Raw genomic sequence first — 72089 nt, forward strand, 5'->3', positions numbered from 1 at the left:
TGTCACTCTTGTCACTCCTCTCGTTTCCTCTCTACTGTTTTGGTCTTTTAGCCTTCATTTTACCACCTAATATATGGGTGGGTCTCTATTGACATATACCCCCATTGATTTAAATGGGCACCACATCGACCAATAATCCATCTGTATAGACTTCACTACAAATTTGGGGCATTAGAATATAAGCTTTTCAACCAGGGAACTTCTTTATTTTGGTTCTGATCAAAAGCCCACTGAAATCAATAAGAGTCTTTCAACTGACTTCATGGGCATTGGATCAAACCTTTTACACGTACTAAAAGGTTGGAGATACTGCAACTTGGCAAACGAATATTTGAAGTACCTTACCATCCTTCTGCTGAGAGTGATAAAGTTTGTCACAAAGGGAGTTTTTATAACCCTAATATTACAGTGACGGGCATGGTATAAAATTGTAGAGATAGAGAGAGTATCTAATATTGCAGCTGGCCATACTGCAGTAGCTGCAAACTTTCATTATGTTATTTTAATTGACTTGAACAACCACATTCACAATATTCTTTGGCAATTGCCAATTTATCAAAGGACAGGAATATCTCTGAAATAGTTGTTCCAATGTGTGCTTGCAGTCAAAAGCCTCATAGTTCTTGTGAGTGCCTTGATTATCATGTGTACTGTTAACACCAGGAAAGATTGTGTAGTGTTTTGTGTCCGCCTATCATCAGTAAATGAAGGGTATTTCATGGTTTTATTGGTAATATTACTTGCGGTGGTATTTCTTCAGACGTACAGTATCAGGAATAACAGAATGGCAAAAAAAACCCAACACCCTCCCTTATTTAATTAATTTATGATGCAACTTCATGAACCCAGGGAAATCACATAACATAGGATCCAAAGACATTAACAAGTGAAACAGAGTCCGCCAGATAAGCCATGACTCCAGAACATTAGAAGGGCAATAGTCGGTCAGACCAATGGTCCACCTAGCCCAGTATTTTGCCTTCTGCCAGTGGCCGGTGCCAGATGGTTCAGAGAGAAGAACAGAATAGGACAATTAGGAATGATCCATTCCCTGTCGTCCAGTCCCAGCTTCCGGCAGTTGGAGGATTAGGGAAACACAGAGCATGGGGTTGCATCCCTGATCATTTTGCCTAATAGCCGTAACTTATCTAATACTTTTTTGAACCCAGTTATACTTTTGGCTCTGACAACATTCCCTGGTAATGCGTTTCATAAGTTGACTGCATTCTGTGAAGAAGTGCTTCCCTTTGTTTGTTTTAAACATGCCACCTATTAATTTCCTTGGGTGATCCCAGTCTTGTGTTATGTGAAGGGGTAAATAACACTTCCTTGTTCACTTTCTCCATACCATTCATGATTCTTTGTCATATCTTTTTCTAAGATTAATAGTCCCGGTCTTTTTATTCTCTCCTCATATGTAAGCTGTTCCATCATTCTTATTTTGTTGCCCTTCTCTGCACTTTTTCTAATTCTAGTATATTGTTTTTTGAGATGAGATGACCAGAACTGTGCACAGTGTTCAAGGTATGAGCATATCATGAATATAAGAGTGGCATTATGATATTTTCTGTTTTGTTATCTATCCCTTTTCTAATGATTCTAATGATTTCTAATAACTTGTTGATGCTGCACATTGTGTGGATGTTCTCAGAGTACAATCCACAATGACTCCAAAGATCTTCTTTTTTGAGTGTTAACAGCTAATTTACCCATCATTTTGTATGTATAATTGGGATTATTTTTTTTCCAACATGCATGACTTTGCATTTATCAGCATTCAATTTCATTTACCAATTTGTCACCAGTCACACATTTTAGTGAGATCTCTTTGTAACCTTTCACAATCAGCTTCATACTTAACAATTGAGTAATTTTGTATCATCTGCAAATTTTGCCACCTCGTTGTTTACATGTTTTCCAGATCATTTATAAATATGATGAACTGCACAGGTCCAAGAACAGATCCTTGGAGGACCCCACTATTTACCTCTCTCCATTGTGAAAACTGACCTTTTATTCCTATCCTTTCTTTCTTATCTTTTAACCAGTTACTGATCCAGGAGAGGGTCTTCCTTCTTATCCTTTAGTGAGGGACTCAAAGGCTTTCTGAAAGTCAGGTACACCATATTGACTGGATCACCCTTGTCCACATTCTTGTTGCTACCCTCAATGAATTCTAGTAGATTCGTGAGCCATGGTTTCCCATTACAAACAATGTGTTGACTCTTCCACAACATATCTTATTTATCTGTGTGACTGATAATTCAGTTCTGTACTACCATTTCAACCAGTTTTCCTAGTACTGAAATTAGGCTTACCAGCCTGTAATTACATGATCACCTCTGGAGCCTTTTTTTAAAAATTGGAGTTACATTAGCTTCCCTCCAGTCATCTGATACAGAGGCTGATTTAAGTGAGAGATTACATGCTACAGTTTGTACCTCTGTAATTCCACATTTAAATTCATTCAGAACTCTTGGGTGAATATCATTTGATCCTGGTGACTTATTATTGTCAAATTTATCAATTTGTTACAAAACTTCCTCTATTTCCACCTTAGTCTGGGACAAACCCTTAGATTAGTCACCAAAGAAGAATGGCTCACATGTGGCGGTCTTCCCCCATATCCTCTGAAGTGACAACTCATGCAGATAATTCATTTAGCTTCTTGCCAATGGTCTTGTCTTCCTTGAGTGCTCTGTTAGCACCTGGCTCATCCAGTGGCTCCACTGACTATTTGGCAGGCTCTCTGTTCCTGGTGTATTTTTAAAAAAATGCTATTTTTTCATCTCTTTTGCTAGTTGCTCTTCAAATTCTTTTTTTGGCCTGCCTAATTCAGCTCCTTTCTGTTTTCCTCACTTGTATCTGATTTCCAATTTTTAAAGAACGTCTGTTTGCCATTAATCACTTATTTTCCTCTGCAATAGAAGATTCTGTAATATATAAGCAATGGCAGAAAAAAAACTGATTAGGAATCAAGAAGTGGAAGGGATGTAATTTACCTGAACCTTAAGAAAGTTTTGAGCTCAGTTAGGTGTTTGAATTGAGGTTAGAATCTAACAGGCAGGAACAGGGAAATGGATGGACTTAGAAGCCTCAAGGAAGGAATACTTAGAGTAGGGTTATTTTAGAGATGGTTAATGCTTGCTTTGATTCACATCTTGTGGGCATCAGGAGTGAGTCTGTAGAATGAAGAAAAGGGATAGAATGTAGAGAAGGTGGCAAACCAGGAAGGATATCATGTGCATAAAATTTCAGAGGCGAGTTTTTGGTTATTGGATAGTATTCAGCTGAAAAAAATTCAAAATATATGGCTATGTGCTAACCTCAATCAGCTTCTGATGAACAGGACTACTTGAATTCAGAGGACATTAAGGGGGGAGAGGGGAAATTGTTGTCATACCATCCCCTGCACAGAATACTTATTTTGTCTTTCTGAGCCTTAAAAAAAGAAAATCAATCGATTGAATATTCCCTACTCTTATTTCTAGAGTATGCTCTTGAGATAGCACAAGGGCTTAGTTTACCATAGCCAGAACAATCTTTTCCAATCTCCCTCCAAAATGGACCAGCTGCAGAAGGGGGGAAACAAAAACTATCATCAATAGTGTAAGGGGACTGTTGCCCCCTTACTAACATTCAGTGGGGGTGTTTGGTCGCTAGCTCTCAGCACTAAAAAGTGAGGGGGTCGATGGGAAATCAGGAGCCTGAGACTGACAGTCTCCAGGAACAATGTGGAGAGGCCAGTGCTCCAGGTCAGCCTGATTGACAGGGCGGGCAGGCTAATCAAGGAGTCAGGAGGCCAGGGGGGTCCCATCCTCCGTGTGAGCTGGAATTGTCTGAGTCAGATGGAGTGGGGCCGAGCTAAGGAGAGAGCAGGGGCCCAAGCTAAGCTGATGGGAGCGGAGCTGCAGTCCAAAAAGCCAGAAACAGCCCAGAGAGAGCAGCCCTGCCCTGGGAGCAGAGCGGTAGCAACTGGAGCCAGAGAGGCCAGAGAAGCAGCCCAGGGAGCTGAAGCCAGAGCAGCAGCAGCAGCCGTGCTGAGGCAGAGTGGAGCTGGAGCTGGAGCTGGGGCAGTCTGGAGCCGGGTGTGGTGAGCAGCTGGGGAGAGCGAGGGGTACCCCGGGCAGTGGGCCCAGCGCAGGGAGATACATCAGCCAAGAGGCCCTGCAGGCCAGACTGGGAGGGGGATCGTAACCCTGACAGGGCAGGGGTGATGCTGGGGAGAAGGGTCCTGCCACCCAGAGCCTGAGTGTGTGTGGCCACCACCAGAGCAAGTGTCCAACCCGCAGAGTCCATGCAGCACAGCCAGGGCCAGAGAAGGAGGCCTGGGACCTACAAGGAACAGACTGTGAACTGCCCTGATGTTCCAGAGACACTGTTTGTGATGTTCCCTGCCACAGAGCAGCGTAATGTGTTTTCCTTTAACCTTTCCCATTTTTCCTTATTCTTTTTTTAAATTAAGTGTTAATTAAATAACTTGTATTTGCTTTAAATTGTATGATGTGATCAGTGGGTCAGGGATGTGCACAGTGCAAAGAAAGTACCCCGGAGTTTGGACACCCTAGCCCCTGACCTAGGTGACCACAGCAGGGTTGAGGGTCGAGCCCCCAGGAATCCTGGGCCCAGCCTTGTTGGGGTTACGAGGACTCTGCCAGACAGGAGAGTGGAAGGGGAGTCCAAGGGCAGGGAGGTAAAGGAAGTGGGAGTGAGGACTCAGCCCACTTCACCGGGGTAGTGCAGAAGCCAGGAAAGTTCCCCACAATAGTGGGACCATTCCCCCGCTTACAATAGCACTGCCTTGATCAGTGTGTCAAAAGGGCCTATTTGATAGAACACTAGGCTTGCCAATCCTCCAGGGTTGTCCTGGAGTCTCCAGGAATTAAAGATTAATCTTTAATTAAAGATTATGTCTTGTGATAAAACCTCCAGGAACAAGTCCAACCAAAACTGGCAACTTTACAAAGCACATAAATGTAAAACAAGATCCTCTGCTCCACTATTGCTCTGGTCACCATGTAACTGTTTCTGTTTATTTCATCTTTAAATCACTAAGGACACTGCTGTCTGATGAGATTGACAGTCCTTCACATTAGTTTTACAGCAAATTGTTGTAGAGGAGACGCACAGTGTGGCTCTGACTGAAAGCTCATTGAAGTCAAAATGGAGTCATTTCATTGACTCCAGTGCATTTGGATCAGGCCCCTTGTGGCTCAATAAGTGGCCTGATATTTTTGAAATTATGTAGAATGCATGGTTTCAGTGAAATGTACATATATGCATGTCCTTTGCCGCATCAGAGCTTGGAGAAAGGAATTTATCTTCAAACATGCATGATAGACATGGTCATTGAAGAAAAATAGCAAAGAGAAAAGACTTGTGTGATTCTTATTGAGGGAAAGTGTGGTTGTGCCTCATAAATTGGACATAATGTACAAAAACAATTCAACCATGGTGAAAACATGACCCATATAACACTGTCAAGGTCAGTGAGCCCTAGAGGGATCTGCTGACTAAGTGCTGATCACACTAGTTAACATTGCCTATGGGAAACTTCAACGTATGCACCTAATTTGTTCAAGTGAAAAAATGAAACACATAACTTGCTAACAGTAGTTGGACCTTTTCCTTTCTTTTAAATTTTCTCTGTTTCCTTTTGTCTTTTACCTTGCAGTTGCTTCTCAGTATGAGAGAAAAGATCCTTTGAAGTTATGTCCATTCATCTCACAGCTCAGCACAAAACCCAGAAGCAACCAGCCACAGACAGATATTATTTTGTTTATTATGAATGATTGTTTGCATAAGGATGGGGGGAAATTCAGTAACTTTTCTCCCCCCCACCACCATATTTTTAAAATCTTTGATCATTTAAAATTTTTTATATTAACCACACAAAAAAAATTATCAGTGTATTTTCACATCCTCCGCCCCATATGCAACTATCATCTCCTACATGTACTTTTTGATGTATTAGCCTTCTACACAGAAATTCACTTAAGGTCCATACAGATTAGTTTATAAAGACACACTTTGTCATACTGAGTATCTAGCTGCTGGGTGGAATGGTGTGTTATGGAGATATTTGTGTGTGTGTCAAGATATAGATGTAAGCCAGGGTTTGACAGAGCTCTCTCCTGTCCTCTGATTAAAGCAGAAAAATACCTCAGGAGCAGAACATATTCTCATATAGACACAGCTGCAGAGCTGAAGACCTGGGCATCATTCAGTGGCAATGCTATGCACACCACACACCAGAAACTAGTAACAATAATGGATTAACATACAATGTATATGTTGTCGTAATACCTGGAAAGAAAGGCAATATTAAAGTTTATTTCCATCGGTGATGTTAATTAGGCCAAGATTCTTGCAGCAGTTTGGCCTAATTATGTCATTTTGCCTTTTCACATAACTATGCCAAGCTATAAAAAGGTAAAGATGGGAATAATTTGGCATTTTGCCAAAACCAGAACTCTTTAACTCACGGAGGCCCTTATTTAGCAAGGTAGTAAAGCAGGTGGATAACTGACTTTAATGGGGCTAAGCTGGTGTGTATAGTTAAGTATGTACTTAAATTATTGCTTAATCAGGGCCCAAGGACCTTTTTCCAGCAAGGTGCTAAGTACCTTCTGCCCAGTGAGAATGTCAACAACTCTGATTTAGGTTATTTGGAGTTCAGGGTGTTCAGTACTTGGCTCCCAAAAGCTGCAAGAAAATTAAATCAGCTCCCCCCCAACACACATTCAAAATGTGTAGATAGTATTCAGAAAAATGGTAAAAAAATAAAAAAAAATCTTAAATTTATCTCAAAAGCTTTGGATTTGGACATATAAAAATGGGAAAAATCTTGTGTATATATAAATAAAGGGATTTTTTTTCTTAAGAGTTAACCAAACATTTGCCTTAAAAGCAATGCATTATGAACAGGTAATTTAGGATTTATCTGAGCAGTCAGTGAATGTTTGCATCACAAAAATATTTTAATTAAGATAACAAAGAATCCTGTGGCACCTTATAGACTAACAGACGTTCTGCAGCATGAGCTTTCGTGGGTGAATACCCACTTCTTCAGATGCAAGAAGAATCTTGCATCTGAAGAAGTGCATCTGAAGAAGTGGGTATTCACAGCTCATGCTGCAGAACGTCTGTTAGTCTACAGATCCAGACTAACACGGCTACCCCTCTGATACTTTAATTAAGATGTAACATTATATTGCATTAGGATTGCATCCTGGGAGAAAAAAGATCCAGAAAAGGTAATCTGATCCAAGAGCTATCAAATTTGAGTTCCTTATCCTAAACTTCAAAGCCCTTAATAATTTTGCATCTGCCTTTTCATCTGTCCTTGTCTCTTTTCACATTGTACACCTCGATTTTCTTCACTTTGTCAGTGATGCCACAATCCATACTTTCTCCCATGCTTCTATTACATATAGAGTCCATCAGATCTGTAAGGCCACTCTCCTTTTTTTCTTCAAAACTCTTCTCAAGACCCACTTCTGCTTTGTTGTCCATAAGAAAATCTGCCAATTAATGATAAGTAAGGTAGATGGGGACAACTAACATTTTTATTTGTAAAAATAATGAGAAAATGTGTAAGTGTCTATACTTACACCTCACATATATATGCATTTTTTCATCCATCTCCTTTTATCCTTTGTATGTTATTCCTTTTAAGGTCGTGTAGATGTGCAGACTCACCCCTGCAGCGCCTCCTGCTGGTGGTCCTCAGGGAATTAGCTCTCCCAGCATCCAGAGTGCCCTCTGCAGGCCGGTGATCCACCTTACTGCTGGCCCCTGTGTCCCGCCCTGGACCCCGGTGTCTCTTTAACTGGGTTGCTGCCCCCTGCCCCCTTTGATAAATTTTGAATTCTGAAAACCTTCCATAAGTAGGGTGGTGAGTCCCAAGGACCAACATGAGCGTATCACAGCAATGTTTTTCACCTTGATTAGTGCCTATCCAACAATACATGTTCTGGGAAACAAACACCAGGATTCAACTCTTATTAAGCAGTTGACTCTAATCTCTGAAAAAGGGGATGGAAGCTTTTTTGCTCATTCTCAGGGGAACTGATAAACTTCCGATTTTTGTAGTGACTGGCAGACACCACAGGGATGAAAAGTTATGAATTACATATCATCATGTTCCTATTATGCCTCTGGCATTTAGGGCAGTGACGAAGCTCCTCCACTCCTGTCTGTTTCTGGCAAGTCTTTCAATGGTTCCCTAGCTGTGCCCCAGGTTTTTCAACTCGGCTTCCACAGCTCTTCACCATGTTGTTCTTGGGTGGCCGCATTTTCACTTGCCTTCAGGTGTCCATCTTATTGCTACTCTAGCGATGGAATCAGTTTTCATCCGAAGCACATGACTGATCCATCTCCAACACCTCCTGGAAATGTTTGTGCTCAAATCCACTTGGCTGTACTGTGTCAATAGATTTTTGAGATTTTTCTCATCCAAAAGATATGGAGGATTTTTCTGAGGCAGGTTGTATGGAATGAAGACAGTTTGGACATGTCATACTTTCTCATTCCCCAGCATTCTGCATTATAAGGTAGTGTTGAAAGTACGCTACACAGATAAATCTAGAATTTGGTTTTGGTGCTGTATTGAATTACATATATTATTAATTAACTCTTATTCATATAATAATAATTACTAATAAAATGATTGCTGTCTTTGATATACCATGTAACCATCACAAATATGTGTAAATACATGCTGCAAGACAGATCAGAACCTTTTGATGACATCTAGATGATTTTTAGGCTCTCTCTGTTGGGGAATTGAATTAACTGCAATCATAAACATACAGTTTATGTGCTCACTTCACTAAACATCTGTTATATAAAACCAACCAACAAGAACTAATTTAGAAAAAGAAGGTTGACAGAAACTAAAAAAAAATGCACGTTAAAGTTATACTTCCTAATTTTGAATTTATATTTTCTAGATATCATACATTATAATTGTATGTTAAATGTTGTAATTGTTGAGTTATATAAAATCCTGAATAAAGATTCAAAGTAAGAAAAGTAGTTGTTTCTGGAGCAAATTTATTGAATATAATCCATTTCACACTCTTAGTGGAATAATTAGTCTCCACAGATGCATAGTCATTAGAGAGGTGCCTGAATACAAGTGATTTTACACATCTGTCAGCTCAGTCACACATCTAAGGCTTAATATAACATTTGGAGATATATTAATTACACTCTAAGGTAGGCATTGGGTCTGTAAACCAATTAAAGAATTAAATTAATCGGTATATTAATTCTATTTTCATTATACTATTTCATTCAAAATGTGTGGTCCATTATTTTTGCCTCTGCATATTGCAATTTTGAAAGATAAGTCCTATTCCAGAATGAGTATTTTAAAAAAAAAAAGATGATGAAAATTGTTAACAATTTCCAAAGGATCAGACACTTATCTTAGACCTTAAACAAATATCTCACTGTCAGCCAATCCTTAGGAAACAAACTAAAGATTTCTTAATAAAAGAAAAGAAGAGACTTATAAATGATTAATAGATCATATACATGAAATGATTGCAATGTACTTATGTCATGTTTGTAGCAGTGATGGAATAGACTGCTGGCTTGCAAAAGACTCTCTGTTAATTTCCAAAAGATTGGAAGGTCCTAAGTCCATAGTTCAAAATACTCCTTTTAGTTGTAAATCCACAGTTCAGATAATTGGACCAGGAAAGAGGCAAAGCAGTGATTTCACAGCTTGCAATTTATAGCCCAGCACATGTTCACGGAAAGTTACTAGCCCAATATGGAGTCAAAGGTCACATGAGCTTGGAAAGTTACTGGTAAGAGATGGAGTCTTCAGTCACATATCCTCATCACAAGTCCTTGCATGGTTTGATGAATCTCAGGTGCGGCCAAGGGGCCCACACTGTCTAAGGCATTGACAGGACAGGCTTAGTGTTTTCAATGACCTATTGTGAGCTGAGTGTCCTTAATGGGTCATCAACACATAGCTGTCAGTCCCTGATGTAAATATACCTGGGGAGTGTCATCCAATGAAGTGGGTATTCACCCACGAAAGCTCATGCTCCAATACGTTTGTTAGTCTATAAAGTGCCACAGAACTCTTTGCCGCTTTCACTTAACATTGTAGTTATGTTCCTGAAAAATGTGACTTTAAGTGAAACGATGTTAAGCAAAACCAATTTCCCCATAAGAATTAATGTAAATGGGGGGGGGGGTTAGGTTCCAGGGCAGCTCCCCCTACTCTGCAAGCACCAGGGGCAGGGGGTTTAACCCTCAGCCTGCCTATTCCACCCCTTCCCCCAAGCCTCCACCCTTAACCCGCCTCTTCTCCCTCCCCCACCTCCTCCCCCTCTACTTCACATGCTGCATCCTGGCTCCTCCCCACTCCCTCCCCTTCCTTCTAAACACCACAAGCCAGCTGATTGCTGCCAGCAGGAGGCAGGGGAGGGAGGGGGAGCCTGTGCACCGAGTCCTCACTCCTCTCCCCTCACTCCTGCCCGGGGCAATCAGCTGGTTTGTGGCATTTAGGAGGCAGGAGAGGTGGGGAGGAGTGAGGATTTGGTGCACAAGCTTCCTCCCTCCCCCCCCTCCCCCGGCCTCCTGCCTGGGGCAATCAGCTGGCTTGCGGCAGTCGAGAGGCAGGGGAAGCCTGTGCGCTGAGTCCTTGCTCCTCTCCCCTCTCTCTTGCCTCCAAAACGCCACAAGCCAGCTGATTGCTGCAGGCAGGAGGGTGGAGGGAGAAGGCGCTGATCCGTGGGGTCTGCCAGTGGGTGGGAGGCGCTGGAGGGGGTGCGTAGGTAGGCTGCCAGCTGTGGAGAAAGCAGGCAGCCAAACAATGTAAGAGTGGAGCATTGCACAACTTTAAATGAGCATGTTCCCTAATCGATCAGCAATGTAACAACGAAACAACGTTAAGTGGGATGACTTTAAGTGAGGAGTTACCGTACATGCATATAAACAAGATAATCATTCTTTGTAATTCACAACTTTTCTACTGATACCATGTACAAGATTTATTGAAATTGTGTAACAGTGGTAACAACAGTAATCTAAATGGTCATGTAGATGAGTGAACTCACCCCTGCAGCGCCTCCTGCTTGTGACTCCTGGGAATTAGCTCATTCCAGCCCCGGAGCACCCTCTGCAGGCCGGTGATCCACCTGTCCTCTGGCTCCGTGTCCCTTCCAGGACCCGGTGCCCTTTTACCTGGGGTGCTGCTCCCTAGCAGTAATCCCCTCAGTCTTAGGGTCTCTCCTCCCCAGGGAACCCCCCACCCTCTATCCCCACCTCGCCTCAGTATATGGCTACTGCCAGTCATTGTCTAGCCCCCTGCACCCTGGGGCAGACTGCAGTGTCAGCCACTCATAACTGGCAAGGTTGGGTTTGGACCTGCTGCCTTGGCCTACCCCTGGGCTGCTCTCTGCAACCCCCAGTACCTTTTAGCCCAATGCTAGGCCGCAGCCTGGGGCTTTCCAGGCTGGAGCTCCTCAGCCTGTCCCCAGCCCTGCTCCACTCAGGTACCCTGTGTCTAGCTTCCTGCAGCCAGGCCCTTCTCCCTCTACAAACAGAGACTGAGTGGGCTTCTGGCTCACAGCCTCTTATAGGGGCCAGCTGGGCCTGATTGGGGCATGGCCACAGCTAAGCCTACTTTCCCCAATCAGCCCAGGCTTCTTGCCCCAGCCACAGCCCTCTCCTGGGCTGTTTTAAGCCCTTCAGGGCAAGAGCAGGGGACCACCCTGCTACAGGCCACCTTATCAGGCTCCCTTCTTATGAACCTTTGACCGCACTCCTGTCCCTGTTCTTTTATTAGTTGTCCCCCGAAATTAGTGGATTTCTGAGGTCCTGTGGTACCTCCCCTTAGGCTGGGGGGGGGGATCCGTTAGCATGGGGCGGGCTTCCGCCCGCCCAGTTTCCTGGAAACCCAATAGATACAGGCCACCTTTCTTATACACAGCATCACAACCATCTCTTCTCATGCAGTTTGCAAACAGGGCAGAAAACACTATGGACTCAGTCTTGTAATTGAATTAATGTGGGTGGATCCTGTCTGACCCCCACTGAGGTTAATAGCTTGGCTTTATCTCCACTAAGTATGATCTAACCTTGACCTTTTTCCTAGTGCAGGTGCAGGGTAACACCTTGTAGTTCAATTTAGCTTGTCAAGTTGCATCCTAGTTTTCTGCTTGACCAGTGGTAGGTGTCTACCTGGATGGATCTGATTGCAGGACTGAGGCCTCAATTTGTATTTAACATATATAAGCATATAATAAATATGCAACATGCAGAGCAATTGCTTTAAACATATCTTTGCAGGAAACATTTCATTCAGTGCACCTAGACTCTTGTTACTATGTATCTTGAAAATTATTCTGCCATCCAAACAGGTCATCCATATGTAATTGTTTGCATTGTTGTTGTAGTCACATTGATCCCAGGATATGACAGAGAGAGAAGGTGATTGAGAATATATTTTACTGGACCAACTTCTGTTCTTCTAGATGTATACAGAGTTCTTCTTCAGGTCTGGGAAATGCTCTTAGAGTGTCACAGTTGGGTCATTGAAGACTTTTCTTTAATGTTTCTGGATAAGCATAGAGATAATCGTGTTTATTTATATTTGAAGTGATGTTCATGAAGGGCCAGACTAGTGCTGGTGCTCAGATACTCTGGTAATAGAAGCCTTATAGGTTCCTTTGAGAGATTTACTTTACCTTGTTTAAAGAGGTAGAAATTGTGCCTTTCTGTTCCAGAGACAGCACACTGTTATTTTACCAACATTTTGAAAAAAATAATGTACTTTTGGATGATAAAATTTAAAGAGTTCATCCTTCCAGATATAAAATTTATCAGGCCTGATTAATCCGCCTTAAAAGCAGGGGATGAACAGTTTGCTCCCTTTGGGTACGTCTTCACTACCCGTCGGATCAGCGGGTAGCAATCGAATTCTCGGAGTTCGATATATCGTGTCTCATCTAGACGTGATATATCGAACTCCGAAAGTGCTCCCTTCGACTCCAGAACTCCACCACTGCGAACGGCGGTGGCGGAGTCAACGGGGGAGCCGCGGACTTCGATCCCGCGCCGTGAGGACAGGTAAGTAACTCGAACTAAGGTAGTTCGACTTCAGCTACACTATTCGTGTAGCTGAAATTGCATACCTTAGTTCGACCCACCACACAGTGTAGACCAGGCCTTAGTGGCTACAGGCCCAATCTTGATTTAAGGGTGGATTTGCCTTATTCACAGAGGTAGTATCATTGATTTAAACGGGATTAGTCTCATGAACAAGGCAAGCAGGATTTGGCTCTTAGTATTTCTAGCCTGGCCAAATAATGATAACTATCTGCAAGTAATTGAAGATTTTGAACATTAAGAGATCTAATATTTCACTTTCAGTTATGTTGTGCAGGCCCATTGAAGTCACTGATGAAACACAAGACGGAATTTAGCCCTGACTATCAAAGTTTTCCTTTGAATATTTGTTTTCAATGGGATTTGAATCCTCCACAACTCAAATGGCAGAATTTGAATGTGAGGAAGGAGAGGAATTATTTAAGGTAAATTCAAGGAAGTATAGTCCCCAATGTAATCATGTTTTTAAGCATGAATAACTTTAAGTCTGACTTCAGTTGGACATAGTGCACGATGCTTAAAAAACTTTGTTGAATTGGGGCCATAACTAGTAGCAATGTGTGAAAATGAGAGAAAAAAGCTATGGCTGAATATGAGGAAATTTCTAATGAAGTGGATATCTATGATTTTATGATAGCAAAGCATTAATTCCCTTATATAAATCATTTCAAAATGGATTGGAGGAAGCAGTGAAGAATACTGACATACAGTAATCAACAATCCTGCACAGGCAGCAGAACGGATTGGGAGACCCAATACAGTAGGTCTTTTTCAACTCTACATTCTCTGACATAGTAACATAATTACAATTATGAATAATTACATAATGTATAATTAAAATTATGTATAATTGCAAGTGCGTATGTGTAATTGCAATTATGTGTAATTACATAATTATAATAACATTCATATTTCTGAAGATCTAGCATCATTTCAACTGCGCTAAATTCTGTTCCTTTACTGAGTAGAAGAAGAGGGGGGAAAGAGTGCAGTCATCACACTGGTGTCTATGAAACAAGCTCCAGGATATAAATCCAAACTGCCTCCATTTTCAAAACTATGAAAAGAAAATAAACACAATATCACAGGATGTATTTTTATACATTGGTAAATAGGTAGAAGATATCTCTGACCAGTGCAGGGGGGAAATGAAGAGGAAATGTTTTTGAAATGTAATTATTTCCATTAATTTGCTTAAGGCTATTTCATACATGTGGAAATTTGGCTTTCCACAGATTTTCAGTGTCATGACGAACTTACAGAAACAGAACATGTGGAAGCATAGAAAAAAATACTTCCACACAAAGTGTCACATTCACAATAATCAACACAGAAGGCGTATAGCAGTCATCATTGAAATTACTCCTCTCTGGGCTGGCAGGAGAGGAGCCTAATTTTCAAAAAATAGTTTTGATAGAACATTTTCGGCCATTTCCAATCCACTTGCAACCATTACTCATAAATTTTAGGCCCAAAAAAGGCTGCTGCACCATGCATCCGTTTTTTGATGTCTTGACATGATCTTCAGTGACTTTCTGGTGTGGGGGAGCAAAACCAGAGAACATAGCTGAGAGCACAATGATATTTCGGTGGCCTAAGCACCAAGACAGAAAGGGAGTAAACAAAGAGAGCCAAAGTGGTTGTGTGAGAGTGAGGGAAGATTAAAGAATGACAACCCCTTCTCACCCTACCAACAGAAAATTTCACACTGTAACAAAAATAAAGTTACAGAGATGATGGTTTTGAAGTACCCAGCTCTGAACAAAAGGGGTCTCAAAAAGCCAGAATGATGATCTCCGTATATATCACCCAGATTTAACAGCAAAAGAAAGAAAGAAAGAAAAATAGAAATTCATGTGATAAGGACAACAGACAATTACTAGATAAATCACACAGGAGGTTGATTTAGAACCCCTTCAACCCCTAAACCATAAAGCACTATTACTTCAGCTAAAAATGTTCTTCCCTAACCAGCAGTATTTGGGGACATGGGCATATATAGAGCCAGTCTATTACAGTGAATCTCTGTAATGCACCACACTTAATTGGCAAACAAACAAACACAACACATTGAGTTTCAGTTTTGGCTGCATCAGAAAACACAGCAAAATGTTAAAAGAATTGAAATAAGAATTTAAGGGGAAAGTAGTTTATATTTTCCCCACCTTCTTGTTGCCTACCACATCACTTAGTTCATACTTCCCATTTCTTTCCTTTTCATTTCTCTTAATCTCAAAAATTCAAACCTCAGTTTACCTCGATATTACAGCAGAGTGCTATAAGTATTTGCAATATTCCGTCTTTCATGTATGTCTAAGGAATATATAAAACCATGACAGGCTTATTTGCCAGAGCAAAGAAATTTCTTGCCAAAAATTTATACACATATATTACTGCAACTCCAGTGCCTGATCAAGAAAGTGTGGCCTTTTTTTATCTGTTCTATCTATTTTAAATATGGTTGCTATCTCATTTCTAACAAATTAATGGCCCTTTGAATCAAAAATATATTTGAAAGTTCCACAGCTGAGCATGATATGTTTTAGTCCAGGCAGTTTAATTTTTGCAACCACTTACCCTGAGAAAATGTTTAATTTTTCCCTTAGCTGTGTCATTTTTTATAGAAATATTATATAGTTGAAGAGGAGAAACTGAATAAAACCTGTAGTACAATAAAATGAAGTATATGCAATAAAAGAGGAAAAAACTGAGGAATGGACAGAACAGAAATAAATGGGAGCTAATCAGTTAAATTAGCCTGGATGAAATAAATAAAATGGCATATAATAACTACAAACATAACTCTCATGGAACTCCACAGGAAGGTCTCTGCACAGCAGTGGAGCTCCACGGAAGTCAACGGAGCTCCACATGAGTTTGCTGCTACTGAGCTTCTGTGGGATCAGGGAAAAGGGATTAGAAACAAATGGTAGTAAAGATTATGCCTGACAGCTGATCTACATTTGCAGTCTTTTATCAAGTATGATTTTTATGAGATTAGAAGATACAGGGCAACCAGGGGTTTCAGCTGCTTCTAAAAATGCTCCTGTTCTGTTGCCAGATTGCTGTCCTGAAGCTGCCTCTGCCTCTGATTATAATTCTGGTAAAGCTGGTGGACCAACTCCACCACCCACTCTCATCTCTTCCTGGGTTTTTAGGCTTCTCCTGGGAGCAAGATGACAACCGTCATGCGGTGAACCTGTTACATGTTATTGATTAACATAGCAAATGTTGTCAAAAGGCTACTGAACATCAATTTGTTAATCTCCTGGTATGATTATTAACATGAAATTTAAGAGCCCTTTCCTTCGATAGCACCAAAAGACCAAAGATCTTCACGTGTACCAACTTAATGTGGAAAGTTTGTTGCATGCTAAGTGTGACAAACATTCAAGAGTTCTCAGTGAGGATAACATTGATGTTGACTGCTCTACAAGAAACTCATACTGAAGACTTTGAAAAAGCTGCCAGATACCAAAAAATAAAAATAAAAAAAAATGCTGTAACATTGCATAGTTTATTTGCCAATGCCTTTATATTATTAGCATTCAGTATTTCAACTCCTAATTGCATTCCAAAGCAGTTTCCAAATCACCCATTGGGATTTCTCTTTTTTATGGATTTTTTGATATTCCATTTTTTGACAACCTGGCACTTATGTGTCCTTCTTCCTGCCCAAGTTTTTTTACATTTTATTTTTTATGCCCACTTTTTGTAATTTATTTGTAACCTGATCTGTTTGTGCAGATGGTCAGCATAAATTCACTGGTAAGAGTTTATCTTATTTATTTTACCATTTGTTGTGTTTCTTTGTATCCTCCCTAAAACTTCCAATCACCTGGATATTTCTACTTTACAACTTTAGAAGTTATAACTTTTGTTAGGGACATTCCTGAGGGAGGGGGGTCCTTGAAATAATGAACTTAATCTGCAGCATGGGAGATTTAGGTTAGATATTGGTGTGTGTGTGTGGGGGGGGGATAACTAAAAAGGAAGTTAAGCTCTGGAATAGACTTCCAAGGGAGGTTGCAGAATCTCGATTATTGGTGGTCTTTAAAAACAGTTTGGACAAACATCTGTCAGGTATGGTCTAGGACGGTTTACTTTGTCCTGCCATAGTACAGGGGGCTGAATTTCATAAATTCTGGAGGTCCCTTTCAGCCCTACAGCTCTGTGATTCTGTGTTTCAATTATCTTTTATATAGCATTTGTCATGTATAAATCTAAAAGTGCTTTACAATTAAAGGTATGTATCATTATCCCCATATTCTTGAAGAAACCAAGATACAGAAAGATTAAGCAACTTAAATCACACAACAAGTCAGAGGTAGTGCTGTGAATAGAACCCAAGTCTACTGATTCCCTGTCCGTTGCACACCTATCATAGATGTTGACTTTTGATTTTGCCGGTGGGTGCCCCGCTCCCACTCTGCCCCTGATGTCCCACACCCACTTCAGCCTCTCCCCCTAGTCCCTGTCCCCGGACTGCTGCCTGCATGCCACTTGCTCCTTTCTGCCCCCTCCTGCCTTAAGGGTGAGGTGTGTGTGATTCAGGAGGCTCTGCCAGTTTTGAGGGGCTGACCGCTCACCCAGGCTATCTCGCTCCTGCCTCAGTCCCCTGCAGCCAGCCAAGAAGCTGCCTGTGTCTCTGCTTGCCCCCCACCCCCAGCCTGACTCCCTATGCCTGGAAAAGTACTTACCTGCATTCTGCCTGCAGTCGGAGCCTGGCTAGGAGTTGCAGCCCTATATGCTGGGAAACAGCTGATCCTGGCTGGACCGAACAGCTCATTTGCCAGATGGGGAGCAGTTGTTTGGCTGCAGCGCAGCAAACAGCTGATGGGGCTGCGCTTGTGAAATAGCTGATTGGCAGCTGCCAACAGCTGATCTCTCCGGTGGATGCTGAGGACCCTGGAGCATACACAGAGTCTGCACCTATGACTCCTATCACGATTCAGGGCTAGCTGTTCTTATGATCCCCCTCTCCATTTCTTTGGATTGTACCTTCCTTGAAGCTTCATGCTCATGCTCATGCCTTTGCATCCCTGGAATAGAATCCCACCATTATCCCACTCTGAGATCAGGACAGTAGACTGCATTCCCATCCCCCCAGCAAACCAATCATGTTCATCCAGCAGATCCAATTGGATTCTGTCCCCATGAGCCTTTCTTTCAGGAGTTAAGAGCAGCAGTGAACATGGTGATCCAAATAGCCTTCTTAAAAGAAAGTATTAAGGCTTGTCTGCATCATGGGGTAATGCTCTCTACGGGGGTGTGACTTCTAAAGGATACTAATATATTGCATATTAATTGGTCCATGTAGACTTTGCTCACGCACTTTACAACATTGCTATTTGAAAGAGTACTACCTTAAAGCTCACTAGTGAACCTTTAGTATGCACCAGCAGGGCCTAACCAGGGGCTGGCAACCTCTGGCATGCGGCTCGCCAGGGTAAGCACCCTGGAGAGCCGGACCAGTTTGTTTACCTGCCGCCTCTGCAGGTTCAGCTGATCCCGGCTCCCACTGGCCACAGTTCGTCGCTACGGGCCAATGGGGGCGGCGGGAAGCCACGGCCAGCACATCCCTCGGCCCGCGCTGCTTTCTGCAGCCCCCATTGGAGCAGTGAACCGCGGCCAGTGGAAACCACGATCGGCCAAACATGCAGAGGCGGCAGGTAAACAAACTGGCCTGGCCATGAGCCACATGCCAGAGGTTGCTGACCCCTGGCCTACACAGACTGATAAATGAGTAATAGGTTTTTTCACTTTAGAAACATGCCTTCGTAGAGCACATTACCTCACTGTGGAGACACTCCCTTATTTAATCTCAATTATAGGAACATAACATAACCAGAGGAAAGGGTTAGAACAGAACATATCTGTTTACCAAGACTCTGTCCATCTTCCATATGGGAATCCTGGTAGGTCTTTAACTTCTTAGGCAAACCCAACATCTGAAGGTATGGGGCAGTTTCTCTCCTTGAGCCATCTGACCTCTCAAGAGAGTCGGTGCCAATGTCTTCTACCTCACAAGGAGGAGATATTCCTAGAGAAACCAGTTTAACCAATCCACAAGGGAATCTAGCCATCACAACACAACATTGACTTTTACTGTGCTAATGACTTATTGTTAGGTTTGTCAAGAAATGTTCCCAGGAAAGGAGATGAGCGATTGGTGTTACTCACATATATCATCAATCACTCAACTTCCTTCCTGGGTGCTTTTCTTGACAAACCTAACAATAGGGCATTAGCACAATAAAAATATATAGGCCATGTCCACACTAAAAACTTTTGCTGGCCAGGGATGTGATGAGTTGTGATCACTGATCAATGAAGCTATGTTAGCAAAAGCCCCTAGTGCAGATGCAGTTATACTGAAAAAAATCACACTTTTACCAGTATAGCTTATTTTGCTCAGGACTGGAAACAAATATGCTATGCACTTTTATCAGTTGTTTTATCAGTATAAGCTGAATTTGCACTAGGAGTACTTTGCCTAGCCTCTTGTCTAGCATATTGCATTCAAATATTACTGCAGGCAACTTCAAGTCTGTCACACCTAGCCACTGCATCATTCTGCCAAAGTACTCCAAACATGACCTAGTAAATATGCCATTGTAGTAGACCATGTTTATTGTCTTAACATTTGGAAATTGTATGTGCTCAGCTCATAAGGGAGAGGAAAAGTTTTCCTAAAAAAATAAATAAAAATAAAATAAAGTTGATTTCTGGATTAGCAAGTATGTGTGAAGATCTTTACCCAGTTTATTTGGACGTCTTCCATTTGAAATGCTCACCAACTTAAATAACAGGATTACTGTCTCTTCCATAGAGTCTTAAGGGATTTGTTTGCTTTAAAAAAGGCACAACAATGATGCTATGTCTTCTCAGTGTGCCACTCTATTTCATGGTAAATTGTATCTTACAGTACAACTTGTCTCTTGAAAACAGTGGAACTACTCGTGTAGTAAGGTACTATGCCATGATAGTAATGTCACCTAGTATAAAGCTGCCTTTATCCAAAATTAGGTCCAATCTGTCACTAACATGCTACATTTGAGACACAGAGGGCCAATCCCAGAAACAAAGTTGTTTCTGATCTCTGGATTAAAATATTTTTTTCTCTCACAAAGTCACTGGCTAAATATCTAGAACAGTGGTGGGCAAACTGCGGCCTGCGGGCCGCACATGGCCTGTCAGAGTAATCCGCTGGTGGGCGGCCAGACAGTTTATTTACATTTGCATGGCCGCCCACAGCTATCAGTAGCCACGTTTCACCGTTCCCGGCCAATGGGAGCTATGGTAAGCAGTGCGGGCTGTAGGGACGTGCTGGCTGCCACTTCCTGCAGCTCCCATTAACTGGGAACGGTGAACTGCAGCCACTGGGAGCTGCGGGCGGCTGTGCAAATGTAAACAAACTGTCTGGCGACCCACCAGCAGATTACCCTGATGGGCAACGTGTGGCCCGCGGGCCGCAGGTTGCCCACCACTGATCTAGAACCAATGTTTGCTGAAGTCCTAAACCAACCTTTGATAGTAGTAGCCTATTCTACAGGTACAAAGAGGATATTTTCTTCATTTCAGTTTATTCAGCTAGTTCAGCTCAAAGACTAGTTCATTCAAAGTTAGGAAACCAATTGGTCATTGAAAAAGCAGGAATGCCTGTTTTCCTCTTCCATATATGAGTGAAGTATGATAGGATGACATCTACTAGTTCTAAAATCTTGAAGGACAGAGTGACCATATGCAATCAGTTCAATTCACTGACTGCAGAGAATACAACTTGGGTTTAATAAATCAATTTTAAATGAAAAAAAAAACCCATGTTTTGATTAACATGTTTTATGTATCTAGCATAGTTAAGGTAGCTTCATTTAATTAAACAAAAATAACTAAAAATAAGATGATGTTTTTGTGTATTTTAATAGAAATCCAGTTTCCATCCAACTAGAGCTGGTCACAAATCATGAGTAAAAAAAAGTTGATTGACTAAATAAGAAATCCATCATTTACCATTTTTTAACAATAGAAATTGTAAAATATAGGAATCTTAATAAATGAACTTTAAGCTATATAATTCCTTAAGTGTAGCCTCCTAGTTAGAGGTATCAAATTTAGTCTAAAGGCCATATTTAGTTGCAAATCAACAAGTTTTCATGATTACCAACCAATGATAATAAGCCTTCCTTTAGGAAAATAACTAACAAATTTTAATGCAGAATAAGATTACATATGTTTTTTAAATCAAGGTTTCCTGTTTGTTGATTTAAATCATGATGAAAATTGGCAATTTAAATCAATCCACCCTGATACAGCACAAAAAAACTATATACATAGTTGAAAGCATGGTTTATCTCCTGGCGATGGAGGATGTGGGGATCTGTCCATAATTCTTATATTTAGCAATGCAAAAATTGGTAAAGAAACAGGCTTTAAACAAGAAGCTCAGCTAAACTGGGTTCCAATCAGATGCAATAATCTATGGAATCTTGTTTTTGAGCTAGTTGAATAAGCATATGAAAGATGGCTATTAATCACTGATTAGGGTTGTAGAGACATCAGAGAGCTCAAACCCTATTGTGTAAAGGTAGCCAGAGAAAACTGATTTGAAAAGTGGGGATAATGGTCCTGCATCAGAAGGAAGGAGGATTTAATAAAACAGATTGCTGGGCACATTAGCTCGGCTGGTCTTTAGACATCAAGCAAAGGCAGGAAGAGTGGTTCATTGATTAGTTTAGTGTCCATGTCCTTCACAGAACTGTACATTCCTGTTTTGTGTTGATATTTGATTCCTGTTATACGTTGCTCTTTAATGAAAAGCTTGGATGAAGATTTTACCACAATCCATTCTCTCTTCAGAAAGAGCTATGTGGTGTTATTTGGGAATGTTTAGAACCATTATTTAGTGTGGCCACTAGGGGTCATATAGTAAGGGGGTAAGAGTGTGTAAACAGGAAATAAAGACTGTGTTGCATTCACCCTAATCATGGTGTCCTGGATCTCTGTAATCTCTGCAGTTAGGGTGCTACATTAAGATCTAGGTTTAATTTCCTGCTTTACCACAGACTTCCTGTGTGACTTTGGACAAGTTAGTTAGGGCTGTTTTTTTTCTGCTTTAACTACACCAGCAAAATTAAAGTGGCAGACTCAGGGGCGGCTCTAGACATTTTGCCGCCCCAAGCAGGGCGGCATGCCGTGGGAGGCGCTCTGCCGGTCGCCGGTCCCGCTGCTCCGGTGGACCTCCCGCAGGCATGCCTGCGGAGGGTCCGCTAGTCCCGCAGCTCCACCGAAGCCGCGCGGGACCAGCGGACCCTCCACAGGCACGCCTGCGGGAGGTCCACCAGAGCCACCAGCCGCCCTCCCGGCGACCGACAGAGTGCCCCCCACGGCATGCCACCCCAAGCATGCGCTTGGCGTGCTGGGGTCTGGAGCCGCCCCTGGGCAGACTCCTCCTCCCCCTACTACCACATATGGATTGAGTTACACCAGTATAAAAGTCCTTTTACAAGTCTGTCTTATTCTAAGGTTTTACTGATATAATGATGACCAACAACAAATCACACCTCAAACTACACAGTTATGCCAATCAAATTTTTGAAGTGTAATCAGCTGTTAGTCTCTCTCTGCCTTCATCTGTAACATTGGTGTATGATGACTTTACTGCCTCACAGGTGTGTTGTAAGGATAAATAGAATCTGAGCTGCTCACTTCTGTGGCAATGGGACCATGTAATTACCTAAGACCAAAGAGTGGTCAGAGAGACGTGATTATTTTTATGACACTTTTCTTTTTGTTTCCCACTCTGTAACTAAGCTGAAAAAGCCTTATCTAGTTTAGCTACTGAGAAATGTAAATGTGGCTATGATAAACAATCAGTTTGTTTTGTTTTGTTCCATTTTCTCTATGTTTTATCAAATCTTGTTTGTGTTAAGATTGCTGCTATATGGGTAATTCACACAGATAGCCTTGGAGAAAAGAGAACCCCATAACTTCAAATGAGAAGGGCTGAAAAGTAATGGTTTTCTGGAATTGATACCTCCCTTCTCAGTCTTGCAGTGCTTCCATACAGCAAAGGAAGGTTGTGGTAATAACTTTATTGAGCTAGCTCGAGTACTAGCCAATGAGGCCATGGTAGCACAGACTTCAGCATGGGATGTACAAGTCCACCTGGAACCTTGAGTAGTTAGTCAGAGAGCCAGCCATGCTGAAACCCAAGCTTCCACAATTTCACTGCAACCAGTACTTGAACCAATTAGATTAAAGCTAGTGGGGGTAACACCCCGTGACTGCTGGAGAAACATATCCTTGACTAAAGGATCTGGACAGCGGTGTTTATCCACCGAGTTGTGTTGGCATCAGGTTATGGCAGGCTAACACAGGAGAAACATTGTTTTTTGTAGAACAAAAGAAGAGTATTAGTGCCATTCCAATAACCAACTCAAAATTAGTAGCTTCAAAAGTGGTTTGCTGTTAGTCTGAGTTGCCATCAGTAACCAATGGAAGTGGGCACTGATTTTCAGTGGTTCCGAGTTTTCATGTTCTCTATAATGCACTGTGCATTGTATCTAATCTTCCCAAGATGTAAAATATGATAGCATCTGTGATGTTCTGAAAAGGTTCAATGCAAACCATTGTTTTCAGTGTAGGGTAAAGACTGAAAGTTGTTTTATGGGTCAGCAATGAGGTGTTTATTTTGGGACATTGCGTTCATTCCAGAATTCTTTCCAGTACACCTCATGATTGAATGAGGACACTTTCAGGCTTGCAAGATTTCAAGCATGTCTACAAAAGATTCTGAAGATCCTCACAAATTGGTAACTTCAAGTTGGCCAGTGTACAATTTTACTCATGAGTTGTGAGTATGTCTCTCTAAATTGTGGCCACACCCCTCTGCAGTCAGGGAATGTACTGTGTTGCTTGCTTCAGTTCCTAACCCTGTCTATCATCGACTAAACAAAGAGAAATCAAATCTATTGTTTTGCAAATTGTGTTCTGTGGGAGTGACTGTTCACAGCCACTGACTGTGCTTTTGACCGAGAAAGAAAAAAAACTTTTTCCCCCTCCACCCAAGAGCAAGACAAACTGGTTTAACCAGTGTCTCTCCCTTGCTAAGTAGCTCTCAGTATGGGGTCTCCTGTAACAAAGCCTTGCCAGAAAACCCTCATTCCCTCCAGCCAAAGTAGCTGAAAATTCCTTCTAACCCTGAAAAACTGCTTTAAACCCCCTTTGGTAGAAAAGCCTTGCTTCTGTATGGCTCTCAGGCTTGTCACCACTGCCAACCCTGAATTCTCAGGGAAAGGGGAGGAGGGAGGAGGAAGGCATTCCTCTGTAGTTGGATCCCGGTATCTCTCCTAGGAAAAGGGAGGGGGAGGAAGCAGGGGGGAATGGTTTATTTCTCCTAGGTGTAAGAACTCCATGGATTTGGGGCTCTTGGGATCCCCAAGGATTTTGGGGAAGGACTGTGTCCCAATACACGTACATTATTAGGTGGTGGCAGCTTTTACCAGATCTAAACTAGGATTTTAGTTTAGAGGAGTCCATGCAGGTCCCCATTTTGGAACCCAACAGCTCTAAGTGGGGGTGAGACCTATGACATGTGGTTTCACTATGGGATACCTGAGATGGTGTATTGGGATGTCAGGGGGAGAGTACAGTTTCAGCACACTTCGGCAGGGGAGAAGGAGGAAGCCCTATCCAAGTGACCTGCTTCTGTCCCCTACCTAGCACAAAAGGAAGGGTGAAAGAAAATTAAAAGGCATTCAAAGGCCTGAGAGGTGGCCCCAGGCAAAAGCACTTCCCTCTGAGTCTTGGAAGTTACCAAATTCCACCCCCACTTTACAATGGATAACTGGAATTTAGAAATTGCAGCAGTGGCTTTCAATATTTGCAGACTACCATACTCCTTTTAGAAGTCTGATTTGTCTTGTGTGCTCCCAAGTTATACCTCACTAAAAAACTACTTTCTTACAAAAATCAGACATAAAAATGCAAGTGTCACAGCACACTATTACTGAAAAATTGCTTACTTTCTCATTTTTACCATATAATTATAAAATAAATTAATTGAAGTATAAATATTGTACTTACATTTCAGTGTATAGTATATAAAACAGTATAAACAAGTCATTGTATGAAATTTTAGTTTGTACTGACTTTTTTGGTACTTTATATGTAGCCTGTTGTAAAAGTAGGCACATATCTAGATGAGTTGTGTACCCTCTGGCAGACCTCTGTGTACCCCTAGGGATATGTGTACCCATGGTTGAGGACCACTGATTTGCAGCTTAGTTAAGACACCCTTTGCAGGGTGTCAGGCCTGTCACAGTGCTCCAAAACATTCAGAGGGAATATGAGGGAAACCTCAGTGTATAGCCCTGGGGGCGAACACTTTAAGAAATAAGGGTTCACCACCCTCCATAATCCCTAGATATCAAAGGGGAGAAGGAAGAAGACAGGGCCAGATCCCAACTTCACCCCCAGAAGGCCTGAAGCATGCAAGGCTGTGCAAGAACTTCCTGTGGGTTGCCAACTTTCTGATTGCAGAAAACTGAACACCCTTGCCTCACCCCCAGCCCTGTCCCTGCCCCGGGGCCCCATCCTCTGCCCCACCCCTTCTCTGAGGCCCCAAATCCTGCTCACTCCATCCCCTCTGCCTCTGTCGCTCAGTCTCCCCAACACTCGCTTACTCGTTCATTTTCATCAGGCTGGGGCAGAGGGTTGGATTGTGGGAGGGTGTGAGAGCTTCAGCTAGGGGTGCGAGCTCTGGATTGGGGCCAGGGATGAAGGGTTTGGAGTTTAGGAGGGCCTTTGGGCTGGGAGGGGTGAGACCGAGGGGTTCAGAGTGTGGGGTGGGGCTACGGGCTGGGACAAGAGGTTGGGGGACAGGAGAGGGTGAGGGCTCTGGCTGTAGGTGAGGGCTCTGGGGTTGGGCTGGGGATGAGGGGTTTGGCATCTAGGAGAAGGCTCTGGGCTGGGGGTTGGGGTTGAGGGATTCGGAGTGTGGGAGGGGACTCAGGGCTGGGATAGAGGGTTGGGATGTGGGAGGGGAGTCGGGGTGTGGGCTCCAGGCAGCACTTACCTCAGGCAGCTCACAGGAAGCAGTGACATGTCCCTCTGCCACCTAGGTGCATGGGTGGCCAGGGGATCTCTGTGCACTGCCCCCATTTGCAGGCATCACCCCTAGAGCTCCCATTGGCTGTGGTTCCCAGCCAATGGGAGCTATGGAGCCGGCACTTGGCACGGCATCTGTGCCACAGACAGGGGTAGCGCATGGAGCCCCCCTGGCTGCCACTGCACCTAGGAGCCAGAGGGATATGCCAGCAGCTGCAGCCAACTGGACTTTTAGCAGCCCGGTCAGCTGTGCTGACTGGAGATGCCAGCGTCCCTTTTTGACTGGGTATCCTGATCAAAAACTGGATGCCTGGCAACCCTAGGTGTATGCCTGTGTGCATACTCATCCAGTGTTGAATGTTGATCTGTACCCTGAAATAGGTTCAGATACTGATTTCTAAAGGCTTGCATACACCGGGAAATTTACCATCATTACTATACTGGCATAATTATATCAGCATAATTATGTTGGCATGACTCCAGAAGAACCACTCTTTTACATAAGAACAGTGGGGTTTTTTTGGTTGTTATTCCAACTAAGAAGCGGGGGAGTTACACTGGTATATACTTAGTTATACTGGTATAGTAATGACAATTTCCCCTGTGTAGACAGCCCCTGAGGATGTGTGGTCACATCCTAGGTCACAGCTGCAAAATAATTTTGATTACATGTTCCTATTCTCTCACACTCACATACACTCACATACAGAGTTATTCTCTTACACTCACATACATGACAAGCATGCAGAGGGATATCACAAAGTCTATGCACTATTTAAGTCCCACTTGAGCCCCCCAGATACAGCTTCAGTGGGATGTAAATGGTGTATAGGCCTTGTCTGATCTCTCCACAGAGTTGAATTTCACCCAGAGTGCATTAATTCTCAAGGAGGAGCACAGTGCACAGAGGTACAGACCTAAACAACTCTTTTTCCTTCTACCATAGGTGCAGAAGGTCCTGTGGCAGTGATTCTTCTGGGCAAGAAGTGAATGTGGTGCATGACTTAGCCTGCAGGGTATGGCACCACCTGTGCCACTCAGAATACAGCCCAAAGAGGATTTCTGTATGTGATAGTAGAAGAAGAGTTTTGAGTGGGGAAAGAGATGGGTTAAAGGCAAGACAAGTAGTCAATGGGTCTATTCACATAATTAAGGGTTAAAGGAACTGTCTTGTCTGTATAAAGCTCTGTCGTATGGTACTATCTGGAAACATGAAACAACATATAGTGCTTACGTAACCCACACACCTCCTGGGTGTGGTGTTCTGTCCCATCTAGTGGCACCGAGACCACTTAGAGAGAGTGATAAAATGAGTCTGCTTAACAGCCAGTTGGCTTTTAGTTCATGGGGTAGAGGCTCATGTACTAAGCTCCAGAGGTCCCCGGTTCAATCCCATCTGCCGACAACGAGGGTCTGTCACCATTACACTTTCATCCATAGATCTGGAATCCTTTCTAGCAGATCGAGAGAATTAATCAGAAAAATAAGTTTATTACACCAAAGTCACTGACAGAGCAGGGAATAGCAGGCAGATCTCCAGATTCATTACATACAATTGTGTCAACAGAGAGAAAGAATGGTCTGAAGGTTAAGGTACCACATTAGTAGGGCCTCAAGAAATTGGGTTCAGTTTGCAACTTCAATACAGATTTCCTATGTGATACTGAGCAAGTCACTGCCATCTTGTTGTGTCCCCACCTTTATCATGCCAGTTTGTCATTTGGGGATAATACTTCCCTTGTATACAATGATGGGAGAATAAACTAACTAATTGTTGTCAGACACTCAGAGGTCACAGCTTCCCTGCAGAGATCCTGGGACAAATTCTTGATATTCAGTATAGTTGGGAATTTCAGGACTTGATTTGACCCATAAAACTGATTTAACATGTAAAGAGAGTCACAGAAGTGGAAGTACATGTGTGACATGGAGGTAGTATATTTACTGATTTTTTTTTCTGCTTTCTGGATATTTTAAGAGTGTTGTCTTCACTATAACACATCTAAACATTTACATTAGCTAGAAAAAATAAAAATTAATGGAGCTCTGTTCTAGGATTCTTTTTCTCACTAATACATCAGAGCAAAAGAATAATTGAATATAATACCTTATTTTAAAGTTATGGTATTACTAAAATTAGCACACAGACAAGCTGAAGGGCTATTAAACACATACAAAGAGTTTGCATAAATTCTTGTAGCATCTTCTTCCTGTTTTTCGTTAACAGTGATTTGCAATATGAAATGATGAAACAGGATTTTAGCCACCTAGAGTCCATTTCATAAAGCGCTGATAAGTAGTTGGGTAATTTTTATTCTGGGGAATACATAATAAATTTGATTAACAGAACAACTCTTCAAGCACTATTCTGGGAGGATCTCCTAAACTAATAATACAGTGGGTGAGGTAGAAAACAAAATGTACACTGTGTATATCCATAGAAAGATAATTTGAATTCTATCCCCAGAGGAATGAATAGATATGACTTATATATCATATGATTAGTTTCCCAATTCACAGAATACCAAGTATTCGTATTCTTTTGTGGGAAAACTATAAGCTATGCTGTTCATTAATATTTACAAAAAAAAATTATCCTGGTCTCTGAAAAGGTAATGTTTTTCCTATGGCCCCTACATAATACATTGCTGAATATGGGAAACAACTCAGAACAAGGTTGCATGCCTGGAAAAAATCACTATTTTGTGCAATGTGCTATGTAAAGGTTAGAAAAGAAGACAAAATTAAACTAGTAGAGGCATATGAGTAATGAGGTTTAAGGAGGAAAAAAATTGGGATATCACGTGGAAGCAAAGATGGGAACATAATTTACCTATTTGTTAATTTTACATATTGTTGAGAAGTGCATGCAGTTTCACTTTTTTTTTTGACACAATAACTGGCTCTTAATAGAGGTCCAAACTGGTGAAGCCCCTCCACAGCCGGTTCAGCATCATCATTCAGTCATCCCCCGTTACCCAGCATGCACAGAGCTCCGGCTACAAGCCAGAAGAATCGACCATGAACTTCTCCTTTCCAATTGAGGAGCTGTCACTCCCAAGTCCTGAGTCTTTTGAAGAAGCTGAAGGGTGAGCTGGAAACAACCGCCAACGGGCTTCTGGTTCCCACATGATATAGGAAGCAGCTGATATGAGGAAAACAAGAGAGAGCACTTTCTTGCTCCTTCCCTCCAGGCTTGGTTTGCTCTAGTAATAAAAGAGTAAGACTGATTGAAAAATCCAAATCTTGGAGATACCACATAGCAAATCTTCATATGGAGAGCCTAAGTATAGCAATTCTCTTTACAGGACCTTGAGCCCCACTGCCATTCGTCCTGACATTTCAAAGTCACACAAACACACACACACACATATGGATTTCACTATGGCACACATTTCACAAGGTGATATAAGCACTTCACTCTATGGTGTGTATGTTTTACCACAAGACACCACCCATGAGTTCCACTAGGAGATATATGCACTTCTGAAAAGAAGGATTTGAATGTATTATCAGAAAAGAAAGTTTTGAATTATATCTCCAGCAGCACCTCATATTAATGTAACTGCTTAATGCTGTCTCCTATTTTAGATTGAGTGTCCTGCATTATATTATTTTTATATGGCACTAAAGCATGCTTGAGTAACTGTGTATGACTGCTGTCCCCTTTTCACAAAATTTGAGACATGCATCTTAAGAGACAAACCCAAATGGTCAAAATTTTTGAATAATATAAATTTCCTTTCTTCTCCTCTGAGTTAATGAGACAAGATAATGGATAAGTAAAATGTTGTCTCCACTCTATAAAATCTCACTTTTACTTGCTGCTTTTAAAATTCTCTTTCCTCTATGTTTGCCTTAGCAGTTAGAATTCTAGCACCCTCATTCTTTCCAAATATTTTTCAATAGAATTGTTTATAAGCCTTCAGAAAAGAGGAACATGAGGTGCAGTTGTCTGGGGCCTGACCTTGAGTTTGCGTGTGCCTGTGCTGCTTTGCCCATGTGCATAGCAGAAGAGCATAATCTCTCTGTGCAGCAATGGTGGCAGCAGTCAGTACATTTTGCTGCTGGTGTGGTGGGGACACTACAAGGTTGGGTACATGGTTCCAAAATCCTAAACCACATGCTTGAGAGCACTCCACTTGTCTCTGACCAGGCCCAAACCCTCTTGGTTCCCTTTCACAACCCTTGGGGAGGTAAGAAGTAATGTTTCCATTCTTGTCTAATGCCAGAAGGAAATGCTATACTCATCAATAAGAAACACTTCTCTGAGAAGAGACGCCCTCTGTTAGCATCAAATACTATCCATGGGGAAAGAGTCCAAGCAGCCTCCAGCCCCACTCTTAATCCAGAACAGGGTACGGTACCTTCCAAACCTTATGGCACCCTCTGGTGCTTGATCACAGCCTGAGCTCAGAGTGTGGAACCCTGGGCTCTGCTACACCAACTGGCATCCATCTCCACAAACCCTGGGCTGCTCAGGACCCCAATGCTGGGGCTGCCTGACTGCAGTGATGTGGGGTGTGGGTGCAGGCAGTGTTGTCTTGCTTGCTTGCAGCAGCAAACAGAAAGTGATCAGACCTCAGCCATGTATGTGGGTTTTCCCTAGCCCCAACTCTGCACCACTTGTTTGGCCCAGAGATAATAAATTGGCCTGCAGTCAAGCTCCCGTTGCCATTTAGCCAGTGCTCAGCTCCCACTATAGAATAGCATTCCATGTGTCAATGAGATGCAGTATGTGAATGGTGGGATTTCCTCCTTTATATAAGTGGGGATCTGGTTCCAGCTCCACTTTCTGCCGGCCCCTTAATTAATCACAACTCCTGTGGGTAGGGCTTTCCCTTTCACACTACTGCTGTTCTGTGGAGTGACAGCTCGACAGAGGGAGTGAGCAGTGTGATATCATGTAGAACCTCCCCTCAAATTCATGAACTGCCTTGAGAAATCCCTTGGACATCCTGTTAAATGGGAAAGGGACACAGACTGGGGAGAGGGCAGCAGCAAAATGTGTGAAAAGAAGGAATTAGGAAGAGGAGGTACAAGTAAAGCCAGGAGCAAGTGAGGGAGGAACACACAGACACACACACCTACTTCTTAATTGTTGGCAGTTTGCCTTGTCAAGGAAGCCCAGCAACCTGGCTGCTACCTTGTTCCAGCACTAGGGTGCTCCTTCAGGAATTGGCAAGACAGCTGCTGACCTCTTTCAAGGTGTTTGGCAGCAGATAGGAAGCCCAGTGACACCATCTGCTAGCAGATTCAGTCCACCTAAATCCTCCAAGGAGTATTGTTCTGGGATGTTAGGCAGATTGTCTGCTCCCTACTATTCTGAAATGGTGCCTGGAAAACTCAGCCATATCCTCCTACTGGCTCATTGATTTGATGAGATGTCTTAGTGTGCAATGGACCAGTCTGAAATGCACTCTCCCAATAAGTGTAGCTTTCTTTGCAAGGAAATGAGAGAAAATTACCCATGAACGGAAACCTTTAGTTGGCGTGTTTTAAAAGGTAGTTTGTCTGGTACACTTGCAAACATAAAATGTCAGTAAAAATGGGTTAAGTTTGAAAGTGTGTTTCAGGGGAGTTCATCCTATACCCATAAATTTAAAACAATCCAGTGATTATTTTTCCCCACGCTTCCCAGAAAAGTTTTACTTCTGGGTAGATATGGAAAGTGTAATTTCAAGGGAATTGGTTTTGTTTTGTGCAAGCTTGGGTCAGTGAATTAAAAATAAATCAGAAGCTAACCTCAACCATACAGTTAAGCAGCTCCTGTTGCTTCATAATGTCCTTACCATATAAGTACAACACATGCTCATACAGTACTTGTGTACAGACCGATGCAAGAAGGAAAGCTTTGTGATTTTTAAAGAGTTGAATCATATAAGCAATCTAATCCATTGGTATGAGACATTCATATTTTAATAGCATACAGAAATTCACAGCAAATGTAAAAGAATAAACTAGTAGAGACTTATAATTGAAGAATGATTGTGGAAGATTAAAAACACAAATTGTTTGTTTACACCCTAATTAACTACAACTTAAAGTACTGAAGTCTCCTGTCCAGTCTTCATGAACATCAAATAATCACCTCCAGACTGCTCACAATGCTGCCACCATGATCATCTTCCTTGTCGGTCATTCAGAGTATATCTTGCACATCTGATCCTTTTGAATCCCTGCAGACTCCCCAAATGTGCCAATGTCAAACTTTTGGGGCCTGATTCTCCGTATTTGCACATGTGCAGAGTGTAAAGTGGGCATAATAAGCCACCATTCCAAGTTGGTAACATTTTACACTTTGCACAGGTGTAAATGATAAGGTATTTTAGCAAATAGTGAACCAGACTTCTTTTCTAGTATTGCAGTGCCTACAAACCACCCTATATTGTAGACTTGTATACAATTGTATACTGCTCTATTAGCTCAGGTCCACAATTCAGTGAGGTTGACAATAACAAGGCTGGAATAATTTCCTTTCATGGTCTCCCATCCATGCCTTTTATATACTACCTTTCACTATTCATTGGCATCTTCCTCCATTCCCCATTCCATCATGCTCGTATCAAGCAAATCTCTCCATATATATGAGAGGGATGTGATGAGCAAGGAGACTGGAATTGGAAGCTGGTGGTGGGAGCCTGATGTTCTTTTAATGCAGGAATCAGCAACCTTTGGCACGCAGACCGCCAGGGTAAGCACCCTGGTGGGGCGGGCCAGTTTGTTTACCTGCCGTGTCTGCAGATTTGGCCGATCGTGCCAAAGGTTGCTGATTCCTGTTTTAATGTATGTCTTTGTGCATAATATATATATAGAAATGTCTTAAATTACAAATTATATAACCATGTGACTCACCATAATCATTACCTTTTCTCAGCACATCCTCCTTTGTTATTTATTAGTTTTACTTGTTGTGTCATGTCTAAATTGTACTGTAAATTCCTGGGGGTTGGAAGCACATTTTACAATCTCTTTTAAAGCGCTTAACACATTATGAAAGAATACCATAGCTGGTTGGAAATAGTTCCCTCCCCACATATCACATCTCCCCCTGCCTTGAAAGATTTCAATTAATTAAAACTTTTCAATATACAATTTTAACCTTTTGGCAAAAAAAAAACACCAAAATCTTTTGACTGAAAATCAAAATATTTGGAAATTCTACCATGATTCCTCGTGGGAATTCTAATCTGAGTGCCTCATGTTTCCATTCTTGTCTAATGCCTGGGCTCCTGGTCCAGAATACATCTCCCATAGTACACCATACCATTTGTCCTCTTGCTTAGCTGCTCATAGGAGTCTCACTGTTGCAGTACAGCATGGAAGATAAAGTCCATCTGGGAAGGTCAACTTATAGAGAAGAATGGGGTCACGAATCACCTGAACTACAATTCCTATCAAGCACCATCATCTCTTTTCGAAACCAAAATATTACAGGTTTTGGTCAAAATACATTTGTTTTTCAACAAAAAGTAAAAATATGTAATTAGCAGGCAATTTTCCAAGGGAAAATAATTTTGTCCAAATCCCAATTTTCCATTGAAAAACAGTTTTAATGGAAATTTTTCAACCAACCCTACATCATATCAGCATTTTTGAGAACAACAATCCTTTTATTCCTTCTATAAAACAACATATCCTCTAAGTGTCCTTCCTCATAGGTCAAAATGTTCTGATTATGTACAAGTTGCTTGCTTGTTTTCTCTTAGGAAAGAATTGCAGAGAGGATTATATAAGTCTGTATGAGGCTTGTCAATTGTTTTAAGAAGTTGTGATAAAAGTAGAAAAAAATTTCACTAAGACATACATAATATGATTCCTTTCATCATGCAAATGATTGGGTAGCAAAAGAAAATAATTTTGATCATTTTCAAAAAAAGTGACCTAAATCATTTTGACAGAACTACATGTGCTGAAAATATTTTCAAGGGAAATATCACCATAGGCTATTTCATCATTCTGCAACTGTTTGCCAACAAGCACAGTAAAAGTAAAGAAGTCTTTCAATATTATATGAAGGAAGTGTTTTGAATATTTCCTGATGTGATTTATGCTAAAAATAATCTTTTTACTTTGCGGTTGACATAACAGAACATAGTGACAACAGTAAAAATACATTGTTATGCCCAGTAAGCAGGTGATTTACTATTTTCCCTAAGAATCGGACAACAAAGAGTTCCGATTTCAATACACCATATGCTATTTTTATTGTCTATGGGAGCAATAACCAGAACTAGTACAATCTAAAAATATTGAATTCCTTATTTTGTAGGAATTCAATAATAAATAATTTACTTAACAATAAGCACTATTTGTTACATGTCAGCATCATGTATTCATACAGAACCAATGTTCTGCCACTCAAGAAGCTAATATATTTTTCTACGTTTCTTTCAGGGATCTACTTAGGTCAGCAAGATTACAGTTAATGAAATGTAGTTGAGTGTTTCATTAGTTTCTTATTTGGGGTGTATGGGGTGTTCAGGGAGGGGTAGCACCTCTGGTGTAGGGGCATGTGTGACGTTATTGATATAAATTGGGACCATATAGAACATGGGTTGCAACCAAGGTCCTGTAGTGGCACCAAATCTTAAGTAAAGGGGGTCATATAAGGTGTCTAAGACCAGGTTCTGGGTTGCTGGTTATGATTATGCTGTCTGTATGTCTGTGTATCATTTTGTAGTTGAAGTTATAAGTATTGGCTCTGTACTGTCTGTATTTTGTATTATGCTCTGTTTCTGGGAAAGATCCCAGACAAGCTGATGTTAGCCCTGCCTAGCTGGCTTGATGGCCCATTAAGGGCCATCAGCTACACAATTGACCCATGGAGAGAAGGCAGACACGCCTTGTGACTCAGCAAAGTATGCAGGGACTGGCCCATGTGACTCCAGGCTCCATTTTGCTGTAATTTTCCACAGTGAAGACAAAGGGATTCTTACACCTGGAAAAGTCTATATAAGGCTGATGCATCATCTCCATCTGGTCTTCAATCCTGCTTCTGACCTCTGGAAGGACTTTGCTACAAACTGAAGCTCTGCACGAAGAACTGTTGACCCATCCCAGCGGGGGATGTTCCAGAGACTTAATCTGAACCTGCAGTTTACTCCAGCACTGCTGCAAGCCTGAACTAAGAACTTTGCCATTACTGTATGTAATTGATTCCATTTAACCAATTCTACCTCTCATCTCTAACTTTTTCCCTTTGTAAATAAACCTTTAGATTTTAGATTCTAAAGGATTGGCAACAGCGTGATTTGTGGGTAAGATCTGATGTGTATATTGACCTGGGTCTGGGGCTTGGTCCTTTGGGATTGAGGGAACCTTTTTCTTTTATTGGGGTGTTGGTTTACATAACCATTCATCCCCAGGACGAGTGCACTGGTGGTGATGCTGGGAGACTGGAGTGTCTAAGGAAACTGCTTGTGTGACTTGTGGTTAGCCAGTGGGGTGAGACCAAAGTCCTTTTTGTCTGGCTGGTTTGGTTTGCCTTAGAGGTGGAAAAACCCCAGCCTAGGGCTGTAACTGCCCAGTTTAAGCAATTGGTCCTGATTTGGCACTCTCAGTTGGGTCCCGCCAGAATCGCTCCGTCACAGCATGTCGTGTCCTTTCAGGGCAGCTCGTCCACCTTTGGTCCCCACCTGTCACTCAGCTCTCACCTGTGGCTCCCAGTAGCTGTAACATGTGCAGCAGCCACACCTCGGGCAACAGCTTCGACAGGCTGGCTAAACCAGGTTGAGGGTAGCCGTTGGGCTTAGACCTTCGGTGAGATAGGGCTTTGTCTATCCCGAGCATGTGAAGACAGACTCCGGCGGATTGAGCGGATGAGACCTTTTAGAATAGAACGGTCATGAAGGCGGTTTCTGCAAGCGGTGTGGTACGCTAAGAGCACGGCAAGACGCGAAAGATGCCCTGGTCAACCACTGCGCCCAGCCCATCTCCAACCGTCTCGACTCTTGTCCTGCCATTGGAGCAAGATGGGATGTGGGAAGAGAGAGTGAGGCTGACTATGCGCACCTCTCCCTCACTTTAATCCAATCCACGTGCAAGTCTTGACATCTCCTAACTTCCGTAAATTTCAATGTCCTGTGGCGATGGGCGAGCGACGAAGCAGCAGGTGTGGATACACTGGGAGCTGTAGCTGCAGACCTGCACACAGACGGCTCAGGTCTAATGGTCGTCTTCTTGCTGATCGAAGCAACAGCTGGATTCGGCGTCTACCTGAGTGACTGAGCAGCCCTTTTTAGGACCGCACTGCTCACCTCCGTAGCAAGAGGAAGGGGCTAGAAAAGGTGCCCTAAACATTGTTTGCTTCACAGAACCCTGGCCAGCTTACCGCGGCTGGAGGGGATCCCATCTTATGCGGTCGAACAACAAAACTTCAAATAACAATCCGCAAGGTGACACCACTCATTATTGGTACATGGAACGTACGCACGCTTCAAGATAACCCCTCAGCAGATCGACCAGAAAGAAGAACAGCCCTGGTCGCTAGAGAGCTCGCAAGATTTAACATCGATATTGCGGCCCTGTGTGAAACTCGTCTAGCCAACGAAGGTCAGCTCACAGAAATAGGGGGTGGTTACACATTCTTCTGGTGTGGATGTAGCAGTGACGAACGTCGTGAATCTGGAGTTGGCTTTGCGGTTAAGAATCAACTTGTCCGCAAATTTGCCAGTCTTCCCAAGGGTGTGAACGACCGACTCATGACACTGCATCTTCCACTAGCGAGAGGAAAGCAATCTATACTAATCAGCACTTACGCACCCACAATGATGAATCCGGATGAAGTAAAGGACAAGTTTTATGAAGATCTTGATGCCCTACTCTCATCCATGAAGCGTACCGACAGGCTGATTCTACTTGGCGATTTTAACGCGAGAGTAGGATCTGATCACTCTGCCTGGGATGGCGTCATTGGAAAAAATGGAATCGGCAAAAGTAACAGCAATGGCCTACTACTCCTGAAGACATGTGTGGCTCATGATCTGATCATTACCAATACCATCTTCCGCCTTCCCACTCGCAAAAAGACGTCCTGAATGCATCCATGCTCCAAGCACTGGCATCTCATTGATTATGTCATCGTGTGGAGGAAAGACAGACAGGATGTAAGGGTGACTAAGGCCATGCCGAGTGCTGACTGTTGGACTGATCATAGACTCATCATCTCTAAATTAAGCCTTTACATCAAGCCAAAAAGACATCCGCAGGGAAAGAGAGCTGTGGTGAAAAAGATTAACGTCAGTAAACTGAGGAACCCCAACACAGCAGCTTTACTAGCAGAAGATCTTGACAACCAACTCTTAGAGCTGCAATTAGAGGAAAATGCTGAGAAGGACTGGGAATGCTTCCGGAATATTGTGCACTCTTCTGCACTGGTTCTTCAGACCCACACAGGACACAGCAGGACTGGTTTGATAAAAAAATGAAAGAGAGAGGCCTCTTGCTACTTGCTGAAAGCGCCTTTTTACCGCTCATCTCGTCGACCGTCATCATCATCAAAGAAAAATGCCTTTTAACAACACTCGCAGGACCACAGAGCAAGCAAGCCAAGATGCAGGGACTCTGGGTGAGTGCCAAGGCAGGTGAAATCCAGATGTTTGCTGATAGAAATGATGCCAAACAGTTCTACGAAGCCCTCAGATCCTTGTACGTCCCTCGGCCCTCAGGGAGCTCTCCTTTACTGGATTTAGATGGTGTAACTCTCATTACTGAGAAGACTCTGATTCTACAGCGTTGGGCTGAGCATTTTCAATCCGTACTGAACCGCCCATCTTCCATTAAGAACGAGGCAATTGATAGAATGCCCCAGGCGGATATCAACCACAGCCTGGACGTTCCACCATCAGAGACTGAAATCCTACAGGCCATCAGCCAGCTGTCCAGTGGCAAGGCCTCAGGATCTGATGCGATCCCAGCAGAAGTTTATAAGGATGGTGGTGCAGTGCTTGTCGACAAACTCACTCAACTGTTTCAGTCCTTCTGGAATCAAGGGTCTATTCCTCAGGAATTGAAAGACACATCCATCGTACACCTCTATAAGAGGAAAGGAAATCGAAAAGTCTGCAATAATCATAGAGGAATATCATTGCTTTCCAGCGCAGGCAAGATCCTTGCACGAGTGTTGCTGAATCACCTGATTGACCACCTGGAACAGGGTCTATTACCCGAGACACAGTGTGGCTTTCGTAAAGAGCGTGGCACTGTGGACATGATCTTCGCAGTCCGACAGCGCCAAGAGAAGTGTCAAGAGCAGAATCGTGAACTGTACACCATCTTTGTGGATCTCACCAAGGCTTTTGACACTGTCAGTCGTGAAGGTCTCTGGCGTATCATGTCGAAGTTTGGGTGCCCTGATAGATTCATCCTGATGGTACATCAGTTCCACGACGGCATGACGGCTCGTGTTCTGGACAACGGAGAAGCTTCAGAGGCCTTTCCCGTTACAAATGGCGTCAAGCAAGGGTGTGTGTTGGCACCGACCCTGTTCAGCATGATGTTTTCAGCCATGCTGTCAGACGCCTTTCAGAACAGTTCCTTGGGAGTCAGCCTGAGATACAGGACTGATGGGAAACTGTTCAACCTGCGAAGACTCCAGGCTGTCACAAAGATAAAGGAGACTGTGCTACGAGACCTCCTTTTTGCTGACAATTGTGCCCTGAATGCTGGATCAGAGCAGGAAATGCAAGCCAGCATAGACAAATTCGCAGCAGCATGCGATAACTTCAGCCTTCTCATCAACATAAAGAAAACCGAAGTGATGCACCAGCCAGCTCCGAAAGCCCAACACCAAGAGCCCACCATCACATTGAAGGGGCAAAATCTGCAAGCTGTGGACCAATTTACATAACTTGGCAGCACCCTCTCCCGCGCAGTGACAATTGACATCGAGGTCAACTGCAGAATCGCCAAGGCAAGTTCTGCATTTGGTGGACTGCTGACCAACGTGTGGGACCGCCATGGAATAAGCCTTGCTACAAAGCTTAAAGTCTACCGAGCAGTAGTGCTAACTACCTTGATGTATGCCAGTGAGACCTGGACTGTATACAGGAGGCACGCTAGCCAATTGAACCACTTCCACACGACTTGCGTCCGCAGACTTCTGAGGATTCGGTGGCAGGATAAGGTGCCTGACACAGAAGTCCTTTCCAGAGCAGGCCTGCCGTCAGTTTACACTCTGCTTATGAAAGCCCAGACACGCTGGGCAGGCCATGTTGCAAGGATGCCAGACCACCGCATCCCCAAACAGCTCTTCTATGGTGAGCTGTCTCAAGGAAAGCGATCGCACAGGGGACAAAAGAAGCGATACAAAGATACGCTGAAAGCCTCTCTTAAGTCCCTGGATATTGACATCACCTCCTGGGAAACCCTGGCACAAGACCGATCAACATGGCGTACGCTGATCCACCAAGGCTGCCAGACATCTGAAGCCAGAAGGATAACCCTAGCACAAGAGAAGCGAGCACTCCGTAAAGCCAGAGCTGCAAATGTTGTAACAGTGGTGCCCACACATGTCTGCCCGACATGTGGCAGAACATTCCGTGCCCATATTGGCCTTACAAGCCATTTGCGGACGCACCGTGGACAGCTCACAACCTGATAGATGTTAAGGTCTTCTTCGAAAACGATGGACGAACATCAGTTTCTTATTTACTACAAAAGGAAAAATATTACTTTTCTCATTTTATAGCATTGATTTTTTGTTTCTTCTGAATGCTGCCAGTCTATTTTATCAATGAAAAGTAGATGTATTTTTATGTTATATTCAGAGCCATAAACTCTAATGATACTGCAGGTAAATTCAGTCAAATAAAGTTCAAATAAAGTCATCCATTGCAAAAAGAGATACGATAATCCTCTTAGGGGACTATAACACAAGAGCTGGACAAGATTCTAACATATGGAGTAGCGCCATTGTGAAGGAAGGAATGGGCAAGACTAATTCCAATGGCATCCTTCTATTCGGCATATGTGCAGAGCATGACCTTGTGATCACAAACACAATCTTCAGACAAAGCAACAAGTACAAAACAACTTGGCAATACCCCCATTCAAAACAGTGGCGCCTCCTACACTATGTCATTGTAAGAACACAGGATCTAAGAGATGTCCAACTTACCCATGTCATGAGAGGAGCTGATGGTTGCTGGACTGACCACTGCCTGGTGAAGTCAATCATGTCCACCAGGATTGCACAGAAACATAGAAAGCAATCCAAATCACGCAGACAGCAACAGAACAGCCAAAGACTTAAATCCTCAGTGCACCAAGAGAACTTCCAAACACTCTTAAGTGTACTCTTTTATACCAATATTCCAGCCATGAGAATTATCCCAAGTTTCTGTGATGTCAATTAGGTTGTAATTCTTCATTAGTATTTTTAGTTCTTCCTGTTTACTCACTATAATTATTACATTAGTAATAATGTAAGATGTTCATTAGATTTCCCTTCTATATTCTCTCATCTCTCTTTTGTAGGTATTGTAACTGCCCATATTCCTCCCCAGATTCTGACCCTTCACCCAGGTCCCCAGGTTCTGGACTTACCTGCCCTCATCAAACCTAGTTTAAAGCCCACCTCACTAGGTTAGCCAGTCTGTATCCAAAGATACTCATCTCCTTCCTTTATAGGTGGACCCCATCTCAGCTCAGCAGTCTTTCTCGGAACAGCATCACATGGTAGAGTAAGATGAAGCCCTTCTGTTCAGCCAAGCATTCACTCTAGGTTTTGTCTGTCTCTGCTGGGCCTTTTCCCTTGAGCAGAAGGATTGATGAGAATACCACCTGTGCTCACAACTCTTTCACCCTCACTCCCAGAACCGTGCAATCACTTCTGATCTGCTCAGGGTCATAACTTGCAGAACCATTAGTGCCCACATGGATGAGAAGCATAGGTAGTAGTCAGAGGGCAAGATTACTTGGCAATCCTTCAGTAATGTCTTGGATATTGGCCCTTGGCAGGCAACACTTCTGGGATGCCACTGGAGGCTGGCAGATTTTACCCCCTTAGAAGGGAGTCACCACCCATCACCAGCATTTGTTTCCTCTTGGGGGTGGTGGCCATGATCCTCCCAGTCTTTGGGGTACATGACTTCTCCTCCTCCTCCTCCTCCTCCTCCTCCTTTGGGGGAGGTTTGTTATTCCTTGTTGCCAGACAGCATACTGTTTTTTTATCTCTATGGAGGGTGGATTGGGAGCTGGTGTGGAGCATTGCCTGCTGCAAGAAGTAACTAGCAGCCAGAAGCCAGCTTCCTCCCTGTGAGGACTACATTCCCTTCTGTTATGGTGGTGTTATTGAACCATGTGTGTCATCATCACAAAATGTAATTCATTATGGTCACATTATACCACCACTGCTTTCACATTTATATATTTTCTCCTGTTCCTATTTTCTCACAGGGAGAAAGTTGGCTGTGCACTTGGCTGTTCAGTGAAGAACTATAAGGTTCAAAACTCACCAAAAAATCTTTGAGTAGCAGCCGTGTTAGTCTGTATCCGCAAAAAGAACAGGAGTACTTGTGGCACCTTAGAGACTAACAAATTTGTGGGCTGTAGCCCACGAAAGCTTATGCTCAAATAAATTGGTTAGTCTCTAAGGTGCCACAAGTACTCCTGTTCTTTTTGAAAAAAATCTTTGTTTTTCTATGTGAGTTTTTCTTCAATCTTTACATGGCTCCTACATGTTACTAAATTCAGAGGCCCCTGATCCTCAGCTCCGGGTGAACTCCACCTGGTGCATAACATTTGCACTCCCTTGATTGCTGGGGTAGCTGGGATCTGGTTCAGACCCCAGCATAAGTTAGACCTATCTCAGGACTGCTCTAACTTACATTAGGTTGTTAGAGCCCTCAAGGAGCTACTACATCATTAGGTAATTGCCTAAGTGTAGTGTACACTCTGACCATGCGCCTTTCCCCTGAAATGCTCCACTAGCATGTTCCAAGTTTGTCTTTCCCTCCAAAGCAGCAAGGGTAACTTAAGGCCTAGTGCTATAATCTGTTAATTAATGTGAAATCACTCTAGGTTCATGTAGTCAAACATAGCTCGCAAAGAACAGAGCAAGTTATGGATGGCTGTAATCTTCAGGTAACATTAATGGAAATGTATGCAATGAAAAGATATAAGATAATAACCCTGTTGTCTCTTGAACTACTTCATTTTGTTCCGGGTCATCTAGACTGAAGTCCAATATTTGAGTTCTGTCCTTCATTTTATCAGACTATGCATTTTTAAGAAAAAATATCATTGAAAAGATTTAAGCTGGCTAAATTTCCCTGGCATATTTAATGTGAGGATTTAAATTTAAATTTGCTGTTTGCTTATACAGTTTAGCCCAAAGATTTACAGTCCCTGTAGTGTTTAATGTGATATAGGCCTAGCATGTGCTGCCAGTGCTTAGTGTACTTAACATTCTTAGTCTGCTATTGATTTATCTCTAAGGTGAAATGTAGATTTGGTGATATTCACAAGTAGGTGACGTCAATATGCATTCTCTTTTACAGCTCCCTAAAAGATGAAATAAAAAGTGGGAAAGGTTTCTAGTTCTGTGGGATATAATTTCCTAAACCTTTCCCATTTGATTAGTAATCTGTGAAAAAGAGATTGCAAATATGGACAGACTATTTGTTCTATGATTTGGATTAAATGATGGTAGCAAAAACAAACAAACAAATGACCCAGAATATTCAGGAGAAAAGTATAGAGACAGAGAGGCTATTAATCTCTATTGGTTGCCTTTAAAAAAAAAAAGGTCTTCAGTTGCTAATATATGTATTAAAATTGAAGAAATGACCTACGCAATGGGTGTATATCATTGGTTTAGTCCATCTAGTCCATCTCAGCAGAAATGGCCAAAATAAACTGAATACATATGTAGTGAATTAAAAACCCAGAAAGCTCAGTAGAATCACATTTTCTTTTAAATGTGCAAATACTAATTAGAATTTTCATTTCTCTGATAGAAGTTAAACCTTGTGAATAGTATCATGTAACAGGACTGATTCATTTTCTGATGCAATATTTATTTCAAATCTGAATGCAAAACATAACTTCACAGTACTTTTGTTGAATAGCATTTCTTTGTTTAGGAATCTTCTTTTTATCACAGTTATGTACATCCTACACAATGTCTTCTATACACATATCTTTACAATTAATTCAAATATCCTCCGCCCCCCCCCCCCCACTTCATCATCTGCTTGCCTACCTAGCCTTCTTCAGAATTATTAAGACACAGTCATACACTCCAGATATCTTCTGGCAAAAACAATCTTGTTTTCTGTCCCACATAATCAGATGTATACAACCAAACAGTAGACTGGTCACACAATTGTGCAATACTATGGAGATATCACCTGCTTTAAAAAGCACACTGTTCACCCCAGGGGAAGAGGAACCATGAAGTTTATATAAGATATAAGCCAGGATGCCTTTTGACTTGTATTCCTGGCCCAAGTTGAAGTCAATGGTAGAACTCCCACTGTGGCCAGGCTTTCACCCACTGTGGTCATGAGTTGAGGGTGTATTTACAGAAAAGTGAATATTATATTGTAAGAAATTAATTAAAAATATTGTCACTATCTATATAGGCTACTATGCCAAAAAAAAAGTTGTAGTTAAAAAAAATCAACTAGTTGTGTGCATTGTACTGTGTGGTCAAAAGGGGGAAAATATTAATGTGTAAGGTAGATACCTGCTGGTTCTTAAAAGTAAAAATACTTACCCTTTGCTCAGTGATAGATTTCTTGGTAGCAGCTCCTCTTTTTCTCAAATGCAGTTTATTTTGCAAATCACGACAACTGCAAAAAAAAATTCCCCAGAAACAGCACTAATCCTCTTATCTTTCAATAGTAGCACTTAAGCTTGCTGTATGCTTTGCCACCATAAACATGTTTTCCTCCCAAACACCAAGAGATTTTTTTTTAAAATGTAAAGGAGGATTCTGTATGAATTTGTTATGGGGAAGTGGGAGTGAGAAAGGGGGAGAATATGGAGTTAAACATTCTACCAAACATGCCACCTGCAAAAAAACGAAACAAAACAAAACAACAGAAATTGGGCTTGGTTTTGGTTTAATTAGCTTGTGAGTTGCTTGTTGGCTAGTTTTCGGCTTGTCATTTGTTGCTTGTTTGGCTTGTTGTAGCTTTTTGCTTTTTTTTTTTCTTTTGATCGTCTCCCAGCAAGCAGTGGCTAGGGGTGGGCAAGGAAGGGAGAGAATCAGGGGTGCACAGCAGGCCCACCACAGTGCCAAAGAGCCCTGTGAAAGCTTGAAAGTTTCTCTCTCTCACCAACAAAAGTTGGTCCAATTCAAGATATCACTTCACACACCTTGTTTTTCTAATATTCCTCTTTGGTCTACTTTGTACCATCTTCAGAAAATTGTGGTCAGGTATTTTACCCAGCTGAAAGAGACTAACCTTTAGAAGCCAGATATATTTACATGTGGCATACACTGGATTTTTGCAATAGCTCATGAGGGTTTTTAGCTACAATATGAAAACATCATTTTCTGCCTTCTCAAAGCAAGAATAATCACTTTATGAAGAATAAACTGTTGTGTAGAATGCACAGTTGCCGACTTTCATACAGTAAATAAGAACCCTGACTTTCACAATAAGCCAAAAAACAAGCTAATCCCATTTCAAACCAAGGCCCAAACAAGCCAATCCCTAAGAATACCAACACTCTCTGTGACTACATCCCCCTGGCACTCTATGGAACTCTATGGAAGCTCAAAAGTTTATCTCTCTCACCATTGAAGTTGGTCCAATACAAGATATTACCTCACACACCTTGTCTTTCTAATATCCTGGGAACAACATGGCTACAACAACATTGCACACAATAGTGGAATGTAAGTGTCACTTATGTTCCTGTTAGGTGGGAGAAACTATTTGTCCAATTCAGAATAGTTTTTTAACTCAGAAACGTGCCAGGTACCTTCCAGTTCAAGTAAAGACAGGCTTCTGGTCCTGAAGACTGCAAATTGTACATGACACAGCAAGAGAGGGTTATAAACAGAAAACAGGGGAACAAAGGTGAGAAGAAGAAGAAGGATAAAAACAATAACACTGATACTCAGTGAGTTACATACCCACTGTGATGGTTCATTTCACCTTGTGTAAAGACACAGGGGTTTTAACTTCCATACAGTCTCCTTTCACTAAAGCCCCTGGAGTTTCCTTGTTGCACAGGGAATGTGCAGTCTGCAACATCCCTTTAAGAGGTGCAGCACAGTCCCCTCTCCTGCCCCAAATAGAGTTGAATAGGAAAACTGAATAATGCTAATAAGTTGGCTTGTCTGCCTACCTTATCTTTTGTTTTTTTCTTGTCATGGATACATAGTGATTGTGCCCCCTTACTGAGCAGCTGCCCTGGGAAGACTAAGGGAAATCTTGCTATGTACATCTACATCACCTATGCAGCCCTTAGGTAATTCAATGACAGGAGCTGTAGAAAGCTCTAAGAGAGGCCAGATGTTGTTTATATTTTTAACAAACATACAAGCTATAAGAAGAAACATGGAAAGCTGGAGGGGGTTGATAGGCTGAAGCCAAAATAGAGTGGAGCCAGGGGCACATAAAGCTGGTCCCTAGAGCCTAGACAAGGCAGTTAAGACCAGGATTCAGTAGTCACATTCTTTGGCAAACTGCACTCCCATGGAAGCAGGTGTTTATTCATTTTAATGAAGGCCTGAACACATTGTACATGGACAGGCAAGCATGCCCGTTGGTGACTATAATATTTGTCATACTATAAAGCCACTTGGAATAAACACTTGTGAGGGGGCCAGCATAGATGTAGTACAGCTAAACAAAACGGAGACAGCTACAGCTCTTGAATTCCCTGTATAGCAAAGGTTCAGTACTATCAGACACAAAAATGGTATCCTGCAGGTATCCACTGACCATCTGTGCAGCTGTAGTTTCAATGAAGCTGAATCCTCCTACTGCCTGGAGAAAATGCTGGTGAGCCAAAATTCCTCGCTTTGTCTCACAAGGACATTCCCCACTCCACAGGTTTGAACTGCTGCTTTGATATGATAATGCCTTGCATTTGGATCACAGCCCTTTGCAATGCACTCAGCCACACTGTCAGTTAGGCCTAGATCCACAAAGGGAATTAAGTGCCTAATTCTCAGTTTTAGATACTGCCTGGCTGCTGCCTAATCTGCAAGTGCCTAAACTCAGTTGGTGCCTAAATTGTCTCTGTAAAAGTTCCCTAGGTACATGAGTTTCTGCCTCTGATTATGAGCACTGCTGCCTCACTAGGCATCTGGACCCCTACTACCTAAGCTCAATGTGATCCACCAGGGAAGATAGGTTTTTTTCCACCATCTTGCCTGCAAGACCTGATCTGGTGTGGATAACTCCACACAAAATGGCTGGGGGTGGGGAGAGAAAGGAGGAGGAGGCCTCCCTTAGAATCTTTAGATTAGGGTACCCTATCAGGATGTGGGGGATTCTGATTCAATTCCCACCTCTCACCACCTTAGGAGGAGAAAGAATCAGAACAGAGGTTCTCCACCTCTCAAATGAGTGATCCTTTGTGGATCTGGGCCTTTCTTCTACTTCCAGTGGCTTATGTGTCTCTCTCTGTTAGGAATTTAAATTATTTGTGACTCTGGAGTCCTGTATGGTGTGAGAACATTATACTCCTGTGCATGTATTTCACTGAAGTGGCAGTTCTCAGTCAGTAACAGGCAAATGTCATTCTCAGATTCCTTTTTGTACTGCTTAGACCTTATTGGTGATTGTTTGGGACCCCTCTCCTCCAAAAGGCAAAGTGATATCACAAGCAATGTCAACACAGCCGCTGCTGCTCATCTGGGCTGGGCCTCTCCTCTCTTCTCCCTCCTAACAAGAATAGACATATGGAGAGTTTGTGAGGATCATATAAGATGTTCCCTATCTGTGTCAGCTTTTAACTCCAGCAGCTGCTCCTTGAAATCTTAGCTAGCTCTATGGATGTTACACTGGCTGCAAACAGTTGGGGCTGGATTTTTAAAGATTTGTAAATAGTTTGGTCTCACTTTAGCTGTTGCTCTGCTCAGCATTGCAAGGCCTAAGTGACTTAGCTGGGTAAATCCCATTTTCAAAAGTGAGATAGGACTTAAGCATGTAAGCCTAATTGAAAGTCAATGAGACTTTGCATCCTAAGTCATTTCTGAAAATGGGACTGAGCCACCTAAGTCACTTAGGCCTAGCAATGCTGAGCGGAGCAATGGCTAAATATCTTTAAAGAATCCATCCTTAGCTCTCTGATCTCCAGTTACTGCCGTTTGACTTTTTGCTGCTATATTTTAACATTTTCATGTGAGCAGAATACAAGTGGCATATTTAGGATTTGATTTATTTGGTCTTAAATAGCAATTTATTGAGCATTTATTAGTTATAGGTTCCTTGCTTTTAAATTCAATTAGCACCTGTATTGAAAGGGAATATTTTTTAAAATCTGTATTTTTTCTGCTTTCCTCCACTGAAATACTATCAATGGGATATTTGTGAAAATCCATATAATAAAAGTTCCTTATAGAACCGCCCTAGTAATTAGTTAAACTTGTCAACTATGTGTATATTTACAATAAGCTATTTTATGCACAAAGAAGTTCTTAGGAGCAACAAAGTAAAATATCACCAGTAAAGCTAGTGCGCAGTAATCCAGGACAGGCTCTGATGGAGCTCTTCTTGCCCACCAGCAGACTGGTGCTTAAGAGAAATTCCTCTAACATATGATCTTTTGTAGAAGCCCATGACTTAAATGGTATTTCCAGTCAGTGCTTGGTAATAGAAATTCAGGAATCAAATGTTCAGATACAGAGTAATGAAGACTCAAATATTATTGTTCTTGATCCTGTTGTCTTAGAACAGTGGTGGGCAACCTGCGTCCCGCGGGCTGCATGCAGCCTGTCAGGGTAATCTGATGGCAGGCCGTGAGACAGATTGTTTACATTGACCATCCTCAGTTCTGGCCACCTGCAGCTCCCAATGGTCGCGGTTCGCCATTCCTGGCCAATGGGATCTGCCAGAAGCTACAACCAGAACGTCCCTGCAGCGCGCACTGCTTCCCGCAGCTCCCATTGGCCAGGAACAGTGAACCGCGGCCACTGGGAGCTGCAGGCAGCTGTACCTGCAGACAATCAATGTAAAAACTGTCTTGTGGTCCGCCATAAGCCGCAGGTTGCCCACCACTGTTTTAGTCACTGATCTTGCAAACATTTCATGCACATAAAGACGTGCACAAGCGTTTGAAAAATTATATACAGAACAACCTCAGAGTTATGAACACCTCAGGAATGCAAGTTATGAATAACTCGGAAATGTTCATAACTCTGTAGAATACTTTAAGGTTTTTCCTTCAAAAGTTTACAACCGAACTGACTTACAACTTTGAAAGTTTACTATGAAGAAGAAAAATGCTGCTTTTAACCATCTTAATTTCAATTAAACAAACACAGAAACAGTTTCCTTACCTTGTGAAATCTTTTTTTTTAAATTGTTCCCTTTATATTTTAGTAGCTTACATTTAACACGCATTATATATATATATATATATATATATATATATATATATATATATATATATATATATATATATATAAATCTCTTCTGCTCCCTAGTTGCATTCTTCCGGTTCCAAATGAGTATGAGGTTGGCCAGTGAGTATGTAACTCTGGTGTTCATAACTCTGAGGTTCTACTGTATCTACTAATCTAAGATTTATAGATTTCCCCTTGGATACACGGAATGACTGAAATATGGTACCTACAAAAGGCTAGGCACTACTGATAAACTAAAAAGCACAAACAGGATGAAGAGTTTTCTCTTTACTTGTTCCTGGAAACATATCTGTGTTTCCCAAACTGTTCCAAGAACTGTTTTAGGGGATACTGATGTTTTACATTCTACTCCAAAAATGAATTCTATTCCAAAAATGAAAATATATAATAAAAATTCTTTGTAACATTTGAATTCTTATTTGAAAAAGGCTGGATTCAAAATTTGCCAGACAGCAAACTGATACATTTCTTAATTATAAAATATTTGTGTTTCTAGAGCTAAAAATTAGTCACAATTAATAGGTACTTTTATTGCACATATTCCAGAAAAAAAAGTAATAATCAACTTCCATATAGCACTTTTAAACCTGATCACTTATATTTTGAATATTACATATAGTATGAACTGCATTAGAAAAAAAGCAAAATGAGAGACTGTTTGGAGATGTGGAGTTAACAGTACAATTGACAGCTGAGGCGAGAACATAAAAGTGCTAGGAACATTATAAAAAGAAATGTTTGCTGCTTATGCATTTTGCAACTGAATTCTGATCAATCATCTCTCTCTCACATACACACAAAGTAACTGTAAGTAATTTCCCTTTCTAATTATTTAAAACCAGATGGAATCATTTTCATTTCAAATCACAGCCATTCCAATCTATTGTGTAAATACATAATAAAAGTGTATACTGTGCAGATTAAGAATGTGTTAAAATACCTTATGAAAAGTAATTATTCTGTCTGTAATCCACTGCCTTACACAGTACCATCCCCATGTCAACTATGTCCAACAGAAACCACAGAAACACTTAGGGCCAGATTCTCAGCTGATGTAAATCAGCATAGTTCCACTGAAGTCATAGGTATGCCAGTTCATGTACTTCAGTAGAACTACATTGATTTATACCAGCTGAGCATCTGGTCATTAACAGTTTGCCTACATTGGGACATTGGTTAAGACCATTTAACTAAGGTGTGCTGTTAAAGTGCATTAAATTCCTAGGTGGATGCTCTCATTCAAAGTAAAGTGGTCATAGTTCACTTTAGCTTCATCATCCTTGAAGAAGACAAATCCTAGATTGTAAATCTGGACAATTCAGGATTTATTCCCAATCCCGGCAGACAGTTTTACTCACTTAGGAGGAATTCATCAAACAAAACATGTTATCATCAGCACAAGTTTTCTCAGTCCCCCACACCTTACAGAAATAGAGCTGACTCCAAGGCACAAAGTAAAGGAAGTGCTTAATGTCAGTCACTGCAACTGACTCCTTTATTTTCAACAGGAGGCCAGAATATTTAGATGCTGTCTTCTTTTGTTGACTGGATGTTGCTGGAAAGCAGGGAGAAATGCCTAGATTTGCACTTTGCATGCAGAAGCTTCTCTTTGTGAGGTATGTTTTGCTCTCTCTTTACAGGTAGTAGTAAGGCTATTGCACCCAGCTGAACTGAATTTCTTATGTATTGCATGACTTTCCAGGAGTGAAGAAGAGCTCCCCAAGGCAAATAGTATGGAGAGGGTAGCAGACAAAATCCAGGAGTTGCAAGGAACATATCAGATGTGCTCCTTTCCCCCTGTCAGTGAAGGCTCAAGTTTGTCTCAACTTTATTAAGAACTACCATTTGACTAATACTGAGAACCAATCAAAAGTACAGTTACAGCCACAAAACTTTCTGTTAATACAATATTGAAATTAAATGAATGAATGGAGTGCTTTACCTTCATGTTAATTTTAACCTTCCCATATAGATTTCCTGTACTCAGGCAATAAAAGAGAACATATTTAAAATGTCTTTGTGTGGTGATATTTTGGCAGAGCTATTGCAGACATTGAGCCACCATAAGCTAATTAAAAACAAATCCTTTTCCTAGAAATATACTGGCTGTGAAATACATCCACAAAAGGGAAGTGGCTTAAAAAGGAGGAAAAGGGAGGGACTCAGCCTGTTAGAATTCATTCAGTTGCCCCTCCCTCCTCTCCTTTAGTGGGTGTAAGCAGTGTCTGGAATGAACACTCCCCTAATATCTAGTGATGAACCAGTGGAAAAGACTTCAGGAGCAGACAGTCTTTGCATAGTCATGCCTACTCTGTCTAAGTGCACAGCAGATTGAGCTGCATTGTCAAAATGATAAATTTTGGTTGGTTTTAGGTTACAAATCACTCTATTATTTGAATGCAGGGGTAAAGAAACATTGCTCTCCTTATTGTACAAGTAAAGCAGAACTATGCTTAGCCTACTTTGATTGAGGTGGTCACCCTAAACTGAACCTCACTTGCTACGCAGGGGGTACGGATGCAAAATCGGGGAGAAGGAAGTGAATGAAGACAGTGGTTTGAGATGTGGATTCAGTCTAAGGCATTCTAAGCACTATTTGACCTACCTGTTTTTAGAATCTAATGAGAGAGCTGATTGGGCTCAGTTGAGAGTTTTTGTTTCCAATTCATGATTCCTAGAGCTGATATCACTGCTGAGCAGGTGTAGGAGCTGAGCCTTAGACTTTGGGTGGGGACATAGAAAGACAGCACAGAGACTGCACTGGCTGTGAGGTTTACTACTATCTTCTGAAATCACTAAAAGGCTGGTTAAGGGGTGGAACCTCAGAATGTAATATCATAGGAGCTGTAAGCAGCAGCAGTGATAGCTGTGAGCCATTTGCTTGGGCAGCAGCAGAGGTATTCTCAGTGATGCTCCCCCACCTCCCAGGTTCGAGGTGAGCCCAGTGAATACATCTCAGGGTCTTCACTAACAAAGGAAAGGGAACTGTAAGTGGGATGCAGCAGAGGGAGAGGGGAGTGATGTGCTAAAAGTTACAACTGAAATTATAGATAAGCTAAGGGCCTGAGTCTTAAATCTGGTAAAATGGATAGTAGAGGCGTCATTCATCCACCCATCCCTGCCCTCACAGCTAGGAGCTGATTCCAGAAGCTGAATGCACCCTTGGACTCTGGGGCTTCAATGACCTTGCACAACAAACTGTAAGTAAGGTTGTCATAAACAGATAGTTAAGGGTTAAGGTCTCTTTTACCTGTAAAACAAGCTCAGTAAACCTGACGGACACCTGACCAGAGGACCAATCAGGGGACAAGATACTTTCAAACCTCGGTGGACGGAAGCCTTTGTTTGTGTTCTTTGTTTTGGGGGCTGTTCTCTCTTTGGATTTAAGAGGGGCCAGACGTATATCCAGGCTCTCCAAGCTTCCTGAAGTATTCTCTTCTATTCAGTATAGTGAGTATTAGAAAGGCGGATTAGTCTTTTTGATTGATTTCTGTATTTGCAAATGTGTGTTTTGCTGGAGAAATATTTTATTTTTGGTTGCTGTATTTGTACTGATGCTAGCTCTCTAGTTTTTATAAGCTGTATACCCTGTAAACTTCCATCCAGATTTTACAGAGCTAAATTTTACCTTTTCTTTTTTCTTTAATTAAAAGCTTTTCTTTTTAAGAACCTGTTTGATTTTTTCCCTTGTTTGAAACCTCAGGGGATTAGTTTGACTCACCAGGGACAGGTTGGGGGGAGGTGAATCCCTCTTTGTTTAGATTCAAGGAATTGAATCAAGGTAATCTCTCCCAACGACTAGGGGAGGGGGAAGAAGGTGGGGGAATGGTTTATTTCCCTTTGTGTTAAGATCCAAGGAGTTTGGATCTGTGTTCCCAGGGAAAGTTTGGGGGAACAGAAAGTGTGCCAGACTCTGAAACCTGGCTGGTGGCAGCAAGTACCAGATCTAAGCTAGGATTTAAGCTTAGAAGGATCCATGCAGGTCCGCATCTTTTGGACGCTAAAGTTCAAAGTGGGGAATAAACCTATGACAAAGGTGCAGCGGAGGGAAAGAGGGGACATTCTGGCTTGTTAAAGGGACATTTATCCCCTGGTCTTTCACACTGCAAGATGGGAAAGTAAGGCAAAGGGCTACTGCCAAAAATACTGTGAGTCTTTCACTTACTGCTTGCAAACTTTTGAGTCATTGTTGAGGCATTTTCCCAAATTACTGTTATATTTTCTTCTCTTAATAACTGTTGTTTTGTTATACACTGACTCAATGCTTGCAAAAGGAGAAGTATTGCCTCTAGAGATGCCAAGAGATGGTGTTTAGTTTTCCCAGATTTATGGGTGGGGTTTAAGACAGTTTAGTTTTATAATGTTAAGAGAACCCTCTTGATATTGAACCTGGCCCTTGTTACTTCTGGCACCACGTGGGAGAAGGGTTATATAAGGAATATGAGGCAGGTATGTTGGTGAGAGTGTAAATGTGAGACAGTTAGTGCTGGAAACCACCTTCCTCCCACCACTGCCTTTTCTAGCTGTGCTGACACAGTAAGTACAAAGGAGACAGCACAGGGAGCAGCAATAGGCAAGGGAAGGGAGAAGGCAGTCTTGGCTGTCTCCTCAGTAGCTTCTAGAAGCCCAGAGGAATTGTGTCAGTGAGAACCATACTCGCTCCCTGGAGCTCTGTGTCTGAGTGACATTCCAGATGGGATGAGTGAAAGCAAAAGCAAAGGTGTGACTGTCACTCCTGATGAGCGACACTTGGCAGGTATGCAAGTATATGACAGTAGGCACAGTATGGTATGAAAAAAAAATAACTTGAGGGGAATGAACCATCCTAAAATACTTATGACTGTATCTTGGTAATGATAAATTAGAAAAGGTCATCCTATCAAATGAAACTACTTCTGATATCCTGTTGCTCAACATCAGGCTGGACCTGAGATTTACAGTTGTTTTATCAAGACTTCAAACCTTCCACACACTTGTGAGTAATGTGACCATTGTAAAGCCATGACAATAAGCCACCACATACTTACATTTTTCCCATATATCAAAGCTGGCTGAATAATGAAAACAATTATTCACCAAAAATTATTGAACAGATAAATAATTTACAACAACAAATCAGCAACCTCTAACAGAGTAGAGAATGTCTTTAGATTAAAAAAAAAAAGCAAAAAAAAAAATCAGCAACCTCTAACAGAGTAGAGAATTTAGATTAAAAAAAAGGCAAAAAACAAAAAAAACATAGTTATATAAGGATCATTGAAATCACTGGGTGTCTTTCCCTTGACTTTAATCAAAGCTTGACTGTCCATACATTGCAAAGGTTGACCCATGTTCAGATATCCTGGATTTTTGCACTGAATCCTTCAGTCCATCTCAAATGTGCTTTGCACTTGTTACAGTACAAATCATTAAGCTTCCCCTCCTGCTTTATGAAAGCTCTTTTTCACTTGTCTAATATAAACTTTTAGTATAAATGTTTAAGTGTCCAAGGAAACAGAGTGAAAGAAACTGTATGCAGTGATAATTCTGTAATTACCACTTTGCATGGAAAGACTTTGTATGTGTTACGTCTGACTTTGAGGAATGCAAACCAAATTTGCCTTTTTAGGTTACTGAGCCAAAAGAATAATGTGTATCATGCTAATTTACAAGATTTCATGATTGTTGCAGCTAATTTTGGAATGAGTAATTTCCCCCCTTTATTGAGCACGTCTCTATTTGTGAACAATATAGAGCATCTGCATAGGAAGTGATTTGTTTATAAGCTGGATTTTAATATGAGAAAATGAGAAATCTGAACCATGTTTGAAATTTAATTTCGTCTAAAAGAAAGCAAATATTTGATACTGCATGTGCTTATTGCCCATAAATAATGTGACAAACTTGAAGTCTGAAATATTGGTCTATAATATATGGTGTTATATCCTGCCAATGAACAACATGACATTACATCACTTTATCATATAACTCCTTAATGTTAATTTAAGGGCAGTTATTCAATATTAATGATGCTCAAAATAATGAAAACATTTTTAGTGGGTTTTTTTCGTTGTTTTAATTCTGCTTTTGTTGAAAAAACTAAGTGCTGCAATTCAGTCGTCCTTGATTGCTAGTCTAGCCTATATGGTAGAATGATAGCCATAGTCCCTACACTGCACTTACATGGGGATTAAGACATACATACAAGAATTAGTATTAAAATCAGGATACATATGAATCCTCTGATCTCTCCCCTGACCTTCTATCCTTATCTCTCCATATATTCTAGGTTATACAATGCTGACAGGGAGACCTCTGAAGAATGAAGGTGTAGATGCCAGTCCACTGATGGCTCTTCACCTATTTCTCTCCCTCACCCTGCACATCCCTTCAGAGTTTAAATGGCAGAGAGAACATTCCCTGAGAAAGTGAATTTATCCATAGTGTATGAACAAGACTCCACATGATTACTGCATATTCTGTTTCCTTTTCATTTTTAAGTGTCTTATTAGTTTTTATATGGATTTGTTGACAAACACATTTTAAAGGGTAGTGACTCGGTATGGTTTCACTGTATTTGTTCTCAGACTTAACTAAATGACCTCAATGGCCTGGGACCTGAACATTTGCTTGGACCTCTATCTTCCACAATTTTTTTCTCTTTAATATGTTTCAAATTTAATTTCTACTTACTGCTATTCAGCAACAGGAAAAAAAGCATTCATATGGAGCCACAGTTAGTAAACATGCTTCTGTTAGCATTCATATGGAGCCACAGTTAGTAAACATGTCTGCGGGAGGTCCACCGGAGCCGCGGACGACCGGACCTGCCGCAGGCATGACTGCGGAGGGGGCACTCGTCCCGCGGCTCGGCTGGACCTCCCGCAGGCATGACTGCGGCAGCTCAAGCGGAGCCGCCGGACCCGCGAACCGTCCGCAGCCGTGCCCGCGGGAGGTCCGCTGTTGCCGCGGCTCCGGTGGTGCTCCCGCAGTCATGCCTGCGGGAGGTCCAGCCGAGCCGCGGGACGAGCGCCCCCTCCGCAGTCATGCCTGCCGCAGGTCCGCTCGTCCCGGGGCTCCGGTGGACCTGCTGTGGGAGCTCAACCGGAGCCGCGGGAACAGGGGACCCGCCGCGGGACCGAGGAAGGGCGGCGCAGCACACCGCGCTGCCTGGGGCAGCCTGATTCCTAGAGCCGCCCCTGCTTCAAAGGTATTTGTGAAGGAATCTGTGCTTACTCTTCCCTTTTAAAACATCTGCATATTGTTTGAAGTGTATTTGCTGAATTGCAAACCTGTCATAATTGGAGAATATGCAAATCTCTTACTTGATGAGTAAGATCAGCTTTCCCTTTTGCCAATCTGGTACAGTGATTGTATGGCTTCAAATCAGGTCTGCTCAGCTACTTCTGTCATTCCAGTAACGTGTGATGTGGTGTGGAAACACAGCAACTGTTAATGTTGCTATAATTAACATTGATTGAAAGAACACTACTCGGGAAAATAGTCACTCATCTTACATTCATAGCTTCTTCAAGAATATGTGTATGTTTCTGGGTTACAATACATCCTTTTTTCCATATCAAGGTAAAAGTAAAAACAGTAATACAAAATATGTGTTAATCAGACATATCCCACTGTCCTCAAAACTGAGGTGATAGTGCTTGGAAGAGGACAGCAGAATTAACTGGCTTCTTCACAAGAACAAACTATCCCCTGCATAGGAAAGATTGGAAGTATGGCAAGAGACAACCCTGGCTTAACCAGGAGATCTTCAATGATATAAAACTAAAAAAAAAAGCCCAACAAAAAGTGGAAACTCGGTCAAATTACAAAGGATGAATATAAACAAATAACACAAGTATGTAGGGACAAAATTAGAAAAGCCGAGGCACAAAACTTGATCAAACTAGCTAGAGACATAAAAGTTAACGAGAAAACATTCTACAAATACATTTGAAGCAAAAGGAAGACCAAGGACAGTGTAGGCCCATTACTCAATTAGCAGGGAAAGGCAATAACAGAAAATGTGAAAATGGCAGAGATGCTTTGTTTTGGTTTTTCACCAAGAAGGTTGGTGGTGATTGGACGTCTAATATAGTGAATGCCAGTGAAAATGAGGTAGGATCAAAGTCTAAACTAGAGAAACAAGTCAAAAATTACTTAAGACAATGTCTTCAAATCACCAGGGCCTGATGAAATGCATCCTAGAATACTCAAGGAGCTGACTGAGGAGATATCTGAGCCATTAGCAAATATCTTTTAAAAGTTATGGAAGATGAGAGACATTCCAGAAGACTGGAAAAGGGCAAATATAGTGCCCATCTATAAAAAGGAAAATAAAGACAATCTGGGGAATTACATAGCAGTCATCTTAATTTCTGTACCCGGAACAATAATGGAGCAAATAATTAAGTAATCAATTTGCAAACACCTACAAGATAATAAGGTGATAAATAACAGTCAGCATGGATTTGTCAAGAACAAATTGTGTCAAACCAACCTTATAGCTTTCTTTGTCAGGGTAATAAGCCTTGTGGATAGGGAAGAAGAGGTAGATGTAGTATATCTTGACTTTAGTAATGCTTTTGATACTGTCTCACATGACCACCTCACAAACAAATTAGGGAAATAGAACCTAGATGGAGCTACTATAAGGTAGGTGCATAACTGGTTGGAAAATTGTTCCAAGAGAGTAGTTATCAGTGGTTCACAGTCATGCTGGAAGGGCATAATGGGCGGACTCCCAAAGGGATCGTCTGGGTTCAGTTCTATTCAATATATTATCAATTATTTAGATAATGGCATAAAGAGTACACTTATAAAGTATGTGGATGATACCAAGCTGGGAAGGGTTGCAAGTACTTTGGAGGATAGGATTAAAATTCAAAATGATCTGGACAAACTGGAGAAATGGTCTGAAGTAAATAGGATGAAACTCAATAAGGACAAATGCTTAGGAAGGAACAATCAGTTGCACACATACAAAATGGGAAATGACTGCCTAGGAAGGAGTACTGTGGAAAGGGATCTGTCGATCATAGTGGATCACAAGCTAAATATGAGTCAACAGTGTAACGCTGCTGCAAAAAAAGCAAACATCATTCTGGGGTGTATTAGCATGAGTATTGTAAGCAAAACACGAGAAGTAATTCTTCTACTCTTCTCCGCGCTGATTAGGCCTCAGCTGGAGTATTATGTCCACTTCTGGGTGCCACTTTTCAGGAAAGATGTGGACTGATTGCAGAAAGTCCAGAGAAAAGCAACAAAAATTATTAAAGTTCTAGAAAACATGACCTATGAGGGAAGATTGAAAAAAATGAGTTTGTTTAGTCTGGAGAAGAGAAGACTGAGAAAGGACATGATAACAGTTTTCAGGTACATAAAAAGTTGTTACAAGAAGGATGGAGAAAAATTGTTCTTCTTAACCTCTGAGGATAGGACAAGAGGCAATGGGCTTAAATTGCCGCAAGGGCAATTTAGGTTGGACATTAGGAAAAAGTTCCTGTCAGAGTGGTTAAGCACTATAATAAATTGCCTAGGGAGGTTGTGGAATCTCCGTCATTGAGGATTTTTTAAGAGTGTGTTAGACAAACACGTGTCAGGGATGGTCTAGGTAGTATATTTATGCTTGTATCTGTAATTTTTACTACATGCATCTTAAGAAGTGGAGTTTTTTATCCATGAAAGCTTATACCCAAATAAATCTGTCAGTCATTAAGGTCCCACTGGACTTCTCATTGTTTTTGTGGATATAGACTAACTCTGATATTTGGTCTAGATAATACTTAATCCTGCCTTGAATGCAGGGGACTGGACTAGATGACCTCTTGAGGTCCCTTCCAGTTCTATGACTCTAAAACATTTGCCATTAGCAAGAGCATCAAATCTTCACTTTAAGTCAGGGTATGTGCCTTACAGACCCATCAGTGCTAATGGAAGCCCAAATAGCCATAACAACAAACAAATGTCCACTTTTATCATAGAATCATAGAACTTAAGATCAGAAGGGACCATTATGATCATCTAGTCTGACCTCCCGCAAGATGCAGGCCACAAAAGCTGACCCACCCACTCCTGAAATAATTCTCTCCCTTGACTCAGCTGTTGAAGTCCCCAAATCCTGATTTAAAGACTTCAAGTAGCAGATAATCCTCCAGCAAGCGACCCCTGCCCCATGCTGCGGAGGAAGGCGAAAAACCTCCAGGGCCACTGCCAATCTACCCTAGAGGAAAATTCCTTCCCGACCCCAAATATGGCGATCAGCTGAACCCTGAGCATGCGGGCAAGACTCTCCAACCAGACACTCAGGAAAAAGACTTTCAATATCCCAACATTGACCCTCGGTCAATGTGACAGGGCAGAAAATTGTACACTATCAGCTACCCCCATTCTTGCTGATCCAGGTATCTGTAATGTATAAGTTTGATTATTGCACCTTAAGATATCTGTGTATGAAACCACATACCCAAACAAAGCTCAGACTGGTACAGAACACAGCAGCCTATTTGTTTAGCAATACATGTGACTGTGGGCACATTGTCCCAGTACCCTACTCTGGCTCCCCATTGAATTCAGATTTCAGATCAAGGTCTCTTCAAATTTTCAAATCCATCCATCAGATTGGTTTTACCTTCCTGAGAGATCAACTCACCTTCTGCACCCATACATTTCCATGATAACTATGCTCCCATGAAACGGCCCATCAGCATGGGGAGGCTTGTGAGTACAAGAGACACAGAACTTTCACAGGACCTGGCCCAGACCTAGACAATGGAACTCATTCCTGCAAGAGGAAAAAATGACCACAACCTCACCATTTAGAGAACTAAATGGAAAAAAACCCCTCATGTATCTAGAATGTCGTTCCTTCAATTTATTCACACCGACACCTCCATAAGCAAAAAAAAAACCTGAACAAGCAAAGCTAATGAAGATATTTGTATTAGTGTCTGTGGGAATGCCAGAAGTAGAAAAATTCTGTTTCTAACTATAGTACGTAGGGGTCATCCAGTACATTAAAGGGAGCATATCAGTACCACAATAGGCAGATCCTTCAACCATCTTTTATATATACAATATCTTTGTAACTATATTAAAAGAAAATATGGAGTGAGAGCATTTTGGTAAACTGTCCTACAAAAATGTTATTCTAGTTTGCAAAATAGAGAATCATTACTTGTGTTCACATGTGAGGTACGTGGTATGTTTCAGGGAAATTGGTTTCATATTTTATTATACCTTTTAATCCGGACTTATGCTTATGCCAATGTATGACCGGTCTGAACTTTCTTTGTAAGTGCATATAGTACACCTAATAGGGATTTCTTCATTTCTGCAAGAGAGCTGTCTGATGAATAATACAAACAGCAGGGGGAAGTTACATACTTCCAGGTGGGAGGGTGGTTGAGACCAACTACTGCACTGCAGCTGGAGGCAATGCCGCATCAGGAAGGGATGGGGGTGTAATGCCTGCCAGGCAGAGAACTGTCCAGGTTGTTAGCTGCCAGCAGGTTGCAGCTGAACCAGAGACAAACCCGGCTCTAGGGAGCATAGAGAAATATGTCCCAGAAGACAGCCCAGAGAAGGGGCAGGAAATCTCAGAAACCACTGAGGTGAGTGAGGATTCCTGTGACTCTTTCACACAGGGAAGCAGTGTGCTTGCAAGTATGGGAGGGGCTGAGACTTGCTCCTTTCCAGCAGAAGGCAACATGCCCTCAGGCACAGGGACAGGAGAGGTGTTGTCAGTGGTTAAGGAAACTGTCCCAATTGTTAGCTGGCATAGTTTTGAGGATGAACAAGGGACAGAACCCTTCCTAGGTAGCAAAGAGAACTGTGTCTTAGGAGGGGCCCAGAGGAGGAAACCGGGGAAGGAATAGTGGAGGTACAGGAATGTGTCCTCACTAGTCACTTGGGGCAGGATGCACAGGACACAAGGGGGATGGCTGGGTCAGCATCTATGCACCCAGGCACTCGGCCTGTGACCCAGGTTTTGAGAAGGAACTGTGTAGCTGACCTCCTGGAGGGGAGCAGTCACACAGCTGACTTCTCAGGGACAGAGAAAGGGGTGGCAGAGGGTACCCCAATCTAGGCCTCAGTTTTTCAGGATGCTATTTTTGATAAGTTTTTGGAAAGTAACTGTGTCTCTTTACATCAAGATGCAGCCCCAATGCCTGTTACAGCAGAGAAGTTGAGACCGGGAAATTGCCAGATGGTAGTTTGTAAGAACACACATGACCCACCTGACTAAGAAGGGGGTATTTTCCCACAGGCTGGTGAGACACAGAGAGCAGTTATGGGACAAGGTAAATCTAATTGAAGGGTAAACACACCTAGCCCAGAAAGCACAGATCACAGTCCTCTTGGGGGTAGGGAAGGACTCAGTGCTGGGAGGGGTATCACCGGGTAACCCCAAAAGGGGAGCTGGATTTTCTGCATATGTACAGTCCTGGGGTTGGGAGACCGCTCCCCAAAGGGCCAGCTGATGTGCAGGATCCCCCTGAATACCTATCTTGCCAGACACTGAGGCACCAAAATTCCAGAAACATGATTAAATTAAGAGCCCACACAGCGGGGAACACTGGAGGGAAAGAATAGCCAGTGACTGATTACATGAGAGAGAGTCAAAGGATACCATAGATAATGAACAAACTAACCTCAGTGTAGAATATCTGAACAGAGACTATTTTTTCTAGCGGTGTCCTGCCTCATTCAAAGAATTGAATGAGTGCCTATTAAATATTTTGTATTTTCATTGTTCAATGTGTGGCATATATAGCACTTGTTATATATATCTTAGGTTTCAGAGTAGCAGCCGTGTTAGTCTGTATCCACAAAAAGAACAGGAGTACTTGTGGCACCTTAGAGACTAACAAATTTATTTCAGCATGAGCTTTCATGAGCTACAGCTCACTTCTTCAGATGCATAGAATGGAACACACAGACAGGAGATATTTATACATACAGAGAACATGACAAGGTGGAAGTATGCATACCAACAGGAAGAGTCTAATCAATTGAGATGAGCTATCATCAGCAGGAGAAATTTTTTTTTGAAGTGATAGAAGGTGTGAGGAGAACTTAACATAGGGAAATAGAGTCAATTAGTGTAATGACCCAACCATTCCCAGGCTCTGTTTAGACCTGAGTTAATTGTGTCTAATTTGCATATTACTTCAAGTTCAGCAGTCTCTCTTTGGAGTCTGTTTTTGAAGTTTTTTTTGTTGCAAAATTGCCACCTTCAAGTCTGTCACTGAGTGGTTAGAGAGGTTGAAGTGTTCTCCCACTGGTTTTTGAATGTTATGATTCCTGAAGTCAGATGTGTGTCCATTTATTCTTTTGCATAGAGACTGTCTGGTTTGGCCAATGTACATGGCAGAGGGGAATTGCTGGCACATGATGGCATATATCATGTTGGTAGATATATCTTAGTTATTCACAAAACCCCTGTGAGATGAGTGAGTGATATTATCCTCAATTTACAGATGGGAAGCTGGGGCACAGAGTAAATTCAAAAGCATCCACTAATTTTGGATGCCTAATTTGATATGACTAGGACCTGATTTTTTAGAGTATTTAACATTATATAGCACAGGGGTTGGCAACCTCTGGCACACGGCTTGCCAAGGTAAGCACCCTGGCGGGCCAGGCCAGTTTGTTTACCTGCCGCGTCAGCAGATTCGTCAGACTTCAGCTCCCACTGGCCACTGTTCACTGTCCCAGGCCAATGGGGGCAGCGTGAAGCGGTGCGGGTGAGGGATGTGCTGGCCGCGGCTTCCTGCCACCCCTATTGGCCTGGGACAGTGAACCGTGGCCAGTGGGAGCCGCGATCGGTCAAACCTGTGGACGAGGCAGGTAAACAAACTGTCCTGGCCCACCAGAGTGCTTACCGCCAGAGGTTGCCGACCCCTTATATAGCAGCTTTTGTATGTTCAAAGTACATCTCCCATTGACTGAAATTGCAGCTCTAGGTGTTGAGCACTTCTGCAAATCAGACCCCAGGGTAGCAATTAAGGCACCCAGAAAATGAGGAACACACAATTAGTGACCACCTATGAAGAGTTTGGTTCAAATGACTTACCTAGAATCATATAACAACTCTGTGGCAGAGGCAAGGCTAGATTCTCCAGGGCAGCATTCAACTACCTTAACCATGAGATCATCCTTTTTTTCCCTGAGCTATCCTGCCTTGTTAACTACACACATTCCAACTTCTGCAACAAATAATCTGGGGTCCTACATACAAGAGACACCTTTACTACACAACCTTGTTTCATTACCAAAGCAGGTCCATCCTGTGCACTGAGGCAGAGGTCCTACAGAAAAAATAGCATGTGATCCTATTATTAAAGACTTTATCCTCATAATACATATACTCAGGCTGGCCAAATTAAGGTTGAACAGGAAACCTTAATTTTGGCATTTTCTAATTTTTGAGCAGCAAAGAGTCCTGTGGCACCTTATAGACTAACAGACGTAATTTTTGAGTGCTTGACTTTGCAACCTTAATAAGGTTCTTTTTAATTTAATGTTGTGTGTATAATAAGATATAGATCTACACTGTAGACTGGAAGAGGATACTTTTGCCTTAAATAATCATCTAAGAGTATTTGGAGGGAATTGTGAGGAATAAATAGATGTAATTAAATTACATTGTGTCAAGAAGAATGGAGAAACTGAAAGATTCTTTAACACTAAGATCAGTTAGATGAGTGTTATACTAATTTAGGCTAAAACATGTTTGAGACTGTAAAGAACAATAGCACACAGCAGAATAATGGACTGAACAACATATTAGGTCTTCTTCATCCTTTATAAACTTTAGGTCTGAACAACCCCATCTGCAGAAAACTAATAGGTGGGGGATTGACAGGAGGACACATCTGACATTCTCGTCGGAGAGGATTTTTCTCAGTTGTTTCAACCAACAGCCCATGTGGATCTTCTAGGATCCATATGAATCCAGGCAGGGGCGGCTCTAGGCACCAGCAAACCAAGCTGTTGCCTAGGGCGGCCAAATCTAGGGGGCGGCAGGCTGGGCCGGTGGACCTGCCGCAGTCATGCCTGTGGGAGGTCCATCGGAGCCGCGGACGACCGGACCTGCCGCAGGCATGACTGCGGAGGGGGCGCTCGTCCCGCGGCTCGGCTGGACCTCCCGCAGGCATGACTGCGGCAGCTCAAGCGGAGCCGCCGGACCCGCGAACCGTCCGCAGCCGTGCCCGCGGGAGGTCCGCTGTTCCCGCGGCTCCGGTGGACCTCCCGCAGTCATGCCTGCGGCAGGTCCGCTCGTCCCGGGGCTCCGGTGGACCTGCCGCGGGAGCTCAACCGGAGCCGCGGGAAGAGGGGACCCGCCGCGGGACCGAGGAAGGGCGGCGCAGCACACCGCGCTGCCTGGGGCAGCCTATTTTCTAGAGCCGCCCCTGAATCCAGGGCCCCCAGGCAGTACCTCATAACCTCCATGATGTCTCTGGAGCTTTCCTAGCTCCCTAGCAGCACAGCTCCAATTAAGTTGTGCTGACAGGGTTTCCATAGCTGGCAGATGCTCCTGAGACCCTCCAAAATGAGGAATATCAGCTGTGGGACAGGTGGCACAGAAAACGTATACAACTTCTGGCTGTGTTATTTTTCCACTCTGAGCTCCATAGAGGGTGGGGAAATGATACTTGTCTCACTCTGTCCCCATTTTCAACCCGTGCACTCCTTCCATGACACTGGACCCCATACAGATCCCCGAACTGATGCAATGAACCTTGATAAGTCAGGAGAAGTTTAGAATCTGTCTCAGAAATAGCTGAGTCCCTCTTCCTCACAGGAGGAGAGATCCATGGCCCCATACTTTCAAAGCACTTAATCACCAAGTAACTTATTTCTCATGAGTAGAAAGAACACTGAGACTACTTGTTTGAGCAAAATTCTGTGCATGCTTAACTGCTTTGCAGAATCAGGGACCACTTATTGAGGATCTCCACTGGATGAGGTTCTTAGGAAAACAATTGAGCCCTATGATTATTTTTTTAAAAGTCACTATTGCATTTACTTTTATACCTGTATGCCACGATGGTGCTTGGGTCATATTGCTGCTGTTGCTGAAACAGTCATGTTTTTTTAAAAATATATATAGTTCTGACTAGTATAGTAAATAGTCACATTAACTCCACATATATGATACAGACACTCATTATTTTCTTTTGAGACAACCATGTGTATGTGTGCATGTTTGTTTGTTTAATGGAAACGTTACACATCAAACTATAACAAGTTCCTTCTACCCTACCTACAGTTTTTTACTGAAATTTACACTTCTCAAATGGATAAGAATGAGGTGGTCTTTGTGTAAATATTGACAAGGATTTATTAAATGAAGGAAGTGTACACTTCAGTTTTTTAAAAAAAGTGTTCTGTATTTTGCCTAAAAAGGGTACAAGAGAATCTCAAATTTCATACATATTTTATTACTCTAGTCCTTAACAGATGATGCAGTTGTCTATTACTCTAGATCAGGCCTGCACAACTCGTAAAGCGGTGATGGCCACATTCCTCCAAAGAAAACAGCTGAGGGCCGAAACCTCCCGGCCCCGCAGAAACACCCCGCCCCAGGGCCGCCCAGCCCTGCGGAAACAAACCCTCCTTCCCCAGCGCCGCCCCACCAAAACAGCTGTGGGTCAAAAAGGAAGGTTGGGGGTGAGGAGGTGATACTTTATTTTAAATCAACCAGGGGCTCCCAGCTGAAGAGGTGGCTGGGAGCCCTCAGGGGTAAATTAAAGGGCCCGGGGCTCCAGTGGCTGGGGGAACCCGGCAGGGCCAGCTCTAGGTTTTTTGCTGCCCCATGCAAAAAAAAAATTTGGCTGCCCCCCGTCCCAGCCCTGGGCTCCCCCCTGTACCCTCCTGCTGCCCCAGTCCTGGGCTCTCCCCCCACCAATACCCCCTGCCGCCCCGGCGCTGGGCTTCCCCCTTTCTTCCCCACAAGTGCCCTCCCCCCACCCTGCTGCTGCCCCAGCCCTGGGCTCCCCCACACCTCCTGCCGCCCCAGCCCTGGGTCACTGGTAACTCGCTCCCAGGGTGGGTCATTCAGCAGGAATTTTGGATGTGCACAAAACACAGACAGGATTGGTTCCCATATGGTTACAGAGCTGCAGTAAAGTGGAACAATTTTCAACTTGTGTGATTGGAGGATATCTGGATGCATATTATAAGACTGTCCTCCATAAATGAGGAAAAGTTGAGGTGCCTTTATTATTCTTTTGTTCCAGTCTTTCTTTCTATGAGGAATTTGCAAATGCAATATCACTGTCTTCCTTTTAAACAAACAAAAAGGCAATGGCTGTTGAAAATAGCAATTCCAGTCCTAATAAGCATTTCTTGCTCAATTTTATCCTACTTTTTCTACAGCAAGTTACAGTGGATCAGTATATTTGATTTGGGAGAAATGAAGTAACAGCTGCCTAAACTGATCTTGAGCACTCCTGAATTTTGAGGTGTTCAAATCTGGAAGGCAGGTGCTGGGGGCAGGGGGCAGTGGGCTCCACATGGGAGCATGGCAGCAACATGTCTGGAGCTGCATGGAGCCAGACACGCTGGTCTGAGTGGCACGGTAAGGGGGCTGGGGGTGGAAGAAGGGGAAGGGTGTTCAGGGGGGCAGTCAAGGGACAGGGAGCAGGGGGTTCTATGGGGCAGAGGTTCGGGGGCAGTCAGGGGACAGGCTGCCGTTGGATAGGCAGGGGAGTCTCAGGGGTTCATCAGGGGACAGGTAGGGGGTGAGGTCCAGAGGGGAAGTTGGGGGGGATCTCAGGAGGGGGCAGTTGGGGACAAGGAGAAGGGAGGCTTAGATAGGGGCTGGGGTCCCAAGGGGCAGTTAGGGGCAGAGGTCTCAGGAGGGGGCAATCGGGGGACAAGGAACAGCGGCATTTAGATAGGGGGTGGGGTCCTGGGAGAGGGGTATCAGGGGACAAGGACCAGCTGTGTTAGATAGGGGGTGGGGGTCCTAGGGGGCAGTTAGGGCAGGGGTCCATGGAGGGGGCAATCAGCAGCCGTGGCTGGGATTTAAAGGGCTCTATGCTCCCCACGGCTGCAGGCAGCCCAGAGCCCTTTGATTGCCCGCTGCGGCTGGGATTTAAAGGGCTCTGCGCTGCCCGTGGCTGCAGGCAGCCCAGAGCTCTTTGATTGCCCACCGCCGCTGCGGGCAGCGCAGAGCCCTTTGATTCCCTGCCGCGGCTAGGATTCAAAGGGCTCTGGGCTGCCCGCAGAGCGCCGTGTGCAGGGGATTCAGAATCCCCCTGCGGCCGCACAGTGATGCTCCGCGGGCCTGCTCTAGATCATATCATAAATTTATTTCCCAGAAATGGAGGATTACAGATGACATCTGACTTTTAGATAATTATACGTTATATGCTAGTATTCTTAGAGAATATTTCAAAGATAATTTTGAATTGAAATACAATCACACAGTGTTATCTTTCTAAATCACTCTTGCAGAGCTTATAATGCAAACTGAAATAACAATTCCCTTTTTGAAAAGTATGCAAAGAAATCTAATCACTACTACTAAAGATCAGATCTGGGTTATACTGTCAAAAGTGTGTGTGAACATTTATTTGAATAGAAAATGTGGTATTTGGTGCCATTTTCACCCCCCTTTATTTTCTTCTATAGACATTTTTATAAGCAAATAACCTGTGATACATAGATATTTCATTCACCACGATAACAACTTGTATTTAACATCCATCCATTCATACAGTGCACTTGTACGTATGGTTTATTTGCAGCCCACACTTCATCCTGGTGCCAGCCATACTGGGAGAAGGCAGCTCCTGGCCAGAAGGTACTGTTAGAATTGTGAAAAACTGTCCCAGGAGGCATTCTGAAAAAGAGCCAGGAAAGGGTAAAAGTAGGTTTGCCAACTTTCTAATTACATAAAACCAAATATCCCACCCCCCACTCACTTCATCCCCCCTCCCTCCATCACACACTCTCCTCCACCCTCACTCACTTTCACCAGGCTGGGACAGGGAGCTGGGATGCGGGAGGGGGTAAAGGCTCCAGCTGGGGATGCAGGATCTGGGGTGGGACCAGAAATGAGGAGGAGTTCATGATGCACAAGAGGGTTCTGGACTAGAGCAGGGGGTTGGAATATGGGGGATGAGGGTTCCATATGAGGGTGCAGGCTCTGGGGTGAGGCTGGGGATGAGGGGTTTGGGGTGCAGGAAGGGGGTTCAGGACTGAGGCAGGGCATTGGGATGTGGGTGCAGGAGAGAGTTGGGGTGTGGGAGGGGATGCAGGATCCTGGCAGTGCTTACCGCTACTCCTAGGAAACAGCCATCAGGTCCCTGCGGCCCCTAAGCGGCCAGGGAGGCTCCACGTGCCACCCTCACAGCTCCCATTGGCCAATTGTTCCAAGCCAATGGAAGCTGCGAAGCCAGCACTCGAAGTGTGGGAAGCCGGAGGAACCTTCCATGGCCTCCCCTATGCCTAGGGGCTGCAAGAACCTGGTGGCCATTTCCAGGAGCTGTGCAGAGCCAGGGCAGGTAGGGAACCTACCTTAGCTCCAGGCCCCTGCTGCATCATAGAATCATAGAATCTCAGGGTTGGAAGGGACCTCAGGAGGTCATCTAGTCCAACCCCCTGCTCAAAGCAGGACCAAACCCAACTAAATCATCCCAGCCAGGGCTTTGTCAAGCCTGACCTTAAAAACCTCTAAGGAAGGAGATTCCACCACCTCCCTAGGTAACCCATTCCAGTTCTTCACCACCCTACTGTGAAAAAGTTTTTCCTAATGTCCAACCTAAACCTCCCCCTCTGCAACTTGAGACCATCACTCCTTGTTCTGTCATCTTCTACCACTGAGAACAGTCTAGATCCATCCTCTTTGGAACCCCCTTTCAGGTAGTTGAAAGCAGCTATCAAATCCCCCCGTCATTCTTCTCTTCTGCAGACTAAACAATCCCAGTTCCCTCAGCCTCTTCTCATAAGTCATGTGCTCCAGTCCCCTAATCATTTTTGTTGCCCTCCGCTGGACTCTCTCCAATTTATCCACATCCTTCTTGTAGTGTGGGGCCCAAAACTGGACACATACTCCAAATGAGGCCTCACCAGTGCTGAGTAGAGGGGAATGATCACATCCCTCGATCTGCTGGAAATGCCCCTACTTATACAACCCAAAATGCCATTAGCCTTCTTGGCAACAAGGGCACACTGTTGACTCATATTCAGCTTTTCGTCCACCGTAACCCCTAGGTCCTTTTCTGCAGAACTGCTGCCCAGCCATTCGGTCCCTAGTCTGTAACAGTGCATGGGATTCTTCCGTCCTAAGTGCAGGACTCTGCACTTGTCCTTGTTGAACCTCATCATATTTCTTTTGGCCCAATCCTCTAATTTGTCTAGGTCCCTCTGTATCCTATCCCTACCCTCCAGCGTATCAACCACTCCTCCCAGTTTAGTGTCATCTGCAAACTTGCTAAGGGTGCAGTCCACACCATCCTCCAGATCGTTAATGAAGATATTGAATAAAACCGGCCCCAGCACCGACCCTTGGGGCACTCCACTTGATACCGGCTGCCAACTAGACATGGAACCATTGATCACTACCCGTTGCGCCCGACCATCTAGCCAGTTTTCTATCCACCTTACCGTCCATTCATCCAGCCCAGACTTCTTTCACTTGCTGGCAAGAATACTGTGGGAGACTGTATTTAAAGCTTTGCTAAAGTCCAGAAATAGCACATCCACTGCTTTCCCCTCATCCACAGAGCCGGTTATCTCATCATAGAAGGCAATTAGGTTAGTCAGGCATGACTTGCCCTTGGTGAATCCATGCTGACTGTTCCTGATCACTTTCTCCTCCTTTAAGTGGTTCAGGATTGATTCCTTGAGGACCTGTTCCATGATTTTTCCAGGGACTGAGGTGAGACTGACTGGCCTGTAGTTCCCTGCATCTTCCTTGTTCCCTTTTTTAAAGATGGGCATTACATTAGCTTTTTTCCAGTCATCTGGGACCTCCCCCGATCGCCATGATTTTTCAAAGATAATGGCCAATGGCTCTGCAATCTCATCGGCCAACTCCTTTAGCACCCTCGGATGCAGCGCATCCGGCCCCATGGACTTGTGCTCGTCCAGCTTTCCTAAATAGTCCCGAACTACTTCTTTCTCCACAGAGAGCTGGTCACCTCCTCCCCATACCATGCTGCAGAGTGCAGCTGTCTGGGACCTGACCTTGTCTGTGAAGACAGAGGCCAAAAAAAGCATTGAGTACACTAGCTTTCTCCACATCCTCCGTCACTAGGTTCCCTTCCTCATTCAGCAAGGGGCCCACACTTTCCTTGATTTTCTTTCTGTTGCTAACATACCTAAAGAAACCCTTCTTGTTACTCCTAACATCTCCGGCTAGCTGCAACTCCAAGTGTGATTTGGCCTTCCTAATTTCACACTTGCATGCCTGAGCAATACTTTTATACTCCTCCCTGGTTATTTGTCCAGTCTTTCACTTCTTGTAAGCTGTTTTTTTTGTGTTTAAGACGAGTAAGGATTTCACTGTTAAGCCAAGCTGGTCGCCTGCCATATTTACTTTTCTTCCTACACATCGGGATGGTTTGTTCCTGCAACCTCAATAAGGTTTCTTTAAAATACAGCCAGCTTTCCTCGACTCCTTTCCCCGTCATGTTATTCTCCCAGGGGACCTTGCCCATCAGTTCCCTGAGGGAGTCGAAGTCTGCTTTTCTGAAGTCCAGGGGCTCTGTTCTACTGCTCTCCTTTTTTCCTTGTGTCAGGATCCTGAACTCGACCATCTCATGGTCACTGCCTCCCAGGTTCCCATCCACTATTGCTTCCTCTACTATTTCTTCCCTGTTTGTGAGCAGCAGGTCAAGAAGAGCTTTTCCCCTAGTTGGTTCCTCCAGCACTTGCACCAGGAAATTGTCCCCTACACTTTCCAGAAACTTCCTGGATTGTCTGTGCACCACTGTATTGCTCTCCCAGCAGATATCAGGGTGATTAAAGTCACCCATGAGAACCAGGGCTTGTGATCTAGCAACTTCTGTTAGTTGCTGGAAGAAAGCCTCGTCCACCTCATCCCCCTGGTCTGTAGCAGACTCCCACCACGACATTACCCTTGTTGTTCATACTTCTAAATTTAATCCAGAGACTCTCAGGTTTTTCTGCAGTTTCATACCGGAGCTCTGAGCAGTCATACTGCTCACGTACATACAGGGGCGGCTCTACAAATTTGGCCGCCCCAAGCAATCATGCCCGGGAGGCGCCCCCCAGCTGCGGGAGCAGCGGACCTGCCGTGGGCATGACTGCGGAGGGTCCGCTGGTCGCGCGGCTCAGCTGGACCTCCCGCAGCTGCGGACGGTTCGCTGGTCCGGCGGCTCCGGTTGAGCTGCCACAGTCATGCCTGCGGGAGGTCCAGCCGAGGCGCGGGACCAGCGAAGCGTCCGCAGTCATGCCTGCGGCAGGTCCGGTCGTCCCGGGGCTCCGGTGGACCTCCCGCAGCCATGACTGCGGCAGGTCCACCGGCCCAGCCTGCCGCCCCCCCTGGGAAAGGGCCGCCCCAGGCGGGTGCTTGCCCCGCTGGGCTCTAGAGCCGCCCCTGCGTACATACAACGCAACTCCCCCACCTTTTCTGCCCTGCCTGTCCTTCCTGAACAGTTTATATCCATCCATGACAGTACTCCAATCATGTGAGTTATCCCACCAAGTCTCTGTTATTCCAATTACAACATAATTCCCTGACTGTGCCAGGACTTCTAGTTCTCCCTGCTTGTTCCCCAGGCTTCTTGCATTTGTGTATAGGCACTTAAGATAACTCGCTGATTGTCCCACATTCTCGGTCTGAGACAGGAGTCCTCCCCTCTTGCAGTCTCCTGCTTGTGCTTCCTCCCGGTATCCCACTTCCCCACTTACCTCGGGGCTTTGGTCTCCTTTCCCCGGTGAACGTAGTTTAAAGCCCTCCTCACTAGGTTAGTCAGCCTGCTTGCAAAGATGCTCTTCCCTCTCTTCGTGAGGTGGAGCCCGTCTCTGCCTAGCAATCCTTCTTCTTGGAAGACCATCCCATTGTCAAAGAATCCAAACCCTTCTCTCCGACACCATCTGCGTAGTCATTCATTGATTTCCACAATTCGACGGTCTCTACCCTGGCCTTTTCCTGCCACAGGGAGGATAGACGAGAACACCACTTGCGCCTCAAACTCCTTTATCCTTCTTCCCAGAGCCACGTAGTCTGCAGTGATACGCTCAAGGTCATTCTTGGCAGTATCATTGGTGCCCACGTGGAGAAGCAGGAAGGGGTAGCGATCCGAGGGCTTGATGAGTTTCG

The 72089-nt window shown here is 43.2% G+C and overlaps 2 long non-coding RNA genes across 3 annotated transcripts; one reads left to right on the forward strand and one right to left on the reverse strand.

The window, feature by feature from the left end:
- Positions 1–27718: 27718 nt before the first annotated feature.
- On the reverse strand, positions 27719–49870 carry LOC120395248. The gene is made up of 2 exons (XR_005592541.1): positions 49746–49870; positions 27719–29453 (listed from the first exon to the last, which is right to left on the reverse strand). It is a non-coding gene; the product is annotated as an uncharacterized LOC120395248 (long non-coding RNA).
- Positions 49871–50044: 174 nt separating this feature from the next.
- On the forward strand, positions 50045–55374 carry LOC120395717. 2 transcript variants are annotated; one of them, XR_005592753.1, is made up of 3 exons: positions 50045–50421; positions 51936–52005; positions 55074–55374. It is a non-coding gene; the product is annotated as an uncharacterized LOC120395717 (long non-coding RNA). The 2 variants fall into 2 exon arrangements; XR_005592752.1 differs by lacking the exon at positions 50045–50421 and adding an exon at positions 51599–51740.
- Positions 55375–72089: the final 16715 nt, after the last annotated feature.

The sequence above is a fragment of the Mauremys reevesii genome, linkage group 1 (genome assembly GCF_016161935.1).
Source record: "Mauremys reevesii isolate NIE-2019 linkage group 1, ASM1616193v1, whole genome shotgun sequence".
NCBI lineage: Eukaryota > Metazoa > Chordata > Testudines > Geoemydidae > Mauremys > Mauremys reevesii.